This window comes from Aquarana catesbeiana, linkage group LG02 (genome assembly GCF_042186555.1).
Source record: "Aquarana catesbeiana isolate 2022-GZ linkage group LG02, ASM4218655v1, whole genome shotgun sequence".
NCBI classification, from domain to species: Eukaryota; Metazoa; Chordata; class Amphibia; order Anura; family Ranidae; genus Aquarana; species Aquarana catesbeiana.
This window is the reverse complement of record NC_133325.1, coordinates 660,088,988-660,161,076: the sequence shown is the minus strand read 5'-3', so window position 1 is coordinate 660,161,076 and position 72,089 is coordinate 660,088,988. Positions and strand designations below refer to the sequence as shown.

At 42.4% G+C, this 72,089-nt stretch overlaps 1 protein-coding gene across 2 annotated transcripts; it reads right to left on the bottom strand.

The window, feature by feature from the left end:
- Positions 1-11,495: 11,495 nt before the first annotated feature.
- NCBP3 (nuclear cap binding subunit 3) lies at positions 11,496-70,937 on the bottom strand. 2 transcript variants are annotated; one of them, XM_073616599.1, is made up of 12 exons: positions 70,813-70,937; positions 69,374-69,479; positions 64,578-64,703; positions 50,380-50,499; positions 48,014-48,114; positions 45,399-45,507; positions 39,381-39,480; positions 39,110-39,207; positions 35,139-35,409; positions 15,238-15,398; positions 13,165-13,335; positions 11,496-11,929 (listed from the first exon to the last, which is right to left on the bottom strand). In XM_073616599.1, exons 2-12 carry the CDS (start codon positions 69,384-69,386, stop codon positions 11,694-11,696), a joined length of 1,506 nt encoding a protein of 501 aa, XP_073472700.1. In that variant the 5' UTR covers positions 69,387-69,479; positions 70,813-70,937; the 3' UTR covers positions 11,496-11,693. The 2 variants fall into 2 exon arrangements, with proteins under 2 accessions (XP_073472700.1, XP_073472701.1); XM_073616600.1 differs by having other exon boundaries at positions 35,139-35,391.
- Positions 70,938-72,089: the final 1,152 nt, after the last annotated feature.

Sequence of the window (72,089 nt, the reverse complement as noted above, 5' to 3'; positions counted from 1 at the left end):
GTTTATCTTGCTTTTCAGTAATGCCTGGTACACATGGTAAGTTTTTTTTTTCTCATTCAACCCAGCACGCTGAACAAAAAAACCCCAAAAACTGAGCAGTACTAACAGCTATCTCCCCGCTGAACTATTGTGTTCGGACAGGGGGACTGCCAGCGCTGATCAGCTGCAGGTTTACAGAATGCCCATTCGACAGAAGCCGTAAGTTAGGCTGGCTTCTGTCGGACAGGCTGCTGTACACATTGGTCAAATTGGTCAGTTTCTGTTGAACTGGCCAATACCAGCTGATATTTGGCCAGTGTGTACCAGCCTTAAGGCAGGAATTGCAGACTCATAAATCCCTCTATTCTTTAATACCTGGGTTTCAGCAGCCTTGTTGTTAAATCAAATCCAAAGACTTAAGTACACACAATCTGACTTTCCGACGGAAAATGTTCGATGTCAGGCTGTTGGCGGTAAGTCCGACCGTGTGTATGCTCTATCGGACAATTGTTGTCGGCCTTTCCAACAACAAATATTGGCTAGCAGGTTCTCAAATTTTCCGCAGACAAATGTGTGTTGTCGGATTATCCGAGCGTGTGTACATAAGTCCGTTGGACAAAAGTCGAAGCTGCTTTGCTGGTGATACTGATGGAGTTATTGCAAACGAATTTTCAAAGGTTTCTTTCTAGTGATATCAAGAATAATATTATTATGCTTTTTTTTTTTTTTTTTTTTTTAAATTTGGGCCACAACAACATTATCCCGTAGTTTTTAAGATCAAAGGTAGGGTGGGAGGACGTACTTAAGTATCGCGTGCTGTCTCCGGAGAGTCATGGGCGCTCGCAGGCCGGCTGGCTATTCTCTGCTTTGAATTGTTACCTACTCTGTAAGTGTTACTCTTTTTATTTCAATAAATCTTTTTACTGTATCACACTATGGGGATTACTTTTTCTTCCATGCCCTGATGTTAGGGCACCGGAGGGCTCTTTCCACCCATTGATTGCATACCGATCCTGGATCAGTGTTCCCTGGAAGTCTGTTGCCTGACACTTCCTAGAAAGGCCCTGGCTGGGTTTAAGCCGCAAGCTCTCTCTTGCTTGCCTCTAGTAAGCGCGCATTTGCTTTGGTGTTCTACCACTGGTGATGGAAGATTGCACTTTTGTACCTTGAATCTAGCACATCACATATTGTTTGGACTTTCTTGCAATTTTTTTCTTTTATTATCATATTTTTTGTGCACTCTATTATCATCAATACTTATGTGTTAATGCGTGTGGTATATTTACACTCAAGATCACTTTTTAGCGCAGCTATTTTTTACCTAGTTTTTACCTATTTACAAAGGTACAACTATGTTGGTGTCCCTTGTCAATTTGACATTGTATTTTTTAAATGTAACTGCCTACTCCCAAACTGTCATTTGAAGTAAAACACATAGCCAAGTATTATTCTCCACAATTTTTTTTATTATGCATCAAAAAAAGAAAACAAATAAAATTAGACATGCAATCGGCCAATAGAACTTAACCAAAAAGTGCATATGCATCTGAAAATATACCAAATCAAATCATTATTCAAAAAAAAAAAAAAGTCAAAGCAATAACTCCAAGGCCAATAATAAATAACACGTTATCTCCTCCGACTCCACAACATGTCTGGTTGACAAACGGCCATTCAGAAACGAACGTGAAAAGCACAAAATGAAAAGCGCAAACTGAAAAGCCCTAAATAAATAACGCAAAAAGAAAAACGCGAATCAACACTCGCCAAACTTCTACTAACACAAAATTAGCAGAAGGAGCCCAAAGGGTGGCGCTAAAGAGCTGAAAAACCACATAGTACATCTAGTACGTCACTACGTTCGTAATTGTTGGCCAACAATTGTGTGGCCATGTGTATGCAAGTCAAGTTTGGGCCAACACCCTTCGGACAAAATTCCACGGTTTTGTTGGCCAACAATCTGATCGTGTGTATGAGGCATTAGAAGCAGAATGGAGTAGGGGACTTTGAGACAGCAGATCTGGCCTGTTGGAAAGGGGCCAAGCATTGTGTGCTAGAAGTCTGAGTGTGTCATTGTACCAGGTTCTTCTGGGCTTGTTTGGTAACACTGGAATCACCACGTACCTCTCCCTTGCTCTATTTTGTGGAGTAGGAAAGGCAAAATTAGCACTGGAGAGACGACATAAATAAGCCTGAACTGGCAAAAAAACAAACAGAGGTAACTTTTTCAATTTGGAGGCTAGGAAGTCCACATCCCAAATTCCCCATCCTTGGCATATCAGACTGAACAGAACTGGAGAAAGAGACCCTTTCCCTTTGTCCAAGTGGTGATGGCCGAGATATTCCGCCTGCCGGGTGTCCATTCCTGGGATCAGGACTACAGAAATAACTGGATAGGGAGTTTCTGTCAATGGGAGAACCTGGTTTGCTTCCTTCAAGGCAGCCAGGCTCCTTGTGCCCCTTTGATATACTGTATGCCACCGTAGTGGTATTGCCTGACTGCACATGAAGTTGAAGTCCCTTTAGAAGGGGCTTCTTGTACTGCAGGGACAACCTGACTTCTCTGAGCTCCAGGATGTTGATTGGGATTCTTCTCTAGACCATGTTCGTTGAACTGTCAAGAATTGGAACACTCCTCCCCAGTCTAATAAACATGTATCTGTTGTGAGGACCTTTCTGTGGTAAGGGAATGAACAAAATGCCCCCAATTAGGGCTGGGGTGGTGATCCACCAAAATAAGGATGTTCTTGCTTGGTTGGATAGGAGCATGGATAAGTTGAAGGAAAAAGCCTGTTTTTTTTTCATACTAACAAAATGTTTTGTTGGTGAGTTCTTAAATGGAATTTGGCAAAAGACGATGCCTTGAAGGTGGCAACCATTAGACTGGGATGTGTCCAGGACCAGAGGCAAGTATTCCAGGAGAAGGGAGGGTTGGAGAGCAGATTTTGAAAAAAATCGATCACTTAGCCAAACGTCTGGATCATTTGAATTGTCTTGTGAATATTTTCTGACAACTAACCCAGAGAGGAGTCCTTCAGAAGAATGTTGTCTACTGTAGATAGCCTGTGAGTTGAATGCCCTGGGTTCTGAGCAAAGCAAGCAGAGGTGCGAAGACCTTTGTGAACACTTTGAGAACAGAGGATAGGGCCGAAGAGCAGTACAACAATATGGACATTTTTTTTGCTGCCATTGCAAAGTGCCAAAAGTGCTGAGGTGGGTAAATGTAAACACGCAGATAGGTATCTTGAGTATTCACTGATGCCGGGGTATTTCCGTCTCAGAGAGGCAATTACTGACCTTATAGATTCCATTCAGAATTTGGGCATTTTAAGTCCAAAATAAGGTGAATATCCTCATTCTGATTTATTACTATGAACAGGTTTGAGTAGAAACCTTTGAAACTGTCTTGTGGAGGTTCTGACACAATTACTTCCTGAGGTAAGAGGTGGTTCAGAGCCTTTTGCAAATCTAACTTACCTTGGTCAGTCTTTGGTTGATTTTAAAGAAGAAAAAGTGGTGTGGAGGCAGAGCTTTCAGCTCTATTTTGTACCCTCTTGAAACCACTGATTGAACCCATTGGTCTGGGATGTCTGTGACCCAGAGGCAAACTGTAATGGACATCCACACTGTTATGAGTGAGGGAACCCATTCATTGTGAAGAGGTCTTGGAGAAGGCTTTGTGGCTTTTGTGGGCCAAGCCTTGTGCTGAAAGGAAGGGCTAAACTTTAGGCTAGGTAATTGAAGCCTGGGTAGAGCGAACAGGTGCTCTGCATTTTGAGTTGCTAAGGGCTCCTGATAAACATGTTTTTTAAATCTTCCTTTGTAAAAGTAGAACCTTTTCTCTGATAAAATGGTTAAGTGCCTTACCAAACATGTCTTCCTTAAATGGACATTCGTGTGAGGTACCTTTTGCAGGTAGCTTCAAGTGATTGTAAAGTCTCGTTTAAAAAAAAAAAATACAAAACAAACATGTTATACTTACCTCCTCTGTGAAATGGTTTTGCACAGGGCAGCCAAGATCCTCCCCTTCTTGGGACCCACTTCGCTGCCCTTGGCACCATCCTCCTGTTGAGTGCCCCCACAGCAAGCAGCTTGCTATCGGGGAATCTGAGCTGAGCTGCAGCTCCATGTGTCCATTCACAAACGGAGCTGCCGTTTGGGCCCACCCCCTCTTTCTCCTGATTGGCTGACTTTGATTGACAGCCGCGAGAACCAATGGTGCCACTGCTGCATCTTATCCAATCAAGAGGGAGAGTCCTGGATGGCCGAGGGATTCGTGGGCATCGCTGGACAGAGATAGGGCTCAATATATAAACATATGGTGCAGTGCTGCAGAATATTCAGTACTGTGAACAACTCCTAATGAATAAGCAGAGGCGTATCTAGTGAAAATGTTGCCTATGGCAAGCACAGAAACTGTGCCCCTGTCAAAACATTTTAAACCCATCTTTCAGATAGGGTGTCAGTAGAGTCTGAGATGAAAGAGGGAAAGAAAGAAGGAGAAGGGAAGGAAAGATAAAAGAGATAGTTAGAGAGTGTGCGGACATGGTGCAGGAGACAATCAGAGACTGCAGACGTGATACAAGAGATCAGAGACTGCAGTTTCGGTCTTACGAACAGTCCATTTGCCAAGCATGGTTAGTAAGAAAATAAATGAATAATAAAACCGTGAAGATCCAAACCTGACCAGCCTAAATCCTTCAAGGCAATATAAAAACAAACAAATCATGCAGGACACACTGGACTTTGACACCAAGAGGCTTTAGAAACAGCAGCAAATCATCATGAACACTGTCACACTCTTGCAGCTTCTTCCAGAAGTCTAATCATTATCAGTGTGCTCACCTGTCCTGTGTGCAGTGTAAATAAAGAGAAGAGCAAGGGGAATCATTTCCTAACCAGTGTGAGCATTGGCTGATCTGCATACAGGAAGGGGGAGCTGCTGCTTAGATATCTGCAGCTGGCATTACTTGTGTGTGAGAAAGAGAGAGAGACTCATCTCCTGGCATCACCTTAGCTATGAGCCCTCCTCTATCCTCTTTAGGTATCACATAAACAATGGGAGCTCCTCCTGGTATCAGCTCGGTAATGAGCTCCCATCTTCTCCTGCCTTCACGTTATCTAGCAGAGCTCCATCCCAGTCATCACCTCTATGATCTCCCTTTCTCCTCCGGTCAGCCTGTATTGCTCACCCGTTCTTCTGCTTGATGGTGTCCTTCAGTGCAGGCCAGGCCACGGTGTCCCCCCTCCTCCCAGGCACGGTGCTGTGGCTTCCGGAGAGCAGATTCTGGATGATGAAAGCTTCAGGACTGAGGAAACCAGCAACAACATCAGCAGCTGGCGGCCATCTCTCTTGTCATGTGACGGCAGTCAGCTTACTATGAGGGCGGAGCCTTCTGTACCCCAGGCACTGATTGGCTGGGACACCGTGTAGCCCCTATCTCCTTAGCTAGTAGCTGGCTGTTACATCCTTTCCAGCATACTGTGGGCGGCGAGCTGGAGCAGTTCATCTTTTTTAAGGGGGGGGGGGGCGCGGGGGGTTTTAATCAGACAACTCGGCCCAGTCCATCCCTACCTGGGACAAAAATGATTTTTCGGAAAACTACCCAGGATGGCCACAGCCCGGGAATGTCCCAGGAAAATCGTGATTGTTGGCAAGTATGCCCTGGTAAATGCCTTGCTGCCCAGCCACTCACGAGTACCCCCTTCAGATGGCGCCCATGGCACTTGCCATATCTGCCATACCCTAGATATGCCACTGCACATAAGACAATAATAATGAGTAAATAAACATATAGATATGTGAAGTAAAAGTCCTTTATAAATATATATTCCACCGCCGTGCTCAAATCTTGTTAAACAAATGAATTAGTGCCACCACCACCAGGTGAATTGAACGCTCACCTCACCACTGTTAACACACTATACAACTTTTGTTGTTTGATTTCCTTTAGATTTTCCAAAACTATGTAGTGCAAGGGCCTGCCTGATTGCCTACAAATTGAAACTCCTAAGGTTTGACCTCATATTATATGGTTTTGGTAAATCTAAAAGAAAAAATCTACAGAAAATTGTATAGCGTGTATCCAGCTTTAAACCCCATACACACTATTAGATTTTCTGCAGATTTTTGTCTTTAGATTTACCAAAACCATATAATATGAGGTCAAAACTTAAAAGTTTAACTTTGTATGCAATCAGGCAGGCCCTTGCACGACATGGTTTTGGTTAATCTGAAGACAAATATCTGCAGAAAATCTAAGCGTGTATGGGGCCTACTTTTACAACTCCCACCAGTCTCTGTTAAGTGGATGTAAAACTTGCTTTCTTAGATCTAGTACTCCCGTGTAGGCCAATACTCCTCGCAGGGACCACATGTAACACAAAGGAAGCTCTATAGTTCTCTCCATTTTAATAATTTATTAAGATGCCCCAATTAAATACACTTACAAGAAATCATATTAAAAACAGCATGTATAAAATCACCAAACGATCATCAGACTGCTCAATACACCATTCAGTTTTAGGCAGCTGTGTGACGTCCCGGAGTGGGCTCCTCCCTTCTATACGCATATCGCCACTGGATTGGCTTCTTCAATAGGAACTGAAGAGAGTCAATAGCGCCGCTTTTGTGTCTCAGCCAATCAGGAGGGAGAATCTCAGGCGGCCGAGGGACTTGTGGACATCTCTGGATAGAGATGGGGCTCAGGTAAGTATTGGGGGTGCTAAGGAGGCTGCTATACACAGAAGGCTTTTTATCTTAATGCATAGAATGCATTAAGATGAAAAACCCTTCTGCCTTTACAACTCCTTTCAGCTGTTCAAGCTTGAAGCCATAAGATTCTGCACGTGAAAGGATTTAAGAGCCATTCTGGAAATTTATCTCATGAAATTCTAGGGCATCCACACAAAAAAACAGCAGAAAGCAGTTGCTCTGTAAAAGAACAATCCTAAAATACAGGGTTATGTTGATTGCTCATCGTCCTAGTCCAGTAAGCTGCAGTTTGATGTAATGAAATGGCAGCGAGAGATAGTTGCAGGGCTGGGAGAACAGAGTCTTTAGGAGCGTCTCAAAATGGTCCATCTGCAGAATCCTTGAAAGAAGGAACATCTTCAATAGGTACAGTGAGAGGTCGGTTTATAACAGAGACAGCAGGATCAACCACAGGAATAGCCCACTTCTTTGACAACTTATTCCACTGGATAAAGATAAAGATCGGCTTTGGGGGGGGAATGTTTCTGACGTGAACCAATCATCATATAGTTACATAGCTGGTAAGGTTGAATAAAGATATTAGTTCAGCCTGTGTGGGAGTGAGTTTACAGCAATAATAATAATAATATTCATATAACTGTATCTAATAATTTTTTGAAACTATCGCTGACACGACCGCTTGTGGAAGGGAGTTCCACATCCTTACTGCTCTGACAGTAAAAAAAAATCCCTTGCGCAGTTTAAGATTAAACCGCTGATCCTCCGATTTCAATGAGTGCCCGTGTTTTTTTTAAACTGAAAAGTTTTTTTTCCTCTATGCTGGGGACTGCACATTCTATCTGTTCGGGGAATGTTTTGCAGGATTTAGTACCAATTTGTTCCCAAAGGGGCATGGGAGATGGAAGAATGTCAGGCTTTACAATGCCAAGGCTCTTGTGGAGAGATGCCACAAGCTTTTCAACTTTAGCAAGCATGTTGCGTGAAGCTCCTTCTTCCAAAAAAAAAAAAAAAAAAAACAAAAAAAACGGCAATCTGGGGGAAGAGAGATCTTCCGCAGCTTCCTCCATTACTGCAACATCCTCTTTATTCCCTTCTGTGTCTGCGTCCTCTAGGACTGGCATACCAGGTTCCGACTCAGGTTGAGAAAAGAGAGTAGAAGAGGCAGGGAGTTTGAGCCCTGGACAAAGATGGCTGTAGTAAGGCCGTAATCTATCAAAGGAATTGTGACATAAATGTAGAATATTCTGCGTTTCTCATTTAGGCCGCATTTTGCGTGCATTATGAGGGCGAGTATGGTGCGGGCTTTTGGCATACGAATGTTCACCTGCAATATTGAATTGGCTTCCCTTCGTCTGGTCTCCACCATGGCTACAAGGGAGGGTGTTTCCCTGGGGGAAAATCATGGAGTAGAGTGCAGAAAATAGGGAGTCTCTGGAAGAAGTAAGCAGTAACCTACATGTAAACTTTCCAGTTTCAAATCCTCATGGCAAAAGAGTGGGAGAAAGTGACTCACCGCAATGCGCCAAGGTGAGCATCCACCCAAGATTCAGTGCCCGAATCAAAGATTACAGGCCATCCTTACAGCGTGGAGTTTGGGCATTGTTCCGTACACACGGCTTCTGTGTAGACATTACAAGACAGTGTGGTGTTGCTTGAAGAAAATAAACTAGTGAAGTGGTCCATCAACTTCAGACACTAGCACAAAACTGAGGATTCCCGGAGTGGGGTAGGGTTGTAGGGGACGTGTCTCCTCAAAAGCTTTGTAGAGTCTAAACACCCAAAGGTTTGCACCTATAACTGTTGGTGCATGAATAATTTGTCCATGCCCTGTACGATAAGGATACATGTACTGTAGAACGTTTCCGTGCTTGCTTACAGTGCAGTATGTTTAAAAATCAATGAATGTTTAATACTACTTTGAGACTTTTTTTTTGTTTTACGTCACAGGCTGTGTGCTTGTTCCAGGTCAGTGATTCACAGGGTTTAGAATAAAAGCTTCATAACATGCACCTCTAAAAAATAAGTCAACAATAACAGCTCCCACAGTCCTATTCTTACATTTTAAATAATATTGTTAAAGACCACAAAGTCCACACTAAAATATCTCCAGAATCACAATTCGCTATGGGAATTATGTCCTTTTACAGAGGGAACCAATGAGTTCCCCATCTTATATGTGCTACAGCACAAATTATCCACTGTAAATAAGATTATAGCTCCTGTACCTTGTGATAACACTTGGCTCATTAAATCCACTTTTTTCCTGCTTTAATTATTTATACCACACTTCCGGCAGTTATAACATTCAGGCCTGGGCAGGCCTCCTAAGCACTCACTCAGACTCCAGAAGGGGACACATCAGTGCTTATGCAGGGCAGTTACAAATTACAGATCAAAAAGTGGAAATGGCCAAATCATATTCATTAGTCTTGGCCAATAGCAGTTTTGCAGGTTCATCTTTCAAACCAAATCCATGATGGTGGAAAATTTTTGCTTGCATTTAAAAAAACAAACAAGAAAAAAAACAAAAAAACAACTGTACCTTTTCTTCTGGGCCTGTTATAATTAAACAATAGCACAATAGTCTTACATGCACATTAGGTGTCCACTTCCTATATGGCACTTGTACCCTCAGAACATTAGTGAGGGGGGAAAAAAAAAAAAAGGCCTAGATTCATGTGAACGTATAAACTGCATTGCTAAAAATGGTTGTTAGAATATTCTAACAAATATATAGAGCATCATTCAAGACTGAGATAAGGTATGGCTTAACAAAAGCGATAATGCATTCAGACTTTTGTGTCCAGTTGTGGCACATTAACCACTTGCCGACCGCCGCACGCTGATTTACGTCAGCAGAATGGCACGGGTGTGCAAAAGGGCGTACTCGTACGTCCTTTTGTATTTCCCGCCTAGCGGGGGAGCGTGCTCGTGGACTCTATGTTCCCCGGCGGCCCGCGATTGCAAGGAGGAGAACTTCTGCCTAGCAACATGACAGGGATCTATTGCTCCCAGGAATTTGTCATGTTCTAGTGAGCCCATCCCCCCCCCCTACCGTTAGAACACACTGAGGGAACACATTTAACCCCTTCCCTGCCAGTGACATTTATACAGTAATCAGTGGCTATTTTTCGCTCTGATCGCTGTATAAATGCCAATGGTCCCAAAATAGTGTCAAAAGTGTCCGATCTGTGAGCCACAATGTCTCAGTCACGATAAAAATCGCAGATCGCCATTACTAGTTTAAAAAAAAAAAAAATTATAATAAAAATGACATAAATCTATTCCCTATTTTGTAGACGCTATAACTTTTGCGCAAACCAATCAATATACACTTATTGCGATTTTTTTTTACCAAAAATATGTAGAATACATATCGGCCTAAACTGTGGAGGAAATTTGTTTATTATATTTTTTGGGGCTAGTATAGCAAAAAGTAAAAAATATTGCTTTTTTTTTTTTCAAAGTTGTCGCTCTTTTTTGTTTATGGGGCAAAAAAAAAATAAAAAAATAAAAAAAAAACGCAGAGGTGATCAAATACCACAAAAAGAAAGCTATTTGTGGGAAAAAAAGGATGTAAATTTTGTTTGGGTACACGTCGCACGAAAAAATGCTCTGGTCACGAAGGGGGTAAATCCTTTCGGGGCTGAAGTGGTTAACTTGCGTTGCATCAAGGCAAGCCATTATGAATGGTGCCTCCAACGCGCCACACCTGACCAAAAAAAATAAAAAATTCACTTTCTTTCGGCAACACAGCATACCTCAATGCACAGTATGTTATAGGGTGACTATACTTTCCCACTTTTGCTTCTGAGTCGTCACCCTTTCACATATGCCCCAGTGGCAACTACAGGCAGCCATGTTCCACTGTGTTCACTAATCGAAAGCTAGCACAGAACGATGATGTGCAACCAACACTGGAGGGCCTACATATAGACAGAAGTGGCAAAAAGTGGGAAAAGAAAAAAAAAAAAAGTCTAATTCCTGCGGCCAGAAGTACAGCAAAAGCAGTGATCAGTGGTGATCCATCAATGGGAAATACACCTCAGGTGTGATAACTATTGTTTACAAACCTGAAATAAAAAATAAATAAAAAAAGCCAACGCCTGCTTCAACAGCCAATAGCATCATAATGGTAGCATAGGGCCACTACTGGGTCTCATCTAAATACACGTGGATTCATGATGTCACAGCCCTCTACAGGGGAGGGGTACAACAAGCAAGGCTGTAGTCAAAATAGAGCAATAAGTTTCATTTGCTTCATAGATAAGAAAATGTACTAGTTTCTCCTAAAATGCTAACAGGGCAACATGAGTTATGCTGGTAAAATGGCAAGATTTTCATGCAAGGTCTGTTATATATTTATAAAAAAAAAAAAAAAAAAAACATTGTTACAAGGAAAACACCTAAGACAACTGATTCATTGTTTTCCCTTAGATCCTCCCCAATCCCAGAGACCGCTTTACAACACGATGGAGACTGAACCTGGCAGTAGATGCAAAATGGTCATATCTATTTTAGATGGACGCAGCTTTTAACCCCAGAAAGCAGGATTTTCAGAACAAAAATGATGCACAAAAAGTGGAAATGAAATGTTGACAGCTTTAAAAGACATTTTCTCTCCATCTGAAAAAAGATACGATGGGGGCTACAGGTTCTGAGCAGCCACTGTGCTTACAATGTTTGTCTTGAAGATTAGAAATAAACTTATATAAAAAGATTGTTTAAAAAACTTTGATACTAATTCACAGTAAGTTTACAGAAGATATTAAAAAAAACAAAAATAAAAAAAACACACTCATAATAACCAATACACATTGTTTAATCCCCAGTAACCCAACACATGAATTTCTGATAGGCTTGTTGAGAGCACTGCAGCCACTAATGGTGTCTCAACGTCGGTATAAAACAATTACTGTGTGAAAGGCAAGGGGCGGCACATTGTCAAGTTGCTGCCATGCTACTGGAAGCCATTGTCCCAAGATCTGTAAATCTGTCATCAGGAGTCCGTGTCTGAACCAGAACTGCTCTCCCGGCTGATTTCAATCTGTAAGGAAGGGAGGTTGTCCAAGCGGCTCTTCTTCTGTCGGATCTCTTCCTTCTCCTTTATTAAAGCTCCCCAGGCCTGCTGTAGTACAGAGTCATCCTCTTCTGGGGCCCCACTGCCCTTAACTTCCTTCTCTACTGATCGCTCCTTTTCTTTTGGTGCTGTTCCCAAACGATTCCATAAGCTCCCTAATAGAGCAGAAACAGGAAGCATTATAAAATATGGCTTGAAGGATTCAAACAATGGGCAAAACAATCCTATTTGTTCATCACTTCCACTGTTTTGCAAGGCATACTTAAAGTGATTGTAAAAGAATAAATTTTATAAAAAACAAACATGTTGTACTTATCTGCTCTGTGCAGTGGTTTTGCACCACGATCCTCCTGTTCTTGGGTCCCCCGCCAAGTGTCCCAATAGCAAGCTGCTTGCTGTGGGGGCACTCGTGCATGCTCACTTCCGGGCCGGCTCTGTGTCCATAAGACACAGAGCGTGGATCACCCCCCCCCCCCCCCTTATTGGCTGAGATGCAGGAGCCACTGGCTCCCGCTGCTGTCAATCAGGAGGGAGAGACCCGGGAGAGCCTCGGGTCTTGTGTACATCACTGGATCGGGTTTAAAGCGGGGTTCCACTCAAATTTTTAACTTAATCTTACCCCCTTCAGTTAATTGCATAGATGTTCAAATACCGCACTTAATGTTTTTTTATCGCTGTAATTACCTTTATATTGTACTTTATTGTGGCACTTCCTGTCTCTCCTCCCATGGGAGTAGGCGTGTTTATTGCCTTTCCCCGACGCCACACTGTCTCCTGGGAGCTTAGTGTCGGGCTTCCCAAGATTCAGTGCGGAAACAATGATCATGCGTGTGAAGAAGTTGTGAATGAACAGCATTCATCGCATCCAGGAAATCAATGCTTGTGGGCTTCACATGCCCACAAGCAAGATGGAAACAGTCAGCATCACATTTTTCTTCAGTATGAAAACAGAGGCGGAAATATTACACCCAAACTGTGAGTATTATTTTGGGGTTAGCAAAGTGTCTCAATGACCAAAAAAAAAAAAAAAAATTGGTCGCCGGACTCCCACTTTAAGCAAGTATTAGAGGGGGCTGAGGGGGGGGGGATCTGCACACTGAAGGTTTTTTAAAAACCAAACAAAAAAAAACAAAAAAAAACACACCAGTGGTAGTATTAGAAAGACCCTTTTGCCAGATTCATTTCAGCAAAAATACCCAATGTGCACTTGTAATTTACATGCATCCTATGTACAAGAGTGTGTGCATGTTGGACTTCACATTTTTATTTTTTCATGTTAAAAACATTTATTTTCTCTCAACTTAATTACAAGGTCCTTATGTTACAGCACTGTTCAGGTGACAGGTTGTCTCTTTGAAGACAGTCTATATTCTGGTAATGTGCAACTGACCTGTTTTCTTTTCCTTGCTGTCAGAATAAAGACCTTTTCCTTCCAATTGTTTTGGCAAACCCAGCCGACTATGCACGTCAGATACTGGTTCTCTGCGAGGTGTAGGAATGTGACTCGACACTTTTCTGACTTCTGGCGAATGTGGTCTCTTTCCAAGCCTCTGCCGCACATCTGCATAGAAAAAGAAAGAAAGAAAAATTAAAGCTGTTATTAGGCCATCCCTAAAAACTGAATCCATCTAATGTTTTCACAAGACAGATTTTAAACTACTCAGCACAGCCACCCAAAACACACGCTTTATTATATATACACATACACATATATATATATATATATATATATATATATATATATATATATATATACATACATAAAAATACTGTATTTATTGGCGTATAACACTCACTTTTTCACCCTAAAAATTGGGTGCAAATAGTATGTGCGTGTTATACGCCAATACTTCAATTTTAGATGCCTCGGAGGGGACAGGGAGGGGGGCGGGATGAGCGCTGTCAGATTACATACAGTGAGAATCTCCTGTTTACTTGGCGGCCTCTGTAATAGGAAGTCCCGTCTCCTGGGCCCCCATTGGAACACTGTTCTGTCGATCATAGGAGATTCTCACTGTATATAATCTTTCGGCGCTCGTCCCGCCCCCCTCCCTGTCCCCTCTAGGCTGCAAATGGGCATCAATCAGGCTGCACTGATGGCAATGGTGAGGCTGCTGCATTGATGTGGACTGATGAGGTTGCATTGATGGCACTTGAGAGACTGCAGATGGGCATTGATGGGGCTGCATTGGTGGCAATGGTGAGACTGCAGATGGGCACTGACCCTTATTTTGCTTCAAAGTTCCTTATTGAAAATTTTATTTTTTTTCCCTGAAACTTCCCCCTTAAAGTTAATGTGCGTATTATACGCCGATAAATACGGTATAGATATATATATATATATATATATATATATATATATATACATACATACATATACACACACACACACACACACACACACACACACACACACACACACATATATATATAATATATAATAAATTGTTGTGTTTTGCAGATTTATTTTATATGTCACACGGTATTTGCACAGCGGTTTTTCAAATGCAACCTTTATTTAAAAAGAAACTTTTTTGAATTTTAATGCAAAAAAAATCCCACATCCATAACACATTTTTCGGTAAAATATAAAAGATGTTATGCAGAGTAAACAGATAGCAAACATGTCCCGCTTTAAAACTGTGCACGCCCATGCAACAGCGACAAACATAAGAGGTCTGGTGCTAGAATTACTGCCCATGATCTGACAAACCTGGTAATACCTCACATCTCTGGGACAATCGTTGTTAGCGCGTGTGACCGACACAGGCATTTGCCTTTGCACGTAAGCACAGGGGCAAAAAATGTTTTGTTCACTTTTATTGCTGTCACAAGGAATGAAAACATCCCTTGTGACAGCAATAGGCAAGTGACAGCTACTCTTTATGGAAAGATTTGGGGTCTGTAAGACCCCAAATCCCTCCACTGCACTTAAAAGCATTTGAGCACACCAAGATCAGTAAAACCATGTTTCACCTGAAATATAAGTGTAACAGGTAACATTGTATAAAAGGTGAACTTAGCCTTTAATATCAACCTCCTGTAATCCTCTGAGCAGGATTCGAAATGGAAGTAGCAGCATTCCAAGCCAGTCAGGGTTCTATCACTTTGCATAGTGTTGGCAATCTCCATTCCTGAATGTGCTTACAGAAGGGGAAGAGAAACCTGATCAGTCTGTTGCTGTTCCCTCATTACCTAATCACAGGCTGGAGAGGGCTGGTAACCAAGCTGCATTGCTTATCACAAGAGAAAACTGAGGTCACCTACACATCCATGATGTCTGTCAGCTCAGCCAAGATCACACAGGTGGATGAACAGAATTACAAATAATTTGGCAGGCAAGTAAACACATGTACTGTATAGTTTAACTGGGTATTTAGCTGTATGCCTATTCAGCTTTAATATTGGACAAAATCTAAACATTTACATCAAGGTCTTATTTAAATACTATTCTTAATTATACCAGATTTTGTTCCGGTTCCTGTCCCAGTTCCAGTCTGTCTGCTTGCTGTACTCTGCCTCTTCTCCTCAAGTAACAATCGGATATCTGCAGGCTTCTCAGAATGGGATTTACTACCAATACGATTTTTCACACTGCTTCCAGAGTCAGATCTCATTGAGTTCCTGGGAAAACAAACAGATAATTGAGTACTTACAGCTATGTTGGCCTAAACGACCCTAGAGGACAATACTCTGGTACCTGACCAAACTACAATGAGCGCTACAGCAACCCTGCTGTTTGTCAAAGTAACCCTATAGCCTTCTCTAACAGGTAAAATTAATAGCATTGTTTATTACCCAGCCGGCCAAATACGGTTTGAATCTTGGCTGGTTCAAGAGGAACCGGGTGAGATTCGAACCATGTATGGGAAGGCTGATTGTACCCAAGTTGATCTATTAACTTGGATACAACCAGCCTGCCGGATTTTGAAATGCAAATATTGCTAGCAGCTGTTATGAGCCCTACGCAAGCGAAGAGAAATTTTGAGAAAGCTAAAAGCAATCCGTGAGCTACTAATGTCAAGCATACAGTACAACAGCACCAGAAAGTTTACTCAATTCACCTTCAGAGTTCTCTGTATTCCTCTGCTGTCAGCTCACATGCTTTATACAAGTAGTGTACTCCCTGAATCCTGTTCTGTGTAGTTGCCATTCAAGCTTCCAAAATCAAGACTAAATGGGATTGGCGACTGAGAACTTCATTTTGCTAACTTTATTTTATATTACGCTGTCTCTGTGGGAGAGACAACTGAAATCTGCAGTGGGTATGTGATTAACTCTCTACTGCATCACAGACAAAGGAATGGGGTGGAATGGTGCACTATTGCAATACCTGGATGAAAAGACGTACTAAAGAGGTAGGCAACCCCCATTTTATGCATCATAAATTTGAATTGTTAGTTTTGGCATGGCTGTTAAAAAGGAGACATAAGTCCTCAGCAGCTAGTTAAAATGCAACTAACTGGTTTCCCCAGGGTATTTAATCGACATATCAAACAGACAGCAGTATGGGAAAAGCTTTTGGTCATACTTCTCTTCTGGGTCAAAAGAGTGCATTTAGTTTTGCTCTCCCGTGACTCAAAATCAGATGACAGTGTGCTAAACCCTGCTGTTGGCTGATATCACAGAGGCGGTCCAGGCTCTGGAAGGATCCCAACAATGTCGGGATCCATCCAGTTAACAGGATGCTGCTGAGAGCCTGAGCCAGCCGCTCCCACCCCCTCTACAGCCCGACACTCCAGTGAGCGCTGGAGGGGCAGAGTAGAGAGCGGTGATTGACAGTCAGAGCAGACTGAGAACTAAGCGATCAGTGGTCATGTGATCACTCAGTTCTCAGCCTTAGAGCTGGGTGGGACAGCTGCAGCATTGGACGTATGCTGCAGTCTAAAGTGAATAGGTATGTTTATTTTTTGATTTCCCACACTTCTTTAAAAAAAAAAAAAAAAAATCAAACCTAAACGCACCAAAAGCACGATTGCATCCGAGTTTTTCACGCGGTTCCAATTAGCTTCTATTAGACTGTGCGTTTTCTGAAAACGCAGGGTGTAATAGGAGTCAAGTGGAGTGCACCTAAAACGCGCTGCACCCAATCCTAAGCACACCAGTTCTTAAAATACAGTACTTTAAATACGACCAATATTAATTGGTCTAATTACCAAACGTGATTTCTGCTCATCAGCAGCTTTACATTTACATAGTTACAGTTACTGTATATACTGCTTAGGTCATATCACATGATATCAGGTCAGTTTTTGCTTCTTTTCTGGCCTACTGACATAATTTGTGTTGATGACACTGGTACATCATCCTGATCGCCCACTCGGGTTATTCTGTTCTTTCCTTAAGAGAAAATGGAATTGTGAACTGAGAGAAGTTGGAATTGTGAACCAAGATGGGTTGACTGTTTGGTCGTCCCACATGCATGACCCTGCACCAACTATATAGATCATTACAGAGCTAGTGTGTACTTTAATGGCCTGACCTCCGGAAGGTTTACCCCCCTTCCTGACCAGGCCACTTTTTGCGACATGGCGCTGCATTACTTTAACTGACAAATGCGCAGTCGTGCGTTTGTATTCCCACAAATAGAGCTTTCTTTTAGTGGTATTTGATCACCTCTGCTTTTTTTTATTTTTTTGAGCTATAAACAAAAAAACAGACAATTTTGAAAAGAAAAACAAAACAAATTGTTTTTTACCTTGTTAAAAAACCTATCCAATAAATGTTATTTTTTTAAATCAAATTTTCTCATCAATTCAGGCCAATATGTATTCTGCTACATATTTTTGGTAAAAAAAAAACCTCCCAATAAGCGTATATTGATTGGTTTGCACAAAATATATAGCGTTTAAAAACTATGGGATATTTTTTAATTTTAATAGTAATGGCAACGATCAGCGACTAATAGCGGGAATGTGATGTTGCAGCAGACATTCAGACACTTTTTTGGGAACCAGTGACATGAATACAGTGATCAGTGCTAAAAACATATATACACTGTCACTGTACTAATGACATTTGGCTGGGAAGGGGTTAACGTCAGGGAATATCAAAGGATTAACTGTGTGCCTAGCCAGTGTTTTTCTAAACTGTGGGAAGACATGAATCCTAGACCCTGCTTTGCAGAGACAAAGGATCCATACCCTCCCTCTTGTTAGAACGGCAATTTGCCTTGTTTACATAAGCAGATTGCAGTTTTGTCTCTGTGGCTGATGAACGGCAGGTGCCAGTGGACATCGAGTCTGCGGTACTCGTTGATTGGTACCCGCAGCGGAAGCATGCCACCGGCAGCGCACATTTGCGCCCCCTACCCGGAAGTGCAGGATCACGTGTATATATACACGTGATCCTGCACACAGCGGCCACCCTGTAGCAGTAAAACTGCTATATGGTGGTTGGCAAGTGGATAAAGTTTAACTAGAGGCAAAACTTATTTTTAAGTTTTGGACAGAGTGGAGAGATGGTTTAAAACACCTATTAGGTTTTTATTGCTGTCTGTGTCCCCGTTAGGGAGATTCGCTCTCTCCATTTGTCAAGTTTCCCATTATCATTGAAAGTAACAGTAAAAGAAAATCCCAAATTTTGGGATGTCCCCAGAAAAGTAAGAGGAAAAAGTATTTCAATGGGGACACTAGTTCTGGCGACGAGGGGGTCCCCAAGAAATTCCCTTAATTTGCAGGGATTTCATCTCACTTCCTGTTTGGTTATGGAACAGTAAGTGAAGGCAAATCTCACCAATGGGACGAAGACAGCAAAAATAAACCTTACAGGAGGTTATAACCATCCCGCACTCTATTCAAAAATGAAAAAAAAAAAGTTGTGCCTATAGTTCTACTTTAAATGATTGTGTGCTTTTACATTTTAAGATGGGCTCAAAATAGGCTTGAATATTTGATGACAGTTTTGAATGGTAAAATGTTTTTCTAAAGGACACTGTAAAAGTCCCAGTTATCTGCATTTGTATTAATTAAAATGTACAATAGAAATCACCCAGATTATCATATCATAGTAAGCTTGTGGCATTCTGGTTACACATTTAGGTTTTTCAGAAAATAAGCTCTGCATTAGGGACTCCTCTTTGCTAACATTTATTGCACAACTCTGCAGAATGCTGGCATTACACAGGAAACAGCCAGTCAGGTAATTGGAAGGTCAGAAGGAACATCTACGTAAATCGTATCTCCATTAACCATAGAAAGGTCACAGCTATATTTTTTCTGGAACCACAGGGTCTTTTTTCAGAGAGATTACATGTGTGCTTCTGTGCTGTATCCTTGGCCAAGCTGCAGTGAAAACTGTTGCTATTCAGCTTTAATGGTCCATCAAAACTGAACTCCTGAAGCAGAAAAGCCTGAACCATAAAAGCCTATGCAGCCACCACATCTCAGGACTAATAAGGAGGCAATGTATTATATTTTGAAGTTTAAATACACTTCAAATACATACCCTTTTCCAAAGTATATGCATTTCATTCATTCCTGATATAGCCCTGCCAGATAGCAGAACAGCAGACTGAAAAGGCAGCATACCGATCAGTCCCTCTCTCTGCTGCTCCTATCAGGTGCTTATTAGCACATGAACGCACAATTGACCGGCTTACTTGTGCTGTACTCCCCTCTGCCAGATTGAGCTCTGCAGTGCAGTGAACTGCAAATGGCTGATACCAGGTCAAATTCAGATATTTACAACTGCATGCATTTGAAAAAAACGATGAAATGCAGAGCTGCATTAAGTTGTGTCTTTTTTAATCTGAGATCAGCTTTAAGCAAATATCCCACCCAATATGTTTTTAAAGCATCACTTTTTTTTTTTTTTTGCTGAAGCAATGACCCATGCACAGTACTGAAGGTCAAACCTCTACTGTCTGCAGGTCAATGTTGGGGACCATCAAAGGCCTTATAACATAAAACCTCTGGCGGATGGGACTATTGATAAAAAGCTTGCAATGGAAACGTAATTCACAACAGTCCTTCCTCCCTTTACGGGGTTGATGTGGCTATGTTTCCCAGGAAGCATTGCCTAAAGCAGTGGTCATCAACCCTCTCCTCAGGGCCCACTAACATGCCAGGTTTGCAGGATAACTGAAATACATCACAGGTGAGATCATTTGCTGCTCAGTGATTGCAGTATTCTCCTCAAGGTAATACTTAAAATCTGGCCTGTTAGTGGGCCCTGAGGACAGGGTTGATGACCACTGGCCTAAAGACTTTATACTCATACTTGGCATAAAATAAAATTCACTTCAACCATCAAGTGCAACAGTGACACCTGCTGGCCAGACTGCACCATACCGATATAAGTAGTATAGCTAAACTCCGGGAAACCTAAAAACTCTCCCTTGCACTGGGACTTTGCCCACACTACAGGAGCACCTACCTGCATGTTTAGTCTAGGGCAAGGTTTCTCAAATTCAGTCCTCAAGTACCCCCAACAGGTCATGTTTTCAGGATTTCCCTCAGATGAAATGGCTGTGGTAAATTACTAATACAGTGAAACTGATCAAATCACCTGTGCAAAATAACAGAGAGCCTGAAAACTTGACCTGTTTGGGGTACTTGAGGACTGGAGTTGAGAAACATTGGTCTAAGGGACAGCAAAAGCACTTTTACTTACTCAATCCGCTGCTCCTCTTGAAGGTGTTGTTCCCCTATGCTCTAGCAGTTGACTGTCCCTAAGCATCCTCACATCCAATTCCGGGCTATGGTACCTGCATTGGTCTTGATGAAGTTAGAGGACCTTAGACCACCGGAGCATGGGGGAGAAGAGGCTGCAGGGACCAATCTAGCAGAGTGAAAGAGCTGGCAGGAGCAGACGATCAGGTAAGTAAATATTTTTCAAATCCCCTAGACAGAAATGAGCAGATAACCCTTGAATGCGGGAGCAGCCTCACTGGAGTTCAGCTTTCAGTTAGCCCCTTTCACACTACTGCAACTTTAAAGTCACTTGATTTTGCCGCGATTTCAGGAAATGCCTGTGTAAACCTGAGTCTATGGACTTCAACTCGTATCAAAGTCGGACCAGTGTTAATTTTGGCAGCAAATTTCGATTCAGTTTTGGGACTAAAATGGTGTTTTGGTCCCATTTTAGTCTTTTGCAATTGTTTTAGTTTTAGTCATATTTAGTTGACTAAATCTCTAGTACATTTTAGTCAACTAAAACTCATTTTTGTTGTCTAAAATCTAATTGGTGTAATTAAATTGTAATGCATTAGTTAACATTTCTCTACAATTTCCAAACTCATTATATGCTGCTGGAGTGAAAAATTTCATATATTATTTAAAGGTATTGAGGTATAAACATGCACGAAAGACCAGTGTTAATTTTTAAGTCAAATTTCAATTTAGTTTTAGTCGTATTTTAGTCGACTAAAATAGTATTCATTTAGTCGACTAAAATGTTTTAGTCATTTTAGTTGAGGAAATTAACCCTGGTCGGACCAAAGTAGTAGAGGGACTACTCTGAAGTCACACAGATATGAATGGTACTCCTTGGAAATCATGGGGTACGACTTGTCACGCGACTTTGTAGTCCCAAGTCGCACAAGTGTGAAAGGGGCCTAAGCACTGATGGTGTCAATGCTCATCTAATTCACCAATGCTGCAGAAGGTGGTCTAGTAATTACTATGGGGGAGATATACTAAAATTGGAGCACTCAGAATCTGGTGCAGCTGTGCATAATAACCAATCAGCTTCTAACTTCAGCTTGCTGAATCAGGCTGGGTTCACACTTGTATGACAAACGCTCCGACATTGGGAGCACATGACGTGTGAAAATCAATGTTTCCCTATGGGAGCCGTCTTAACTGGTCCGACACAAGTCGGTCCGACTTTGAAAATGCTCCCTGCACTACTTTGGTCCAACTTTGATCCTACTTCAGCCCATTGAATATCACTGAAGTTGGATCAAAGTCAGATCGCCGTCTTGACAGAACCGACTTTGGCATGCGACTTGTGCTCTGATCTTGAAGGGGAACTCCACGCAAAATTAAAAAAAAAAAAAAAAAAAAAAAAAAAAAAAAACGCATGGGTTCCCCCTCCAAGACCATACCAGGTTCTTCAGTCTGGCATGGATTTTAAGGGGAACTCCCACGCTGAGGGGTCCCCCGCAGAATCCATACCAGACCCTTATCCGAGCATGCAGCTAGGCAGGTCAGGAAAGGGGGTGGGGGATAAGCGAGCGCCCCCCCCCCCCTCCTGAACCGTACCAGGCCACATGCCCTCAACATTGCGGGGGGAATCAGTGCTTTGGGGCAGGGGGACCTTGCACCCCCCCTACCCAAAAGCAACTTGTCCCCATGTTGATGGGGACGACCCTGGCCGTTGGTTGTCGGGGTCTGCAGGCGAGGGGCTTATCGGAATATGGAAGCCCACTTTAACAAGGGGAGCCCCAGATCCCGACCCCCCACCCTATGTGAATGAGTATCAGGTACATTGTACCCCTACCCATTCACCTAAAAAAGAAAAGTGTGAAAAATAAAACAGTACACAGGTTTTTTAATGTAATTTATTAAGGCAGCTCCTGCGTCTCTTCCGATTTCTTCTCCCCTCTCCGACTCTTCTGCCTCCTCCACTGACGTCTTCTGCCTCCACCGGTTCTTCTCCACTGATGTCTTGTAGCCCTCTCCGGGTCTTCTCCCTCTGTTGACTCGACGCTTTCTCCCACTCTAATGCTGGGTGCGTGGCACTAATATTGGCATGGGGGCGGGGTCACCAGGTGATGTCACCCAAAGGCCCCTCCCCGGATGACGCCATCGCCCCATCATGCCCCGGGCAGTGAAGTCATAAGGGGTGGGGCCTCTGGGTTACATCACCCGGTAACCCCGCCCCATGCCAATATAAGTAGTGGCACACCGCGCACCCAGCATTAGCGTGGGAGAGAGCATGGAGGCAATATCAGAAGAAGAACAGAGGGAGAAGACCCGGAAAAAGAGGGAGAAGACCCGGAAAAAGAGCGAGAAGACCCAGCAGAGGGAGAAGACCCAGAGAGGGCTAGAAGACTTCAGCGGAGAAGAACCGGTGGAGACAGAAGACGTCAGTGGAGGAGGCAGAAGAGCCGGAGAGGGGAGAAGAAAATCGGAAGAGATGCCGGAGCTGCCTTAATAAACTAATTTAAAAACCTGTGTACTGTGTTTTATTTTTTACACTTTTTTTTTTTTTTAGGTGAATGGGTAGGGGTACAATGTACCCCATTACTCATTCACATAGGGTGGGGGGCCGGGATCTGGAAGCCCCCTTGTTATAAGGGGGCTTCCAAATTCCGATAAGCCCCCCGCACGCAGACCCCGACAACCAACGACCAGGGTTGTCGGGAAGAGGCCCTTGTCCCCATCAACAGAATATTTCACTGTAATTTGTGAGATTCCCACAGTGTGCATTAAAAGCTGTTGCACAGATAAGAGCCTGTCCAGCATAATCTAACCCTTTCCTCGACAGCTTGCTTGTCCCTCTGGCCCACCTCTTTCATTCACTTGATTCCAGTTTTCAATTATGAAATCCAAGGATCACATGTGGGCGTTTGCCGTTTTCAGGAAACTATGTACAGCTCCTTGCCAACCGCTCCCACCAGCCATGACACCTATATATAGTATATAGGTGATTGTGGTGACGAGTTCCAATAGGTAATGACTAAGCGTTAACATTTGCGAGAAACACGTCTACTACCTCTTTGTCCCCTGCTCCACCTGTCAACCACTTGTCATATGAAGCTTCAATAAAAGGATGAAAGTGCAGCTGTCCGGAATCATTTCCTTAAGTTTCCTTAAGCATGCGAGCTGGGCTAGTACCTGACTAGTGTGTGTGGGGATTAACCAGAGACTGACTCACCTGGAGCGGCTTTTCTCGCTTTAAATCCTTTGTTCGGCCACTAGCGGGGGTTAAAAGCGCCCCGCTAGCGGCCAAAAAGTGCCGCTAAAACTAGCCCCAGTGTGAAAGGGGTCTTATTCACACAGCTGTAAATTTTACTGTTATTAAACGTGTTTTCTAGGAGAAAAGTCATACTTCATATTCCCATCGCACACATTCCTGGATGAGCTCTCAAATTTGGGTGCTGCTGCAACAACCAGCTGGATACTGGTTCAAGTCACAATGAAGATATTTGCCAGCACACCATGGAACGACATAAATAGCGTCCAAATGGATAATTTATTGCATGATCACAACACAAGGGGAGTGCAACGTTTCAGAGTCACGCAGGACCCCTTCGTCAGGCATGTGATAAATGTGGGGTAACAGTGAAAAGAATTAAAATAACCATCAACCAAATCAGAAAAACCAGAAAAAGAAAAAAACAAGAAAAAAACCAAAGCTCCTCCCACCCCCAGACTGGTATGACATCATAAATCCTACCAAAACAGCTCAAATAATTCAAATACATTAGCACAATATCACAGATTTGAGAAAAAAAACATATGTCAAAACAAAGGTTTAGTAAACCGATATGTTGATAATGCCTTTGTAGTACCTTTCTATTATTGTAATGGCGTGTGTCCCCAAACACTGTGGGGACGGACCAGCTGCTGGGGGGCATCTGTATGCAGTGCACGATCTTGTTCTAGATCGGCGCCAGTGCAAGGCTTAGAAGCTATAGAGCAGATCGCGGCAACGATCACAGACCAAGCTTGCGCAATGCAGCAGCGGTATCCGAGCAACCAGGGACGCTGTAGTGCCGAGGCGCCATGGCGTTGGAAGACGTGTGACGTCGGCAGTGCGAGGATCCTGCGTGACGCCAAAACGTTGCTCTCTCCTTGTGTTGTGATCATGCAATAAAATTATCCGTTTGGACACTATTTATGTCGTTCCATGGTGTGCTGGCAAATATCTTCATTCTAGTAGAAAAGTTCCTGCATAATATTCAGTAAAATACTTGTGTATAGATACGTACAAAATGTGTTTGATACTTTATTTTCCCCCTTTGTTTAGACTTATTTACATGTTTAGAAACGCTTACACATGCGTTATGCGCAAGCATATAAAAGCGCATGTTCTTAGACTTTTCGGATTCTGTGTTACGCCCCTTTCACACTGACAGACTGATTGGGTCGGCCTGTCAGTTTTTCAAGCTGACGCAATTGGACCATCCATAGCTCTCTATGGAGGGGCATCCCGCCGGCATCCGATCCAATCTGGTCCACTAAAAACAGACGGAAGGGGATCCGTTCCCCATGCTTTCAGCAGGTCAGATGGAAACGGACAAGCAGTCCACTTCAATCCGACCACCCAATAGAGAAGAGCGGGCTACGTCTGTCTACTCTGCATAGCAGAACGGAGCGGACACGAACATGTCTCCCGCCTACTCAGCGGTCAGATTCCTCGCTGACCAGGTGGATCCGCTTGGCGGAGTCCGCCCCGTCTGCAAGGGGGATTACGGATCTGAAAGCAGCTCATGTTTATGCACCTGTGTGAACAGTTCCAGTGGAAAACAATGCAGCTGCATTCAGATCTGTAATATAAAAACACTTGTATATGTGTTTTTTTACAGCCGTGTGAATGAGGTTTTCAAATATCTGGATGCTAGGTCAACTTTCAGGCCTCTTGCACATGGACATAAAAATGTAATTGTAATTTATATTCAGGATCTTGTTGAAAGATAGATCCTGAGCAAAATGATTTGTAAAGACGTTGCGTTAAATGCACGAAAAACGTGTATACATGCGTTAAACTCTTCATCCTCTTCTATTTGCCAGTGTTGCAATATATGCACACATACATGTGTATGTGCGTATATCACTGCACTTAAACATAAAATGTTCTGTTTTTTTTTTTTTTGCTGCTCTGTACTCCCCGCTGTATTACTAATTACTACACAGCTTTGTGCATTGTTCCATGGATAACAATTCACACCTGTGTACAGGTCAGTAAATGTGGCTTTTTTTTTTTTTTTTTTTTTTAACTCCGATATGTGCAAGGTGCCTTAAACTAAAGCCTCACCTGGTGATATTTTGCTTTCCCTGGTTCCTCCTGAAGGTATGGCTAAACTCCATTGCTTTCTATGATTTCACTGTAAATTGTGAGATTCCCACAGTGTGCATTAAAAGCTGTTGCACAGATAAGAGCCTGTCCAGCATAATCTAACCCTTTCCTCGACAGCTTGCTTGTCCCTCTGGCCCACCTCTTTCATTCACTTGATTCCAGTTTTCAATTATGAAATCCAAGGATCACATGTGGGCGTTTGCCGTTTTCAGGAAACTATGTACAGCTCCTTGCCAACCGCTCCCACCAGCCATGACATCAATAGGTCTAAAATAAGATATGTAATGAAAAACAAAGGTTTTATTTACACAGAAGGGTCATTAGCACAGGCCTTGACAAATTAGCTTTGAATCTAGGAGCCAGCAAAAAAAAAAAAAAAAAAAAATAAGAGCCAGTTTCTTAAGCATAGCGTGGATTGTCAGTGCCAGGGGCAAGGCAAGTAATTTGCAACCCCAAACCCTAACTTACCTACAGTAGAGAGGCCAGCCAATAACCCCTGACATAATGGGTTATAGGCTGGCCGGAAAGAATGACAATAAAAACCTGTTATTGGGGAAAATCTTTATTATGCAGATTGCCCTCTCAGAAATGTTCACAAATGCCTCATCTCTCTCACACCCCGCTACAGCACTCATCTCTTCACAAAAATCGCCCCGTGGAGTGTTGGTACGTGATGAAAAAAATTAACCTTAGCTCTACTACAGGTAAGCAGCAGAGTGAAAAAAAAAAAAAAAAAGTTTAGATTTAAAGGGTATCTCTACTTTCACACTTAAAACAAAACAGAAAAAAAACCCCCAAAACATTAAGCCCCTTCTAACAACCTCCTCACTGCTGTCGCCCCATCTGTCTTGTGTAACATCATCTGCCGCAGCCATCCACGGTCACCGATGTGCATCTTCGAACACTTGAAACAAATGCACACAGCCCTGGAAGTGTAGTGTAGAAGTATAATCATTGGTTAGCATGGTCAGGTGACAGTGCTGACCAATGAGAGCCTTCTTTTGTCTCAGAAGAAAGAAAAGACTCATTGGTCAGTGCTGTGACATGACCACGCTAAACAATGGGCAGGAGCCCTTGCAAAGATTATACTTCTACACAGCTTCCAGGGCTGTGTACGGATTTCAAGTGCACGGAGATGCACGCGGGCGACCGTGGGCAGAGCAGCGGTGGATGTTACACAAGACAGATAAGTGCACAGCAGGACGGCAGCAGTGAGGAGGTTGTTAGGAAGGTTTTAATGGTACCAACAGTGAATGAGCCGACAAAAGCCCAGGTGCCAGGACACATTCTCTAGTAACTATGGTGACCTGGGATTTGGTCAAGTGCTGCATTAACATGTTGATGAAGTAGAAAAAGAGAACCAGAGAAGGCAAAATATAAACAGATTACATTTTAGGCTTTAAATATGTACTACAAATAGTTACAATAGGATTTTTTCGGCATACTTACCTGTAAAATCCTTTTCTTAGAGTACATCATGGGACACAGGCTTCATTACCTGCTGGGTTATACTTCATCTCCAGGTGAATGGACACTGGTAGACCAAAGCTCTTTAGACAGGAATTGATCCACCATATAACCCCTCCTATACAGAAAGTACTTCAGTTTTGTAGCAAGCAAATCCTATTTTTATTTTCATACATCATGGGACACGGAGTTAGGCTAATATTCATTACCTGCTGGGACGTCCCAGAGCAATAGCCTTGAGGGGAGGGAGACACGCTGCCAAACAACAGCCATCAGACCTTACACGGCAGCCTGCAGTACACTGCGGCCGAAAACTGAATCCTCAGCTGCTCAAACATCCACTTGATAACATTTTGTGAACGTATGCACTGAAGACCAGGTAGCAGCCTTACAAATCTGAGTCACAGATACCTGATGGTGAAAAGTTTCCTACGTCCCTGGTAGAATGAGCTTTCAATCCAGGGCTTGTCCTCCCCTGTTCCAAGCCAACAAGATGTCTTGTTGTAGAGGCCTGGAAAGAAACTGGGCATAGGGCACCGCTTCGAAGGAAGATACCATTCTCTCTAGAAGACTCATACAGAGCCAAATAGTGGGTTGTCTGGTGCCCCTTATCTGACACATCTGATCTTTCAGGGCATAGATCCTTGCGGGTGGCAAGAATGCTCTTGCTTGGACTGTATCTAGGATCAGACCTAAATACTTTAAACTTTGAGCTGGTCTCAAGGTTGACTTCTCGGTAAGTGTAAATATGCATCCTTTATAACGATGGAGGCTAGAAAGTCTCCCATCTGGAGTGAGGCTACTACTGAGCGGACAGACTCCATCCAAAAGGACTGGATCAGGAGATACTGGTTCAGGGATCTCGGGTCCAAAATGGGCCTTGTATCCCCATTTGGTTTTTGAACCGTAAATAGGTTTGAGTAAAACTCTGCATCCCTTTCGGGTACAGGAACCTCTACAATTACTCCTTGATGCACTAAATGATGTAGTGCCTGAAGCAATAAGTCTCTTTTTGGAGGATCCGAGGGAAAGCTGGATCTTAAAAACCTTTGAGGGGGAACCACCTGCAACTCCAGCTTGTAACCATGGGATATAGTTGAGGTGACCCACTCGTCCTGAATAGGGATGAGCCCAATGTTCGACTCGTATTCGCCTGTTCGCCGAATATCGAACAAATTGGGGTGTTCGTGGCAAATACGAAAGCCGCGGAAACCCCCTTTAAAGTCTATGGGAGAAATCAAAAGTGCTAAATTGGGGACCTGGGTCCTGCCCCAGGGGATATGTATCAATGCAAAAAAAAAAAAGTTTTAAAAACTGCGTTTTTTTTCGGGAGCAGTGATTTTAATAATGCTTAAAGTGAAACAATAAAAGTGAAATATTACTTTAAATTTTGTACCTGGGGGGTGTCTATAGTATGCCTGTAAAGTGGTTTAAAATAGTTCCTGCACAAAATTACATTTCTAAAGGAAAAAAAGTCATTTAAAAAGTACTCGCGGCTATAATTAATTGTCGGTCCCGGCAACACAGGTAAAAGAAGTCATTAAAAAAAAACAAAAAACGGCATGGGTTCCCCCCCCAGTCCATTACCAGGCCCTTTGGGTCTGGAATGAATATTAGGGGAAACCCAAACCATTTAAAAAAAAAAATAAATAAAAAAAAAGGCGTGGGGGTCCCCCCAAATTCTATACCAGGCCCTTCAGGTCTGGTATGGATATTAAGGGGAACACCGCACCAAAAAAAAAAAAAAAAAAAATGGCGTGGGGGTCCCCCCAAAAAACCATACCAGACCCTTATCCGAGCACGCAACCTGGCAAGCCGCAGGAAAAGAGGGGGGGGGGGGGGGGGGACGAGAGCGCGCCCCCCCCCCCCCTCCTGAACCATACCAGGCCACATGCCCTCAACATGGGGAGGGTGTTTTGGGGTATCCCCCCAAAGCACCTTGTCCCCATGTTAATGGGGACAAGGGCCTCATCCCCACAACCCTTGCCCGGTGGTTGTGGGGGTCTGTGGGCGGGGGGCTTATCGGAATCTGGAAGCCCCCTTTAACAAGGGGACCCCCAGATCCAGACCCCCCCCTGTGTGAAATGGTAACGGGGTACACATGTACCCCTACCATTTTACAAAAAAGTGTCAAAATAGTACAAATGACAAGACACGGCTTGGGACAAGTCCTTTATTAAAAAATAAAAAATGTCCCACGAAGTCCATTCATTTTCTCTCGCTCCGTAATCTGGGGGTCCCCTTGTTAAGCCCGCAGACCCCTACAACCACCGGGCAAGGGTTGTGGGGATGAGGCCCTTGTCCCCATCAACATGGGGACAAGGTGCTTTGGGGGGCTACCCCAAAGCACCCTCCCCATGTTGAGGGCATGTGGCCTGGTACGGTTCGGGGGGGGGGGGGGTTTGGGCGCTCTCTCGTCCCCCCTCATTTCCTGCGGCCTGTGGATAAGGGTCTGGTATGGCTTTTGGGGGGGGGGGGGGCCATGCCATTTTTTTTAATAAAAAAGGGGTTCCCCTTAAATTCAGGTCTGGTATGGATTTTGAGGGGGACTCCCACGCAGGTCTGGTATGGATTTTGAGGGGGACCCCCACGCCATTTTTTTAAATTTTGGCACAGGGTTCCCCTTAATATCCATACCAGACCTGAAGGGCCTGGTATGGAATTTGGGGGGACCCCCCCCCCCCACACGATTTTTTTTTTTAATTTTGGTTCGGGGTTCCCCATAATATTCATACCAGACCCAAAGGGCCTGGTAATGGACTGGGGGGATCCCATGCAGTTTTTTTTCAATGACTTCTTTTATCTGTATTGCCGGGACCGACAATTCATTATAGTCGCAGGTACTTTTAAATGACTTTTTTTCCTTTAGAAAAGTCATTTTGTGCAGGGACTATTCTAAACACGGGAAAAATGCGCCACTTTACAGGCATACTATAGACACCCCCCAGGTACGAAATTTAAAAGGAATATTTCACTTTTACCGTTTCACTTTAAGCATTATTAAAATCACTGCTCCCGAAAAAACATCCGAAAAAACTTTTTTTTGCATTGATATGTCTCCTGGGGCAGGACCCAGGTCCCCAAAACTTTTTATGACAATAACTTGCATATAAGCCTTTAAAATGAGCACTTTTGATTATTCATGTTCGTGTCCCATAGACTTTAATGGTGTTCGCACAATTTTTTTGCCTGTTCGCATGTTCTGCTGCGAATCCCTAGTCCTGAACTATTGTTCTCCAAATGTGCGCAAATTGCAGTAGCCTACCCCCCACCCGATGGAGTGGGGGCTTCCCCTCAAAAAGGAGGGCTTGGTGCTGGGTTTAGAAGGATTTTAGACCCAGGGTTTCTTCTGGCCCTGCGGCTTGCCCCTGGCTCTAGCGGCAGAACTGCCTTGTCGCTGAGACATTTGAGGAAGCAGTCCCTGAGGTTTTAAATGGTGGACGCCTGGTGCTTTCCTTCACCGGAAGTAGAGAACTCTTCCCTCCGGAAATCTTTTGGATAAATTTGTCCAAGTGATCACCAAATAAACGTTCCCCATATAAGGGGAAACCTGCCAATAAATTCTTACAAGGAAGCTCGGCTGACCAGTTCTTAAGCCACAAAAGACTGCACATATGTACAGACAAGAAAGACAAATGAGAAACCTGCTGTATTGAATCCTTTAAGTCAACAGCAAAAACACAGTGCTCGAGGAATATTTGCCTTATTTTCAGGCAGATTATCTTCCTGGTTAGGACTGTCAGGCTGTCTGACCTGATCCTTTACGGACTGGCAGATACCAATTGCTGCAAAAGCTGGCTGAATAGCTGAACTGGCCAAAGGAAGCCTTTAATAATGACTGCAATTTCTTGTCAATAGGGTCTTTCAAGCCCTGTGTTTTATCTAACGGACAAGTCAAGTTCTTGGACAAGTAAAGTTCTTGTTTAAGGAAGAGACTGCTGCATCTATGGCTGGCATGCTCCACTTAAACTTTTCATCCATGGGATATAAAAGGGAAAACCTTAGGAGGAACAAAAATCCTGTCAGCATGTTCCCAATCAGCATACACTGCCTGTTCCAACCGAGGGTGTAAGGGGAAAGCCTGTGTGGCCTGAAGAGGCCTCAGGGATCCCAAAGAGGTCCAGGGAGGCTCAGTAACCTCTGCAAGAGGCAACTTAAAGGCAGAACGAACCATTTCGGTAAGAGTCAGGATCAAAAGCCTCTGTGATTGAGAGGCAGACAACAACTGGATATCTTCTTGTCCAGATTGTTCGGAAGCAGACTCATCCGCCAGGCCATCCACAGAATCCTGAGCTTTAAGCTCTTCCCATCCTCAACCCATTCCTGCTCCAGACTAGGAGGCTCCGGGAAGGGGGATCTGTCACGCTTCTTGCCACCCTGCGGGATGGAGGCAATCATGCCAGCAATCCTGTGCTCTAACCCGGCTAGGGCTGAGGACAGCTCATCCTTCGTGATAAAGGGTGAAGCAGCAGCGTTGACTGTCGGCACAATACCAGATAGGCACAGTGGCTCAGATTGCACGGAAGCCTCTGGTCCTTCAGGGGATACAACACTAGAGATACGACTAGGTTCATCAGGAACTACTGATGCCCTAGATGTGCCCTTCCCAGTAGTGTTAGTCCTGGCTCCTCTTTTTTGAAGACATGTACTAGCCACAAAAAGGGAGTACCTGGGTGTAGTATTAACACACCTCAGAAGGGAGACCCTTTAATAGGGCTCACCAAGCCCCTATGCAACGATCCTGCTAAGCACCTTTAGCCTGCCAAGCAAGACCTGGTGACTCACGTGACCCGGGTAAGGAGAAATGAACCGTCACAAGTGCCTGGTTCAGAGCCTGCTCTGTGTCCCACAGCTGCCCTCTGGAAGCACCACATGCTTGGCATACACAGCCTAAATAAGCTGGCTGTGCGCCGAAACCTTCTGCGTATGTACGATGCAAATCTTCACGCGCCCAAAGGATACAAAAACATACTTGGGGGGCATACCCTAAAATGCTTTACATTCAAGTTGGTGCTGCTATAAGACCAAAAACAGTATAAAGCAGATTACAGCGCACACATACAAAAATGACATTTATCGTGCAAGGCTAGTTAAAAAAACCTGAACATATTCAAAAATACGGGGATTTGGTCACACTATATGGTCATATAGTGCTAAGCCCACTTACTGCGACAAACTGCCCTATTACTAGGGTATGGCCCACTAATTTGAGGTACTTTGTCGCAGTGTGCGCTGTAATGTTTTGCACAGATAAAGGATACGGCGCATGTGCGGCGAAGCCGCGTGTGCCATGACTGCCAAACTGCTGAGGCCAGCGGCGCTCTTGCGAACGCACATGCGCCATGGCGAACCAAGGCAAAATGGCGCACTGTCATGTGCCATCATACAGGTAAAAAGACAGCCAGACAAGCAAAAAAGGTACTTTTTGCAAACACCAACAGCTAGCCCAAAACTCCCCCGTATGGTCACCGCACAGGTGTCCAGCCTCTAGCTAGCTTGACTGATTGTTACAATCACTGGGAAAACCCACAATAATAATAATAATAATAATAATAATAATAATAATAATGGGGTTTCACTTACCCGTCCAGGCGCAGGGCAGCTTAGAAACTGAGAGCCCAATCTTCACCCTACACGGCGGGTTCGTGTCACTTGAGGACCTTCAAGGACTGGGTACCCTTTTCATATTTGGGGACCACTCCCTTGGACCTGTATAGCACCTGCAGGAATGCCTTAGCGATGTGGTGTCCAGAATTCCACTTCGCCGTGTCCAGCGCCAGAAGGCCGCATTACAGGCAAAGCCTTGCAGGATCTTGAGTCCTTCATGAGACTCGGGTACCATTTATCTAAGCATATAAAACCAGCATCAAATAGATCAATCGGTCAATCCCTTGATTAATTTAAGAACAGTTTGTGGGACTAGAGACCTGGAGCTCAAACAACCGTGCCATTCACCTCGCAGACACTAGCAAAAACTGAAGTACTTCCTGTATGGGAGGGGTTATGTAGGGGATCACTTCCTGTCTAAAGACCTTTGATCTACCAGTGTCCATTCACCTGGAGATGAAGTATAACCCAGCAGGTAATGAATAGTAGCCTAACTCTGTGTTCCATGATGTATGAAAAAGAAATATATTTTCACATCCGTTTAGGTTTTCAGGTATTAGAAGGAAAAAATAAATAAATAAATGCTACACAAAGTTTTGCGTGCGTAGCGGGAAAATAATCCTATCTCCAACAATACGATGAAATTATGCGTCGTACACACAGAACCATAAAATAGGTGCACAGATAAAATGAGTTCAAACGCTGTCAACAAAAATGGTAAAAGATCTGTGGGGTAAAACATATCAGGAGAGACTACGGGTACTATGTACTGTCTGGAGGAAAGAAGGGAAAGGGGGGAAATGACAGATGCATGACCTCAATCTAGCAGGAGGAAAGATTGAGCCTTTCCTTTCCAGGATGGCCCCATCTTTATTTAATCACTTGCCACCCGCCATATAGCAAAATTACAGCAGCAAAGTGGTTTCAATATCCTGACCGGAAGTCATATGACGTCTTTCAGGATATCAAGCCGCTGTGCGCCCCCGGGGGTGCGCATCGCGGTGATCGTTGTTGCGGTGTGTCAGTCTGACACACTGCAACACCGATCTAGGTAGAGTCTGACGGAGACTCTTTAACACGTGATCAGCCGTGTCCAATCACGGCTGATCACAGCATAAACAGTTAGAGCCATTAATCGGCTCTTCCTCACTTGCGTCTGTCAGACGCGAGTAGAGGAGAGCGGATAGTCTGCTAGTCTGACAGGGGGGGGGGGGGGGTTCTGAGCCGATTAACCTCCCCCCCCTCCCCCGAGGATGCCCACACTGGACCACCAGGGATGCCACCACCAGGTATGCCACCCTAAACCACCGGGGATGCCAGTGCCCACAATGGGCATCACTGATTGGCATCCATCCGTACCATCATTTAGTGTACATCAGTGCCACCTATCAGTGCCCATCCATGCCGCCTATCAGTGCCATCTATGTGTACCCATCAGTGCTGCATATCAGTGCCACCTATCAGTGCCACCTCATCGGTGGCCATCAGTGCTGCCTTATCAGTACCCATCACTGTAGGAGAAAACTTACTTATTTACAAAGTTTTGTAACAGAAACAAAAAAAAAAATTTTTCCCAAAAATTTCGGTCTTTTTTTTTTATTTGTTTAGGAGAAAATAAAAATCCCAGCAGTGATCAAATACCACCAAAAGAAAGCTCTATTTGTGGGAACAAAATTATAAAAATTTAATTTGGGTACAGTGTTGTATGACCGCGCAACTGTCATTCAAAGTGCGACAGCTCTGAAAGCTGAAAATTGGTCTGGGCAGGAAGGTGTATAAGTGTCCTGTATTGAAGTGGTTATGAAATATCTAGGGTCAATTTCTACTTCCTGGATTAAAAGACTGATTCAGAATTGGAAAAACCATGTAAATCCATGTGCCTGCGAATATCTTAGTGTTCACAAATGTGTGACACAGACCAGCCCTTGCTGCCGCTTCTCATCTTGTAACTTCTACTGTAACACTTTTTATGGCAAGTCTATTTTAACAGTGGTAGAGGAGATAGAAAAAAATGTATTCTTTCGTCAGTGTTGAAGTCCCCGGTCCCCGCATTTCACCGGTAACCTGCAGCGAAGTAAACGTTAGGAGGGAGAATCAGATTAAGCTGCATGGGACCAAAGATCGACAGTGCCGGAAGTATTGGTTTCCCTGAGAACTTTGAGACGATTTCTCAGGATTAGAGTGAGACCGAGAAAGGAGATGTAAAGATTCTGTTTCTTTTTTACAGGCAAGTGCTTGCTTGAGCGTTATTATGCGACAGGTTCTATAAGATTAATATGTATCCATCAAGCACTGAATGGCACATTCCATGGAGCAGCTTACCTGATGGTCTTCAGCTGTGACTCTACCTCATCAGCATACATGGTCATCTTCATGCTTTTTTTCGGAGAGGGTGTAGAGATCATTTTCAGCTCTAAGTCATAGTCCATTTCATCAGAGTCTGAAGTGCTGGCTGCAGAGCGCCGTGCCCCCTCCCTTTCTCTTTTAAAGGCTTGCAGTTCATCTCTGTATTCCACCACTACACGGTCATCCTCATCCATATCCTCTTCCTCCTCCTCTTCTTCTATTGGCTCCTCTGGAACATTCACCAGGCCTACATATCAGGCAAATATTCAACTCATCAGCAAACCACAGAGGCCAATGGCCACTCACTTCTGTAACATGCCTACTAAATACACGGGTTTTAAAAGGGTAAAGCCCAACTCCAGCCAATGCTTATTTTGTCTTTTGGATAGAGTGAGGATTAAGCCACATTCAGACAGTTGAATATGTACAGATAGTTTGCTGCATTCAGAGGTGAAAGGCCACCTCTGGACACAGTAGCACCCTTTGTTATGGCTGCATATAAACTGGGTGATATCCTGCATCCAGTTAGTGTGCGGCCAAAGCGCCAACCCTGGATGCACACTGGCTGGGTCCAGGATTGGTATTTGCATGTAACTGCTCTGAAGAGCAACACAAATTAAACAGCCATACTCCAGTTTTAGTTATCCTGCTTTTTATTGCATCATGCTGTCTATAACAGTGATCCAATTAATGGAGTTTTCACAAAATTAGGTGGCCTGATTATGCCTGGACAAGTGACTAGGGCTCTAACCTTCTACTGCGAGATGAAGAGACACCATCTAAAATCTTGATATAGAGGTATGTAAATTCTACCAAACTTTTCTTATTTACTCCATTTTGGTCTGGTAAATATACCATTGAAATATCTGTTTTAGAGTTCAAAAAAAAAAAAAAAAAAAAAAAAGATACTGACAGGAATTCAAAGCCGCCTTGCGTCCTCTGCACACTTCCTATGTAGTCTTAAAGTCTATTTAGCTCTCCTTTGTACTACAAGTTAGTGCCTATGCTTTCGAAATGAAGACAGTGGGATGGATTGAGTTTAGCAAAAGAAAAATGGGCAGGGCTGACACCACTCAGTCCTAAAAATGCTATGAGTTGAAGGGCTGAGTGCACTTCTGGCAGACCAACAGGTAAACTTCCGTACTTGCAGGATCAGAAATGTACCGATTTTTTTTCTGCTATGACATACACTTAATTTTAATGTCACAATGTCTTTGGAGTGGCCAAAGCCATGTTGTCCTCCCTAAAACAGATCAGTTACATTATCATGTAAAAAATAATTCTAGTAAGAAACAAATGTATGTACCCACTAAATCTTATTTTTTCATTTTTTGAACCCCTGGGGAGTTTAACAGAAGAATCGGTGGAAAATCAAAAACTTTACAGTTCTTATCACAACAAATGGTGAAGATTACTGTGTTCCAATGAAGACACCTGTAAATAAAACCAACAGAATTTTTATATTTTAGGCCTAACTAGGTTTACTTTTACCTTAAATAGTTCTTGGTTCATGCAAACGATTTCCTTTAACAACAGATGCATCTGTTGTCTCAGCTACATACAGTATAGAGTGCTGTGGTCCACAGCAGCATTATGGGGTCTTCCAGTCTACTGCCAGAACAACATTGAGTCGGGCTGAGCACTGCTTGGCCATTCACGGGTAACCTCGTATTTTATCAATGAATACAAGGCTTTCTCTGATTGGCTGAGGTGGAGATTGTGACATCAGCTGCCGCTCCTCTCCACCTCAGTCAATCAAAAGAAGCCTTGGATTAACGGATAAAATAAAAGGCTTCCTGTAAAAGGATGAGTAGCACTCAGTCCCACTCGATTTTGTTTCGGCACCAGACTGGAAGTCCCCATACAGCTGTTGGAACACAGCACTGCATATTGTATATAGTGGATACTACATACAATTTGTACAGCACTGACAGCAGGCACATCTGTTAAATGTTTGTTTGGGCCTGTGAAAGTAAACCTGAAGTTAGGATTTAAGCACTCTAGCTGTTAACTATAGATACATTTAAAATTAAGAAACAAACAAAACAAGCGGCAAGAACTAGCAAACTAAAATGTTAGCGCCACTCTGTTCAGTCTAAGACTAAGTGGACAGGAGCATAGCAAGTCGATTATGTAAATATCTTAATAGAAAAATATATAGTGTAGCGCAACACTCATAAATCCTAAAAAAACATTACATATATCATCTCTAAAAAAATGAATATTAAAATTATAAATCATATAAAAGGGTATCAAAGTCCAGTATCAATAATGTAACGAAAGTCCAGTGTCTATAATTGATGAAAAATGACACCCAAGTATCTTCAATATAAATTCATACTTTGTGCACATCAATCACCAGGTGAAAGACCTCCTCACCTCAAAGAAAAAAAAAAAAAAAAACACGCATATGCTTTGTATTATTCAAAGCTTTGATTCCATAGAGACAAGCTCCCTAATCCTCCTCAGTCTGCTCAGGATGGCCGCCGCCTCCGATTCCTCTGAAGTGCTCACACATCCACATATGATTCATAAAAAAATATAAGGCAAACACAGCGTTCTCTGCTCAACACATTTATTTGTTCCCCCATACAGCAAATGCACTTACTAAAAACAAGCTTTCACAGAGCTAAAATGCATCAGTCACCTCACAACCTTGGCAGGAGAGTGACGTGACGTCACAGGCTCGGCGCCTCCATCCTAGACGCATTGCACCCCGTGCTTGTGCTTCTTCAGCGTTCTCTGCTCAACACATTTATTTGTTCCCCCATACAGCAAATGCACTTATTAAAAACAAGCTTTCACAGAGCTAAAATGCATCAGTCACCTCACAACCTTGGCAGGAGAGTGACATGACGTCACAGGCTCGGCGCCTCCATCCTAGACGCATTGCGCCCCGTGCTTGTGCTTCTTCAGTCTGACTAGGAGGGAGAAGGGGAGCCCATGGCGTCATGCCACTCTCCTGCCGAGGTGGTGAATCGGCTGGTGACATACATTTTAGAGCTTTGAAAGCTTGTTTTTAGTAAGTGCATTTGCTGTGTGGGGGAACAAATAAACGTGTTAAGCAGATATGCACTATGTTTGTGCCTTATATATTTTTTGAATCGTATGTGGATGTGTGAGCACTTCAGAGGAGGTGGCCACCCTGAGCAGACTGAGGAAGATTAAGGAGCTGGTCTCTGTGGAATCAAAGCATTGGGGAATAGAGAGTATATGTATTTTTTTTTTATTCCTTTGAGGTGAGCAGGTCCTTCACTTGGTGATGGATGTGCACAGAAATTTGAATTTATATTGAAGACACTTGGGTGTTATTTTTCATCAATTATAGACACTGGACTTTCGTTACATTATTGGTACCGGACGTTGTTGTTGATACACTTTTATATGATTTATAATTTAAATATTCATTTTTTTAGAGGCGATATATGTATTGATTTTTAGATTTTATGAGCGTTGCGCTACACTATATATTTTTGTATTACGTTATTCATATTGGTGGGTTGAAATCACCATTTTAGGGTCTTAGAAGGCAACACGCACTATTGGTATTTTAAAGTTAAAAGTTTATTTGTGGTAGTCATTCGTTGCACTGATTGTTTTTGGTTCACTTGATTATGTAAATATGACTTACCACCAAACCTTCAGATCTGCACCATACACGGCTGCATTTGGACTGCCTGTAGTGGCAAATTCCCTAGCATTTAAAGTAGACCCCTGGACCAGGCGAGTACAAGAGAAAGGGAACTGAATGATGGCCAAACCCAGAAATACACATTACAGGACAGAAGACTTATTTGTAAAATGGTGGCTTACAAGTGTGAGATTTACAAATGGGGCTCTGTTTAGTTCTCCCCACTTAGGCCCAGTGAGTGGGTTCCCCTTAAAGTTGAGGACTGATTTGTATTTTTTCCATTCCTGGCTACAGCAAATGTCAGTTCTGCTGTTACCTGAATGAAGGTGCTGGTATGCAGGGGCATCATCTCCAATAAATGTCCTTTTCTTCGTGACATCTCGCTGGACACGGCGAGAATTGTACCTTCTCTTCCTGTTCAAAAATTGAAGAGGCCCATTAAAATCAAGACTACCCACTATTTTTAGTAGATCTCTTAACAAAATGCCTGAAAACCATTTAAAATATATGCTATATGACCAGAACTGTTAATCTGCATTTTTTTTGTATACGAGTTTGACTAGTGAATTGAAACAGAATAAATTTACCAGGAGTTGCTAAGGATTCCTTTCATGCCACCATAGTTTGGATTTCCGTACTTCATGTAGTACTGACTTTTCCGTGCCGCTCCAAGTTCTTTCTTGTCATCTAGTAAACCATAAACATACTTTATAACAAAATTTAGTAAGGGAGTGTTCACACTTATGCAGAGATTGGCTTTTTCTGCACTAGAAAAATGCCAGTCTCTGCAACTGTTTTTTGTGAGTCCTGATCACAATGGAACGTATGCTACAACTGTGTGGAAAAATGCAACATGTTCTTTTTCTGCACTACACCTCTCCACAGCACCTTGCTTTTCTACGCACCTCAGCTGTAAGTGAAACAGTGTCTTGCACAACACAAGACATCACCCCCTAAAGCCAGTCCAGCACAGAAAAATAGAATGGCTTCCTGTTAGAGCGGCACAATTCTAGAAAAAATGAGAATCACAATTTTTTTGCTTAGAATAAAGATCACGATTCTCGGCGTAACATCTTTCACATTATACAAAAAATTGGGCTAACTTTACCGTTTAGTTTTCTTTTTTAAATCACTGAAGTGTATTTTCCCACAAAGAACTGCGTTTGAAAGACCGCAGCGCAAATACAGTGTGACATAAAATATTGCAACGACCGCCATTTTATTTTCTAGAGTCTCTGCTAGAAAAAAAATTATATAATGTTTGGAGGGCAAGTAATTTTCTAGCAGAAAATACGGATTTTAACTTTTAAAGACAAAGTGTCAGAAAAAGGCTTAGTCTTTAAAGCGGAGTTCCGCCTTCCCCTCAAAAAATTTAAAGTCAACAGCTACACATAGTGTAGCTGCTGACCTTCAATATTAAAACACTTACCCGTCCTGGAGTCCAGCAATGGCACCGCAGCCGATGTTTCCATCAGCTGTCGGGTGCTGCCGCCGCCATTGCCGGTAAGGGAACCCAGGAGGCAAGCCTTACGGCCTCATGGCTGGGTCCCTACTGCACATGCACGCTGCGTTCTCCTACCGGCCTGACAGCAGGGGGAAGGAGGCCAGACTTCTGACGTACCTCGCCGCGGCGAGGTCCAACGGAAGTGGGGACAGGGTACCTGTCAAAAACAGGTACCCGCTCTCCCTCCTCCTGAAAGGTGCTAAATGTGGCACCAGAGGGGGGAAAGGAAACAGATAAGCGGAAATTCCACTTTTGGGTGGAACTCCGCTTTAAAGGGTCTGTCAACCCACAAGATTTAGGTTATATAATGTTCTCTGTCTTCTAATGCTATGTCCCCCTGTGTGTGTGCTGTATTAAAAAAAAGCAGTATATACCTTATCTGTGAGCGCTGATCAGCGGTCATGTGACGCGCTGCATGCCCCCCCGTCTCACAGGTACAGCGGGAGGGGCCGATATTCCCGCTGACATGTGTCAGGAAGGGAGCAGGAGGCGAGAGGCGGAGATGCGCACGTCACGTGGCCGCTGATCAGCGCATACAGATAAGGTATATATGGCGTTTTTTTTTTTTTTATATACAGCACACACACGGGGGGGGGGGGCATATCCTTATAAGACAGTAGATCATATACAGTAAATGTTATTATCTCAGCGATGAGCAATGTTGATAAACATTTGCCTGACAGCTGTGAGCGAGCAGAGAAGGGCTCTGCACTTGTTACATGAATGAATTGTGGAAATGCCGGATTAAGATCATGAGGAGGGTTGAATCGAGATCGAAATTTTTTGACGACTAATCGTGCAGCCAATGTGATCCAGACCCTAGCTATATATACACAGAGGTCCCTTGGCGTGGACACTGCGGCTTACACACATATATATATATAAAATATGTGCAAACAAAACCCTGTTTTTAAAGCAAATTGTTAGACACAGCCAATGTGGTTGTTTTGCAAGCTGGCAAGTGTGCTGAGAAACCTTTTGTTTGTGATGTGCTTTGCTCTTCCATGCGCACCTTACTGCAAAGGCCAGTTATAGATTGAGGTGGTTGTCACTTTTTTGTAAAGTTGGTTAAATTGGGTGTAGGGATGCACTAGATGTGTTTGCTGCCATTGTGCTTTTGCTGGGTGTTAAGTGCGTCACTGTGCCTTTGAGGAGTGTGCTCCCTCCAGGCACACCTGCCCTTAATCTATCCATACTTATATGTGCTCTTAATATGGAGGCTCTGGAAATTCAGAGGTCCCTTGGCGTGGGCACTGCAGCTTACACATATATTTGCAAATGTGAGCAAACAAAACCCTTGTTTGTTCTGCATAAGGCAACCTGACCCTCCACTTCTATATTGTAAAATCAACATTTTTGTCATTCATTAACCGCTTGCCGACCGTATAACTTATAAATACGGCAGCAAAACGACTCTGCTGCGCAGGATCATGTACCTAGTACGTGATCCTGCACTTTAGGGTATGGGGCATGCTGAAAATACACAGTAGAAGATGATCTGCGGGTACCGCAGACTCAATGTCTGCCGACACCTGATGATCATTCAGCACAGATACAGAACGGCGATCTGCCTACGTAAACAAGGCAGATCTCTGTTCTGTCAGTAGAAAAGGCATTGATACTGTGACCCTGCAAAGCAGGAACATGGATCAATGCCATCCCCTAGTAAAAGCACCACCCACACAGTACATAAGCACTGGCTAGGCACACAGTTAACCCTTTGATTGCCCCTGATGTTAACTCCTTCTCAGCTAGTGTCATTAGTACAGGGAGAGTGCAAAGTGTCAAAAGTGTCAGTGTTCAATTTGTCCGCCGCATTAGCACAGTCCTGCTATAAATCCTGCTATAAATCACTGATCGCCGCCATTGCTAGTAAATAAATAAAAAATATATTTCCATAAATCTATCCTACAGTTTGTAGACGCTATAACTTTTGCGCAAACCAAACAATATCCGCTTATTGGGATTGGTGATCCAAAACCACAAAAAGAAAGCTCCATTTGTAGGGAGAAAAAAAAAAAAAAAAGGACACAAATTGTGTCGCATGACCACGCAAATGTCAGTTACAGTAACGCAGTGCCTTATCGCAAAAAATGGCCTGGTCATGAAGGGTGGTAAATCTTCTGGAGGTCAAGTGATTAACTTAATGCTCGTTCTGGGTTTGTGTTCTAAAAATATTACAGCCAAAGCTAGCCATTTTCTGAAGGAGACTAGCAATGGTAGCCTCAGTTTTCCCTTATGACAGATGTAGTTTGTCAGCTTCTGGCTCTTTAAAAGTGCAACAGCATCTATCCACGCTGAATTAGGACTTACCCTACGATTTTTGGACAGACATCTCATATTGTCAGCTTGATACAGCCAATAAGATTAAAGCCGTCCATACGGTTCAAATCTTTGCTGGTTCAGCAGAGACTGACCGAGATTTGAACTATGTATGGGCAGGTTGAATGTATACAAGTTGATCAATCAACTTGGGCACAACCAGCCTGTTGGATTTTACATGCGATTATTGCTAGCGATTATAGCCACTAGACATAATCACTGAACACAATGGCTCCGCAGGAGGGAAGGGAATCTAGCTATTTTCTTTCCAGTAAACACGAAAATCGCTCAATCTATGGCCGGCTTAACCACTTAAGGACCAGCCTCGTTTTGGATTTTAGGTGTTTACATGTTTAAAACAGGTTTTTTTGCTAGAAAATTATTTAGAACCCCCAAACATTATATATTGTTTTTTTTCTAACACTCTAGAGAATAAAATGGCGGTCATTGCAATACTTTTTTTGCGCAGCGGTCTTATAAGTGCACTTTTTTTGTAAAAAAATTAACTTTTTGAATAAAAAAATAAGACAACAGTAAAGTTAGCCCAATTTTTTTTTTATATTATGAAATATAATGTTACGCCAACTAAATTGATACCCAACATGTCACGCTTCAAATTTGTGCCCGCTTGTGGAATGGCGTCAAGCTTTTACCCTTAAAAATCTCCATAGGCGACGTTTAAAAAATTCAACAGGTTGCATGTTTTGCGCTACAGAGGTGGTCTAGGGCTAGAATTATTGCTCTCGCTCTACCGGTCGCGGCGATACCTCACATGTGTGGTTTGACCACCGTTTTCATATGCGGGCGCTACTCACGTATGCGTTCGCTTCCGTGCGCGAGCTCGTCGGGACGGGAAGCTTTAAAAATTTTTTTTTTTTTAATCTTCTTATTAATTTTACTTTATTATATTTATTTTTGCACTGTTTTTTTTTTTTAAAAATTTGGATCACTTTTATTCCTATTACAAGGAATGTAAACATCCCTTGTAATAGAAAAAAGCATGACAGGTCCTCTTAAATATGAGATCTGGGGTCAAAAAGTCCTCAGATCTCATATTTGGACTAAAATGCAAAAAAAAAAAAAAAAAAATGTCGTTTGAAAAAATGACAAAAAAAAATATGCCTTTAAGACATATGGGCGGAGCTGATGTCATAACGTCACTTCCGCCCTCCTATGGTATGGAGACGGGTGGCGGCCATCTTAGCCTCACTCGTCTCCATACCTCTGCAGTGAGAGGTCCCGATCTCCTCCGCCGCTACCGACGGCTCCGGTAAGCGGCGGAGGGCGCGGGAGAGGGGGGGCACCTCTCCCGTCGCCGATAACGGTGATCTCGCGGCGCACCCGCCGCAGAGATCACCATTATCGTACACAGAACCGGCTCTGCCGTTACCGAGATATCCATCTTCAAAGTGCCGACGTATATGTACAGGAGCTTAGCTTCCATTTGTCTATAAGTATAGAATAGGATTAAGATTTAGGCATGAGAATCTGTAGAGGTCGTTATGCACCACCCTGAGGTATTTCAAATGGTCTGTGATTTATAATGGGGAGAGACGAACATGGTCACATGGAAGGTGGAGGTGGGCCAATTGGGAAGGCAGAGGATTTGTCCCAGCTTACCTGAAGCCCCAATAGGCTACCAAAGTAATCAAGGACTTGCAACAATGCTTGTAAAGAAAACGGTGAACCATCAAAATAAATTAGATTTGCATATAAAAAGGAGATTTTCTCTTCCAGAAGGCCTGAGCAGGTGCCCCATATAGATGAGTATTGTTGATTGAACAAAGGCAATGGCTCTATGACCAATGCAAAATATAGGAGAGAAGGGGGGCAGCCTTGCCGAGTTCCCCTCTGGAGCAGAAAAAAGGCAGACACGTGTCCCTTCGTGTGAACTCTGGCCTGAGGCATCGGGTATAGGAGCTGAACCCACTGGAGGAACCGAGAGCCAAAAGCGAAAGCAGGACTTCGCTACCCAAAGAAATCCCAGCGAAGTGTGTCAAATGCTTTCAACACATCTAACGATATAACCAAGGCACTATGAATGAAAGAATAAGCTTGATAAATATGCAAATACAAACGTCTAATATTGTCATTGGTCCCTTTGCCTGGCAAAAATCCAGACTAATCGGGATGATTGAGAGTCAGAATAACCTCGGCCAACGGCAGGACCTTAGCCAGAATTCTGACATCGCTATTAAATAAGTAGATAGAACGATATGAGGATCAGTTATGCACGTCCTTGCCTGGCTTTCAGATTAATATAAGGGCCTCAGTCATGAAGCCAGATAGGGCACCAGTGTCAAAAGCTGTGGAGGAGAATTCATGCAAAAGGAGGGAGAGATAGTCTAATTTTGTACCATTCCGCTGGTAACCCATCCAGGCCAGGGGTCTTATTAGGAGGATGGGAACCAATAGCTGTGGAGATCTCATCTGGTGTAATAGGACCAGCCAGCATCTGTCCTTGGGCTGGGGTTACAGGGAGCAGAGGGGAGAAAAGGGAATTAACCATGGATTGGTCAAAAGGGGTATTATCTTCTTACAAAGGTTTGTGAAAGTGGGCAAAAGCAGCGTTGATTTGCAGAGGACTAGAAACCAATGATCCCACAGGGTCAATAACATCAGAGATGAAGGACTTGGTTGAGCCTAAAAGTGAAAGACAGGCCAAGGCTTTTCCATCTTTCTTACCACTATGTTCATCTTTCCAGGCAGATTGATACCCTGCGATTTCTGATGATCACTAGAAACAAGGGCAAAAAGACAAGGAGATAGCACTGCTTACCTTTGTAAGCAAATCTCATTTGCAACTGGTTTTCCTTGAACAATTTCATGGCGGGACGAAGATCATTTCTCATTAAAGACTCTTGTTCTGCCTCAGACAGAGTATCCATCTGCATAAAAAAATTAAAAAAAAAAAAAAAAGCGAAAATAAGCAAACAACGAAGACATATTACAGAATTTAAGTCTAATGGCTGTTCACCAACCATAATCAGACACCACAATACTGATTTGGCAAATCATTTGAGGATGTTCACACAATATGCAAAAAATTCCCCTTCAATTAATGGAATCGTATAGATGATTTTCTTTTCACGATTAGATTGAATCTTCACTCATTTCATTGCATGAACATTCTCAAATCCTTTAGTTAATTTAGCCTACTTGTATCAGGAACCATGTTCATGACTATCACAGAACCAATAAAGTGACAATAAAAACTACAAAACAAAAATCCTAAAATATAAATGCACAATATAAAATGATGTGAGGTTGCAGTGTGAAATGCAGGTGGTTTCTGTACTATAATAGAGTTTATTTCAGGTCAAAGATAAATCTACAACCCCATATCCAAAATACTGTGTAAAATCTACATAAAATCCGAATGCAACGATTTGCAAAATCGTACCCCATATTTATTAATCATACACAATAGAAAACATATCAAATGTTTAAACTGAGCAAATTTTAAAGAGGTTGTAACCCTAAAAAAAAAAAAAAAAAAAAAAGGATCCTGAACCAAAGCATTAAACACAGCATAGTGCTTGTGCTGTCTCATTTACCCCTCTCTATGTTCTAAAAAAAAAAAACCTGGTTGATCCTGCCTGGTCCTGTGTCTCCCTGTCTAATGACCATGGTAATCATTGCTGCCGATTCCTAATTAATGTGGTTCGTTTACATGCCTCCGTCAGATGGCTTTTCTCCCTGTCAGTCAGCTCGGCAGTCTGCAACATAACTCCTGTAATCCACTGTGTCTCAGGATAATACAATGTGCAGTGGGTGTGTTTAACCACTTCCATACCGGGCCTATTCTGGCACTCTTCTCCTACATGTAAAAAATCATAATTTTTTTGCTAGAAAATTACTCAGAACCCCCAAGCATTATATATTTTATAAGCAGACACACTAGGGAATAAAATGGCGGTCGTTGCAACTTTTTATGTCACATGGTATTTGCGCAACAATTTTTCAAAAGCATTTTTTTTTTTTTTGGAAAAAAAAAAAAAGTTTCATGAATTAAAAAACAAAACATTAACGTTGGCCCAATTTTTTTGTGGAATGTGAAAGATGATGTTACGCTGAGTAAATAGACACCCAACATGTCACGCTTTAAAATTGCGCACACTCATGGAATGGTGCCAAACTTTGGTACTTAAAAAGCTCCATAGGCGACACTTTAAATTTTTTTTTTTTTACAGGTTTACCAGTTTAGAGTTAGAGGAAGTCTAGTGCTAAAATTGTTGCTCTAACGCGGCGATACCTCACATGAGTGTTTTGAATGGGGTTTACATATGTGGGTGGGACTTACGTGTGCGTTCGCTTCTGTACGCAAGCACACGGGGGGACAGGGGCGCTTACATTTTTTTTTTTTTAATTAATTTTCTTTATATTTTTTTTATTTTTACACTTTCTCTTTAAATTTTTTTTTCAGTTTTATTCCTATTACAAGGAATGTAGACATCCTTGTAATAGGAATGGTGCGTGACAGGTTCTCTTTATGCGAGCGACGTGGGGTCTATAAGACCCCACATCTCTCCTACAGGCTGGAGATCAATATAAAAAATGAATGATCCCATGCTTTCCCGCCCCGATCGCGGCTTTGTTTACAACCACGACCCGGATTTGATGTCATAAAGTCGCACTCAGGCCTCCGACGGTCATAGAGATGACTGGTGACCATCTGGTCACCGGAAATCTCTATGCTCGCCATCCAACGGCTGCAGATTCTTCCTCCGAGTCCCCGATGGATTGAGAGAGCCCGGAGAAGCACCGGAGGGCAGCGGGAGATGTCCCCTCCAATCACCTGTAAGAAGATCAAGCAGCTGAACTGCCGCTATAATCATACTTACGGTGCACAGAATCGCCGGCTCTAAAAGATGATATCTGAATGACGCCTGCAGCTCACGTGCCCTCCCGCTGCTCTCATAATTAATCAATTGCTGCACCTGCAGGGCTCCAATACGGAAATTTGCAAAATCTGCATCCCTATTGGAAATATCTCACCAGGGATGCATGAAATCTGATTTGTATCTTAGTGCAGACTTCTGGGAAAATCAGTAAGCCAATCACACAAGCATGAAATAAGGTTTCTGGGGAGCGTTCTGTACACATTCTGTGTACAGAGTGCCTCCAGGTAGCCATATTGCATTTTACAGAACATTACAGAGCTGCAGATTGAAAAGGAATGCTCATTTTTAATAACATTCAATTAAAATAAGACTTGAGTTTCAATTGTACACGTCATTTATTTTTGGCTATTATTTCCCCCATGAAAGTGGAGTTACCATTCAAAGTTTGGAATTACAGTTGTACATCTACAAATAACCCACCTCCAACTCACATTTTTGTTTATAAACAAAATCTAAAATGGTTGACCATCACTGTACACTCATCTCTTACTGTGTTCAAGGTGTTTTTGTTGGTCTCCTCTGCATCACTAGGATTATCTTCATCCACTTCACCTTCTTCAGTTTCATCTCCAGAACTGTCATTGAATCGATCTAGAAGGAGCGCAGGAAAACATTCACAGACTGCTTGGTCCTACAGCAGTATCAAGAGTTTAAAGAGAATACCTTAGGTTGGCCATTTATGACACAAATTTTCTAACAATGTGATTGTCCAGAGCATTTATGGCTGGGCAGACTTTAGAGCAGGAGTTAACAAGGTAGGAGGTATTTCTGTAAACCAGATCTTTGGTCATGACAGTTAAAATCTCAGCAAGTTATTTAACCACCACCCGCCCTATAGTCGAAAGACGGCTCACATTGCTGGAAAGGCGTCTATGGACATCCTCCCGTGATCATGCTTCCCACGCGCCCCCTGTGGCGTGCGCACTGCATCGGCATGGATCTGTGATCGCTGTGTCCTTCAGATCACAGATTGGGGTAAAGAGCCAATCAGAGCTGATCATAGTGTAAACAGGAAGACACAGACGACATCTATACTGATAACCAGTGCAGCCCCAACAGTGCCCATCAATGAAGGAGAAAAATTACTTATTTGGAAATTTTTATAACTAAGAAACTTTATTCTTTCAAAATTTTCACCCTTTTTCATTTTTTTTTTCTTAACAAACAGTGGTGATTGAATACCAGCAAAAGCAAAAAAATTATAAAAAAAATTGTTTGGGTACAGTGCGTGACCACGCAATTGTCATTCAAAGTGTGGCAGCGCTGAAATATGAAAATGGCTTGGGCCAAGGCAATAGCCAAGTGGTTAAAGTGATTGTAAAATGAAAAAAAAAAAAAAAACACAAACATGTCATACTTACCTGCTTTGTGCAGTGGTTTTGCACAGTGCAGCCCCGATCCCCCTCTGGAACTCTTCTGGGCCCCTCCTTCCCCTTGCTGAGTGCTCCCATAGCAAGCTGCTTGCTAAGAGGGCACTTGTGCTTGCTCGTTCCCGAGCCAGCTCACTGTATCCATAAGACAGAGCATGGCTCAGCCCTGCCGCACGCTCCCACCTCACTGGCTGTGATTGACAGCAGTGGGAGCTAATAGCTCCTGCATCTCAGCCAATCAGGAGGAAGAGACCTGGGAAAGCCTCGGCTCTCGTGCACATCACGGGGGAGGGGGGGGTGTCAGTTGCACAAAAATACTTGTAAGAATCAATAAGGCTACTTTCACACTGGGGTGGCGTTAGTTGTAAAGCGACGCTAGCTTTAGCGGCGCTTTACCGTTTTATCTGCGCTTTTCAGTCGCTAGCACGGCGCTTTTAACCCCCGCTAGCGGCCGAAAAGGGGTTAAAACCGCCTGCAAACACCGCTGCCGAAGCGCTTTGATAGAGCTGGCCATTGATCTCAATGACAGAGCATTTTAGGAGTGGTGTATTCATCACTCCGGCAACACCCTCGGGCTCTCACACTAGGGCTGCAGGCCGTTTTTCTGGAGCTTTACCAGCGCTATTTTTAGCCCAAAAGCACCTGAAAAATGCTCCAGTGTGAAAGTGGCCTTAGAGAGCCATCCACGCTGGGAATGACCAATTGTGAAGTTTAAAGGGTCAAGCCACACCAAGCTGATGTTTCACCTTTCTCAAGTTTTTGGGAAATGTTAATGCCCAACTCCATGTTTACTGTAGTTTGTTTAGGCCAAGCTATCAGCACTGTATAAACTATATGTAGCATCAGCTACATACAGCTTTGTATTCTGTCAGCAATAGTGGGACTGTTTGCTGCCGCAACAAAACAAAGTCGAAATGACTCAATCAATGAATACAAGGCTTCCTCTGATTGGCTGAGAAACAGATCTTGATGCCACCTCTAGGTTGTCTTGACTACTATCCACATATCTAAAGGCCTAGACCAGGGGTAAGCAACCTTGGCCCTGCAACTGTGGTAAAAACTACAAATACCATCAAGCCTCTACCTCTGGGAGACATGTCTTTGGCTGTCAGCCTTGCAATGCATCATGGGACTTTTAGCTCCACAACAGCTGGCATGTCAACTTTGCTCCTGCACTAGAAACTTGGTCATGAAATCTATGGTGAGAGTTCAGCTGATCATCTCCTGCAGAGAGCAAATTCCAAAAGCTTGGAATCTAGGTCTCCCTATAGGTGGCCAATGTTTCTGCAGCAATATTTTCTTCCAGAAAGAAATTTGGCTTGTTACACTCTATCCATCCCAGATAATTTAGCATTATGTTCACATTTGATTTAGATTAATATTAAGAAGTGGTATACCATAAAGAAAAAAACAAACAAAAAAAAAAAAAAAAAAAAAAAAAAAAACACTATACCCAGTTTTTGAGGACTTGAAGTAGGCTGGTTACCTGCTTTGGATTTTGTGGAGGTGCTTTCTTCATCTTTTTTATCCTTTGTATCTACTGGCATAGTGGTCAGATTTAGCAGTGCACGAGCTGCAGTCACTTCATCAAGCCAGACCACATTACCTACAAAAAAAATATTTTCTCAAAATGAATAAATTTGCGACAACAGTAAGCTTACACTACAGAGTTTGAGCGCAGTAAAAAATAAAGGATAAGTTCACTTTTACAAAGTGCGTTGGCCGGTGCATTTGTAACATGTAAGGCAGGCCATACACAGTGCAAATACCTTTCCTTCAACCATGGGTTCCAGGAAAGACATTCACACAATTCTCCCACGAACACAGACAGTGTTGACAGGGGAATCAGCAATCGTCTTCTCTCGCTGAGGAAGGGCGGGGGAAGCCATCCCCACCGGGAGAAGACCACGATTATTGCTAGCAGCTGCTAGCGATAATCGCAAGAGAATCCAGCAGGCTGGTTGTACCCAAGTTGATCAATAGACCAACGTGGTACATTCCATTAACTGTTCGAACCTTGGCCGGTTCCTGCTGAACACACCAAGATGCGAACAGTGTATGGCCGGCCTTACACCCCGAATATAGGTGTAACATGTCACAAAAGATGAACTTATGCTTTAAAGCAGTCTGCCTGAAACGGTTACAAAGCTTTGCTATACATTTATCACGTGTCACCATTCGCAGTAAACACAAGTGAAAATCACTAATCCACCCCTAAAAATTCCTATATATTTTAACTGCATTTGGCTTAAAATCAATAGTGAATTGAAAGGGTTTTCTTTGTGGTTAAAACTTCATAGTCTCATAGCCTGTTTTGACTTGGCCGGCATATGCCGTTCCAAGTCATTTGCATCTGGTAAGTCCCTTATGACCCTAGGTGGTGGCTTCTTCACTTCTTTTTCTTATTTACACTGTTGGTGGACTTCAACTTGCTGGCTCCCAGTGGCGCCAATCCATCTTTTTTGGACTTTATATTTTGTAATTTGTTATCACTCTTCACATGCCTTGTCACTTGTTTTGATTTATATATGCTTTTCAGTATATGGTATAGTGTATACACAGTATATCATTCTTAACATGTATTGATATGGGATAATTTTCTTCATACATTGGTTTACACCTTTTGTATATTACATAGGTGATATTGGGTTCTTCATATCACATGTAACTGAATGTTTTTTTTTATTTATGTTTGATCTGAGATATGTCACTATGAATTCTTTAAATTTATAGCGCCACATTTTTTTTTACACTTCTAGGTGCAGCCATTGCCCGACACCCGCAGAATGGCTTCTGCTGTGAGAAATCACAGCAGAATCACTATATATAATTTTGCACAGAACCACCCTGTAGCAGTATATGTGCCATGGGGCGGTCGGGCAGTGGTTATTCAGCCCTTTTATCCATGCCTGCTGAAGTGAGGGAATCACTTGTGGGATTTCTCTTGGAACGGATGTGGAAGTTATAGGGTTTAGAGCGTCCGGAATACAGGAACCACTAAAACCTAGGCATTAACCACGTTCGTTGGCTGTTTCTCTGTAGCAGAAGATGGTGGGAACTGTAGTGACCATGTCACGGACGTTTTCGGCAGATCTGGAGGGCAGAACTGCGTCAGCCAAAAGGCTTTACAACTGCATCACCATCCTTAACTTACAGACTGGAAAATTTTCCCCCCTTAAATGACCAGGCCATTTTTTTGCGATACGGCACTGCGTCGCTTTAACTGACATTCACCCGGTCGTGCGACACTGTACCCAAACAAAATTGATGTCCTTTTTTCCCCCACAAATAGAGCTTTCTTTTGGTGGTACATATACAGCGGTCAGAGCTAAAGATATACACTGATTACTGTATAAATGTTACTGGCAGGGAAGGGGTTAACACTAGGGGGCGATCAAGGGGTTAAGTGTACTCCCTGGGAGGCGTTTCTAATGCTTCGTACACAGGATCTGATGTTGCGCAGACAAAACGCCAGACTTTTGTCCGAAGGGCGTTGGCCATGAACTTGTCTTGCATACAAACGGCACACAGTTGTCGGCCAACAAACACGAACGTAGTGACGTACTATGTGGCTTTTCAGCTCTTTAGCGCCACCCTTTGGGCACCTTCTGCTAATGTCGTGTTTGGGGAGCATTGATTCCGAGCATGCCTGTTTGTACTTTGGACTTTAGTCTGACGGACTTGTGTACACACGATCGGAAAATCTAACAGACCGCTGTCCGTGGAAAATTTATAAGCCTGCCATCCAACATTTGTCTGTGGAAAATCCGACAACAATCGTCCGATGGAGTGTATGGTCTGTCACCACACAATACCCAGTGGAAAATCTGATCGTGTGTACGAGGCTTAACTGTATGGGGGCTGGGCTGACTGGAGGAGAGAGATGGCTGTTCCTAATTACAAGGAACAGCAGATCTGTCTCTAACTCCCCTGTCAGAACGGGGATCTGTCTGTTTACATTGACAGATCCCTGCTCTGGCTGTCGTTCCCGCACTCGCGGGTGGCCGGCACGCACACCTGCTATGGCTCCTTAAAGTAGCCGACGTACACCTATGGCGATTTTCGGGTACGTGCCGACCAGTGTTACTTTTAGTCTTAGGACTAAAATGGCATTTTAATTTTAGTCCCATTTTAGTCTTCTGCAATTGTTTTAGTCGTATTTAGTCAACTAAATCTCCAGTACATTTCAGTAATTGCAATTTAGTTTTAGTCATAGTCTTTTGACTAAAATGGCATTTTAGTTTTAGTCTCATTTTAGTCTTTTGACTAAAATGGCTTTTAGTTTTAGTCATCTCAATTATTTTAGTTTTAGTCGTACTTTAGTCGACTAAAATAGTATTCATTTAGTCGACTAAAATGTTTTAGTCAACTTAAAGCGGAGTTCCACCCTTAAGTGGAACTTCCGCTCATCGGATTCCTCCCCCCTCCGGTGCCTCAATTGGCACCTTTCAGGGGTAGGGGGTGCAGATACCTGTATAATACAGGTATCTGCACCCACTTCCGGGAATAGCTAGCCGCAGCTAGCCGCAACTGTCCGCCTACCCCCGTTGTGTTCTGGGAAATACACGGTGCCCGCAACACAACGGGAACCAGTGTAGACGCACAGCGCGACTCACGCATGCGCAGTAGGGAACCGGGCAGTGAAGCCGCAGCGCTTCACTTCCTGATTTCCTGACCGAGGATGGCAGTGGGAGCAGCCGAGAGACGAGCGATCGATCGGCTGCCAACATCGCTGGACCCTGAGACAGGCAAGTGTCCATTTATTAAAAGTCAGCATCTGCAATATTTGTAGCTGCTGGCTTTTCATATTTTTTGTTTAAGTGGACCTCCTCTTTAATTAACACTGGTGCCGACCTGGCGACCTGCGGCTGGTCAGCAAGTGGTTAAACTACGTCTGAAGGACAAATGTAAAATGTAACAATTACCTATGGTGCCAAAAGAATTGAGGCAAGTAAAAATGGAGTTTAGCACAATACAGTGAATAAGGCCTCTTTCACACGGACTGTCCGTTCAGGTCCTCCTGTCAGTTTTTTTAGGCGGACCTGAACGGACACTCCATGGAGGTCTATGGAGCGTCAGATGTCAGCGGTGACATGTCCGCTAACATCCGACCCGAAAAAGTGTAACAGAGGAAAAACCTACTTTTCCATCCGTTTTCGGATCGGATGACGACGGACTCTATGGTCCGTCATCACCCGATCCCCCATAGGGGAGAGCGGCGCTCTGACAGGTCCGTCGCTGCACACCTGTTATCTTCCTGCTCAGCGGGGATCGGCGGAGCGATCCCCGCTGAGCAAGCGGATGTTCAGGGGGCGGATCATCACTGATCCGCCCCATGTGAAAGAGCCCTAACTCCCCATTTCTGTGCCTATGTATCCATTTGCACGCTAAGCACTGCACTTTTTCCAGAGCCAGGAACCGGTCTATAGTACAGGAAACTGTATCCATTTAGCTGGATCTGTTAGGGTCCAGGCTTCACCCATCATGGTGGGCAGGGGTCTTTAGGATATGGAAACCATAGGAATGGACCTTAGCCCTGCACCTATATAGCACTCTGCAACTAACTACACTCGTTGCAACAATGTGTTATGGTGAGCACCCAATGCAAGATTCAGTGCCTGGTGGATCCGGACACAGTCCCAAACGTGTACACCAATAATTATTCATCTGGAAACTGTTAAGTAGCCATGGGCAATAAGCAAATGGGTGAAACCTCGTGAGCTGCCAAAACTATAAGCTACTGTGGACTAAAAACTGAAAAAAGCTGCCTGCACTTCCCACACTTCCCCACAATGTGAAAGAAATATATATGTATATATAATGTGCCGCACTACACCTAACCACCAATCAATACGACCTATGCTGTAGAGCAATCTAAATATATCTAGATTGCTTTACAGCATAGGTCATATTGATTGGTGGTTAGGAGTAGGGCGGCACATTATATATACATATACATGGGCAATAAGCAGTCAAGTCTTGATAGAGCTGTGCTGAACTAAAACCGAATGGTTAAAAAAAATAAAAAAGGAAAATAAATTCTTCAGAGAAGAGGTTCATCACCTAGAAAACTAGCAAAAAAGTTGAAGTCCCAGAGTGGTGAGGTTATATGAGCGTGCCCTTAGGGGCAAAGTTTTTGTCAGTGTCCAATTACCGGACGGGAGACATCATATAACCCATGGTTTAGGAATAAAAGTACTGTGTCCTGCACTGTACAGTTAATAACTAATATTATGTTAACACCAAGCATGTTAAGCTTTGTCCCTCAGAAGCATAATTGGAAATGCTGAAGCTATGGAGTCAACACTTCCCGAGTCGCTAAGATGGTTTTTGACTCAAGGGAGGTAAACTTCTATAAGCCCTGCCCTACTCCTTAATCCACTATTTCTATACCACATTAACAGGAGTCTTTTAAACCAGCATGGGAAGCTAGGAGCTGGCATGGGCAAAAATAAAAAGATTGTGTAGAAAAGGGCATCATTTTACATAGACTTGTGTCTTTTTTCAACCTAACTATCTAGTATAACCAATTAAAACAAAAAAAAAAAAAAAAAAAAGCATACAATCCCATATACACGCACAATCTTTCACCCACAGTTGATCCAGAGGAAAGCAAAAAAAAAAAAAAAAAACAGCAAAGCATGATCCAATTTGCTACAGCAGGGGAAAAAATCCTTCCTGATCCCCCGAGAGGCAATTGGATATCCCCCGGAGCAACTTTACCTATAAATGTTAGTACTCAGTTATATTATGTACACCTAGGAAAGAATCCAGGCCTTTTTTTAAAGCAATATATGGAGCTGTCCAGAACCGCCTCTAGAGGGAGTCTATTCCACAGCTCTTACTGTGAAGAAACCTTTTCATATTTGGAGATGAAATATTTTTTCCGACGAGGGCAGGAGGCGGAGCCTAGCAGAGCAGACATGCATTGTTAGAGCTCCACACCGCTGAGGAGAGAAGAGAAGGACAAAGCGGAGCCTGCAGGCTCAAAAGGTATCCATTTGAACCTTTTTGCCCCAGGGAACAAACTGTGAAAGTTTGGGCAGGAAATATGGTACTGGGAGGAAACCGTGGCAGAAATAAAAATCACCTCACAAAGAGCTCACAGGCACTCACTGCAGCTGAAGCAGCTCCAGTCACCTCACAAGATACAGCATCAGGGCGCTCTCACAGACAGAAAATGTCACAGCAAGACTCTCCATTTGAGTCAGATACAGAACAAATCCTCTCACAAACTTCTCCACAAGCCTCCTCAGCATCCCCAGTAATATTATTACAATTTGAAAAGATGCTTCATAAGGCTTTAAAACAAACCTCAGACCAAATAACAAAAAGCCTAACCAAAGAAATAAGAGAGCTGGGAAACTGCACCGCAGCCTTAGAAATAAAAATGGATGAAATTGAAATTACAACCCAAGAAAATATAACAGAATTGGAACAATTAAAAGAAGAGAATTTAATACTTCAAACTAAGCTCGAAGATTACGAAAATAGAGCCAGACGTTCAAACTTGCGCATAAGGGGAATACCTGAAACTGTGACAGACCTGCAATCTACTATTACTGCTCTATTACAAGAACTAAAGCCAGATATCCCTATTGAACGTTTAGAACTGGACAGAGTACACAGAGCCCTCACAGCCAAAAAGAAAGATGGACCCCCACGTGATATAATCACAAAATTTCATTATTACAGAACGAAAGAACAAATACTAATTGCTGCAAGAGAAAAAAAGGAACTTAATTTTCAAGGACACAATTATCAAATTTTTGCTGACCTATCCCAACTTACTATTACTAAAAGACGATCCATGAAACCCCAACTAATGGAACTGCAACGCCACAACATTATGTATCAATGGGGCTTCCCCTTTTCAGTCAGATTTAACTACCAAGGTACAATTTACAGAAGCAGATCAGCAGATGAACTACAACAAACCCTTTTAAAATTAAATCTGACAGAACCCACAAGCAGCAACTCTCCCACACGCAGAAGAATGGTATCATCTTCACCTTCAGGCAGTACCCAGAAAATTTCAGAACAAAATGGGAATCATCATTCTCACAAAAGAGGCCGTTATGCCACATCATCCATGGACCAAGAAGATTCAATGGACTGACATCCTAATTCCTGATATCTCTTCATTTATTATACTAAGAGATGGTTCTCTATAAAAAAACCTATATTTATAACTGAATGTAACTGTATTCTGATAGTCACACACTGTGTGGGATCATGTTACATTCCAGTTATATTTCTTATTACTTCTGATTCATATAGCCTTAGAATATATAAGTGAAATAAGGAAATTCTTGTTCAGTTATATATCAGGTAATAACAATAGATTTATTACTTTTTAGGACAAATATGTTCAATAATCCAGAAGTAATGGAAGCTTTTTCTTTCTTTTCTTAAAACAAATATATTATTACCTAACTAGTTCCAAGAATTATGTTTATTCTAATCTGAAGCAATACAACCTCAATTTTATGAGTTAACATATCTAAACAGTTACATATGAATAAAATATGTAATTGTTTACTCTAAAAGGGTTAAAATCCCAAAATAATTCAAACTATCTTCATCAATACCAAAGTTATTAACAGTACCTTTCTAACTGAATTATTTAGCCTAGGGCAAGACTAACCATATACAACCACGCTGGAATAAATAATTTCAACAAAAACTATATTCTGCACTCCAATTAATGAAACATCATTTTGATGTCTTTTGACATAGCACTTCTCTCCTGTAAGCGGAAGATCCCTGTACCCCCATTAGCCCTCCTCATTCTCCCAACCATATTATGTGGGAGTGTGACGAAGGCACTTATTCCCCTGAGAGAGATATTTATTCTCTTTCACGGGTAAATTGTGATTACTTGCAAAAAATAATTTATACAATGTATCATCTAATCTCATATGTTTTTTGTTTACTCTTTACTCCAGAATTCACTGGTTTCTTTTCTATCTATTCATCTCTTCAGTCCACACAGGTTGATATGCGCAGTCAGCTCTGCATAACAAAAAGTAAGTCAAAACTATTTGATCTGTTGCCATGGCACCACTGAATATACTTTCCCTGAATGTTCAGGGAATAAATGTCCCTCAAAAAAGGACCAAAGCCTTCCGTACTTTCCATAACAAGAAGGCTCACATAGTATGCCTCCAAGAAACACACTTCACCAAAGATTCTACTCCAAAATATATTTCTCCTTTTTATCAACAAATTTACACGGCTTCTGCCTGTACCAAGCAAAGGGGAACTCTAATTGCATTTCACCGATCCACACCATTCACCTTATCATCAGAAATTAAAGACCCAGAAGGTAGATACCTGATACTCATGGGTTATATAATGGATACAGCAATCACGGTGATTTCCTACTACGCTCCTAACAAACAACCTACACCATTCCTCTCACATATATTACAAGTGATTAATACACACAAAATAGGAACAGTGATAATGTGTGGGGATTCGAACCAGGTCCTCCTCCCATTTCTAGATAAATCACCTTTTACACCATCCAAAATAACCTCTAGATTACCTTTTTCTCAACTTCTTTCCAAATACAATCTGGTAGATTCATGGAGAGAAAGTAACCCAATGAAAAAGAAATTCACTTATTTCTCGCACCCTCATCAAACCTTCACCAGAATAGATCATATTTTTCTAACAATAGGAATGATACCAGAAATTATTGCATCAGATATAATTCCGATTCCGTGGTCTGACCATAATGCAGTATACACTACTATAGCCTCAGCCATACCAAAAGCACATGACCCAACGTGGTACTTACCGGACATAATGCTCAAACACCCACTACATCAGATGGCCATTGAACAAGCTTTAAAGGAATACATATCAATTAATAATACAACAGACATCTCCCCAATAACACTGTGGGAAGCTCATAAACCTGTCTTGCGTGGTACAATACAAAGACAAATGGCACTATTTAAACGGGAACGCAAAAATCTAGCAAAAAAACTAGAACTCAATTTTAATGCAGCCTACATATCATTTCAAGATAATCCATCTCAGAGTACAAAATCTCATCTGGAAAAATCTAGATTGGAATACGATCTATTTCTCACTGAGTCAGTTGATAAATCCCTCAAACGCTCCAAACACAATTTCTACATGAATACAAACAAACCAGGTACATATTTGGCTCGGGCATTAAATTCAACTAACAAATCTTTCAAACCAATACGTTTGAAATTATCAAAAAATGTTTACACTTGTAATCCAGTTAAAATAGTCCATAAATTTCACTCACATCTCGCAACTTTATACAAGACAAACAATGAATTTAATCCTACAGAAGCTGAATCCTTCTTCTCAAAAATAACCTTACCTGAGTTATCTCAGAATCAAAAAAGCAGTTTGGATGAGCTTATAACTATAGATGAAGTTGCTAACGCCATAAAAGACCTAAAACTTAACAAAAGACCAGGCCCAGACGGCTACTCGGCTTTATACTATAAAACATTCTCAGAAATACTCTCTCCCATTCTCACTGAAACTTTTAACAAACTTCTAGATGGACATTCTTTTCGGCAAGAAACACTAATGGCAATTGTTTGTATGATCCCAAAACCCCTTTCTGATGATACTTCCTGTGTGAATTATCGGCCTCTCTGTTAAACCTCGATATTAAATTATTAGCAAAAATAATAGCAAAACGCCTCAATAGCATTATAGGAAAATTAATACATAGAGATCAAGTAGGCTTCATGCCAAATAGACAGGCAGGCGATAATAAACGCAGGGCAGTGTTATTGGCACATATTGCTAAAAAACGGAAAATCCCATTATGTTTTCTATCTCTCGATATTAAGAGGGCATTTGACACAGTATCCTGGCAATATATGCAATATTCATTACAAAAATGGGGTTTTGGACCCCACTTTTTAACATGGATCAAGGCATTATATAATAAACCCAAAGCCTATATAAAATATGCTGGATACAAATCTGAAGCCTTTAATATCGAAAGAGGTACCCGACAGGGTTGCCCATTATCTCCCTTATTATTTGCCCTTATACTCGAACCCATGGCCCAATACATCAGAACAAACCAAACTATAACTGGCATTGAAGTAGGAGGTATTACACACAAATTATGTATATTTGCAGACGATATATTACTTTTTCTATCATCACCACAGGTCTCTGGTCCTAACTTAATACCAGCTTTTGATGGATTTGCAGCCCTATCCGGCCTTATGATTAATCCTAAGAAATGCCTAGTGCTTAATATTTCACTCACAAACATGGAATTGATCCCGGCTAGGGCTGCACTCCCATTCACATGGGCAGAAAAATCAATCCCATATCTTGGAATTCATTTAACAGCATCTCATTCTGACTTATTCTCAACCAATTATCCTCCTGTATTAAGACAGATCACAAATCTAATAAAACAATGGTCGCAACTTCCTTTATCCTGGATAGGGAAGATTAATGCAATCAAAATGACTATTCTACCCAAATTGCTTTATCTATTCAGAGTCCTCCCTATTCCAATTCCTTCCTATTTTTTGAGAATAGTACAAAAAAGAGCAACTTCGTTTATATGGGGCTCTTCTAAACCACGTATACCTATACACACACTACATCTTCCCAAAAATAAAGGAGGCCTGGGATACCCTAATTTTACTAACTACTACAGAGCAGCACATTTGGCCAGTCTGTCCAAATACCATGCAAAACAGGAAATCCCATTATGGGTATTTATAGAGGCTTCAGAAAATGACCCTCTATTAATATCAAATTTATTATGGCTTGATCCTAAAGACCGCTTTAAAATTCATAATCCCATAACTAAACACTTCTTATCTCTCTGGGATAAACTAAAAGGCAAATATCAGTTACAATCTCCACACAATCCTCTCCTTTCTTTTATCAGAAATCCGGCCTTTTATCCGGCATGGATCTATCCAAATTCTTTTAAAGCTTGGACAACATCAGGCATTCAGACACTAAATGACTTCATAGCATCTAAATCATTCCTTTCATTCCCATCGCTTAGAGAAAAATATGATCTACCAAACTCTGAGATATTTAGATATCTCCAACTCAAAAATTTCTATACACCATTCCTAAAGGGGGATACACCATTATCCCAATTATCCATTTTTGAATCAATCTGTACAAAAGATCCATTTGCTAAAGGTACAATTTCATCACTTTATAATCAATTATATGGAGTAGCAAATCTTAATAGACCCTCTTACGTTCAGAGGTGGGAGGAGGACCTGGGACAAACTTTAGAAGACACGGACTGGTCTAACATATGGCTCACATCTAAGTCATCTTCACTCAACATCTTAGCACTGGAGACAAATTATAAAGTCCTAACTCGCTGGTACCTTGTACCTGCTAGAGTGGCAAAATATTCACCTAATACCTCAAATCTTTGTTTTCGAGGATGCCCAGAAATAGGCACATATTTACACATATGGTGGACATGCCCAGTAATCCAAACCTTCTGGAAGGAAGTCTTCGTGATTGCATCTAAAATATTTAAAAAAATAATACAACCAGATCCATATTTAACTTTACTTAATCTAAAACCGGAATGGTTAACACTCTCTCAATTCAAACTTATGATCCAACTAATAACTGCTGCAAAACAAACAGTGGCCAAGGCATGGAAATCTCCTACATTGGTACTAGCAGAAACAATTCACAGAATGAATAATACAATGTCCCATGCTAAGATGGTAGCCATCGATCAAAATCAAATTCCAAAATTTGAAAAACTTTGGCATCCTTGGATAAAACAACAGTTCCTGTCAAACTTCAATGACTCTGTCCTGTTGCCATGGTAACAGATTAAATGACTTACAGAGACACCCATTCTAAGGCTTCAAAGAGAACTAAAAAGAATAATAAACTGACGAGCGGGACAACCTTGTGGACCATACCTCTACCTTTCAACCCTTTTTCTTCTTTCTCTTTCCTTTTCTCCACCCTTACGATTAAAGCTCATTATCAGAATTTATTTGACCTATATACACTCTACTTGTAAACAATATGTATAGTAGGTATAAATCATTTAAATACCTACAAAAGTAACTAAGGAAATGATATATATCTTTAATTTTGGTTTACGTGAACCCAATGTTTAATATTTGATATTTACCTATATAAACCCTACTGTAAAACAATGAGCTTACTTTATAGATCCTTGTAAACTTACTTTATGTATATTTATAACATTGTATACTCAATAAACTTCTTTTGACAAGGAAATATTTTTTCCTCTAGACATGCCCACTTGTCCTCTGTGCATGTAAACCCTCACATATACCCAGTGAAGTGAACAGCCTCAGATGTTACAAAGGGATGAAACAAATCTCCCTACATAAGTTTTACATATATATCTGCTGTCTTCAGCTTTATATATTCTTTAGAAAGTTCATATGTGTTATTTCTGTTCCTGTTCAGCACTGCAGTGAAGCCTGGGCATACAGCCAAGACAGCTGATTGGAGTCAAGGCACACACCCTCTCTCCTCAGAGACTTTCAGAATGGTTTGTTGACTAGTTCAAGGCTCTACTAATCTATTTATAGCACCCTCCCCAACACAAAACTCAGGCTGCTTTTATCTCAGCTGATGGAGAACTTGTCAGAAGTTATCAGGCTGATAATAACTGAGAACTAAGCAGGAGAAAGCTACAGGACATAGTGTTTTAAAGAGAGATAAGAAAACACTGCAGATATGTGCCCAGCTCAAATTTCATGAATCGGGTTTACATCCACTTTAAAGCGAATAACTCAACACCAAGCTCACTATATGGACCACTTATCTATTTGTAAATGTTGATCAGTTGCCGCCCACCCACCTTCAAATGACGGCTGGCAGTGCGGCTCTCGTTCTGGGGCGACGTCATGAGGGTGTCCCAGAACGGCGGCGCTCAGCGATCACGGCTTGTTGCTGGGACACGGCGCGACCCCGATCTCTGTAAAGACCCGCGTCTGCAGCTCTTCACAGAGTCGGTAACATGTAAACACTGAGTGTGTGGCGAGGAGAGCCGATTAGCAGCATCTCCACGCAGGGGGACATCTACACATGTGATCAGGGCACGGATCATCGGTGCCCTGATTACAATATAGTGCCAACAGTGTCACCAATCAGTGCCCACCAGTGCCAGCAAGTGCCCATCACTGCCACCCACCCACAGCGCCACCATCGGCACATCAGTGAAGGAGAAAAATTAGTTTGTCAGTAAATTTTGTAAAAGGTTCTTTTTTCAAATTTTTTGGTCTTTAAGTAAAAAGTAAAAAACCCAGCAGTGATTAAATACCACCAAAAGCTCAATTTGTGTGAAGAAAATGATAACAATTTCATCAGTGTACACTGTAGCATGACCGCGCAATTATCATTCAAAGTGCGACAGCGCTGAAAGCTGAAAAAATGGCCTGGGCAGGAAGGGGGTGCAAGTGCCCTGTAGGCAAGTGGTTAATCTTCTCAAGAGAGAATAAAATCAGTTCCTCTAATTTTTCCTCATAGCTGAGCCCCTCCATGCCTATCAGTTTGGTTGCCCTACTCTGCACTTTCTCCAGTTCCCCGATATCCTTTTTGAGAACTGGTGCCCAAAACTGAACTGCGTATATATTTCAGAGGTCTTACTAATGATTTGTACAGGGGCAAAATGATCTCTCTCTCTTGAGTCCATACCTCGCTTAATACAAGAAAGGACTTTTCTTGCTTTGGAAACCGCAGCTTGGTATTGCATGCTATTAAGATGATATACCAAAACCCCCAGATCCTTTTCACTATGGATTCCCCCAGTTTTACTCCCCCTAGTATGTATGATGCATGGATATTCTTAGCCCCCAAGTGCATAACTTTACATTTATCAATATTAAACCTCATTTGCCACACACAGTTGCCTAATTAAACAGCGCATTGAGGTCGGCTTGTAAGTTATATCCTGTAAGGACGTTATTCCACTGCATAGCTTGTTGTAACCTGCAAACACTGAAAGGGTACTTTTAATCCCAGACCCTATATAATTTATAAAGATATTAAAACGTAAGGGTCCCAACACTGAACCTTGGGGTACACCACTGATAACCTTAGACCATTCAGTGTAAGAATCATAACCACTACTCTCTGAATTTGTTTTTTTAGCCAGTTTTCCATTCATTAACAAACTGATCTTTTTAAGCCTGTAGATTTTACCTTACACATGAGCCGTGTGTGGGGGAACTGTGTCAAACGCTTTTGCAAAATCCAAGTATACTACGTCCACAGCCACCCCTCTGTCCAAGGTTTTACTCCTCATAAAAAGAAATCGGGTTTGACAACTGCTGTCTTTCATGAATCCATGCTGTCTGTTGCTTAAAATATTTTTTTCCAGCAAGAACTTGTCTATGTGGTCTTTTATTAAACTCTCCAGTATCTTCCCGATATAGAAGTTAAACTAACAGGTCTATAGTTACTTAGTAAAGACTTTGATCCCTTTTTAAAATATGGGCACCACATTGGCCCTACGCCAATCCAGTGGTACAATTCAGTCATTAACGAGTCCCTAAAAATTAGAAACAATGGCTTTGAAATGACAGAGCTCAATTCTTTTAGGATCCACGATTTTAAGATTAATTTGTGTTAATTTTAACCAGTATAGTAAAACAAAAGGTATAAAGTGTGACATTGTCTTACAGGAAGTATCATCCAACCATTCGATGTAGCCTGGCGGATACTGCTTAAAGAAAGTAAAGATGTCCTCTGTGCTCAGGTCATCCACACCCACGACATGTAGGGTTTCCAGGCGGACTTTTGGGAGTGCTGAAATATATTAGCCATTAAAAGTTATTCCTTACATCCCTTTAAAACCTATGGAAATGACAAATTAATCCATATTAGAATGAAACGTTATTCATGAAAAGCAATCTTCACTGTAACAAGAGCATCTTGTTACAAGCAGCCCTGGGGAATGCAAGGTGCTGAGCCCTGGCCTAGCAACAGGTATTCAAGGTGTTTGAATAGTAAAACAAGCCTTCCCAAAGGGATCATTTACATAGGATTAAATTACCTGAAGTCCTCCCATACAAGTGAATGCACATCATTGACATGAACAAAATGGTAACTCATCACTTAAAGACATCTAATCCCATTTGTACTACACAGACCAAAAGCTCAACCATAAAACACAAGATTTACAGGTAGTAAGAAACTAAATAAAACCAATAAAAGTAATAACATTGGGTGACTGAGCGAGACACCAATAAATGAACCTAGTGTTCTCTACAGGACATTTTTCAGCTGGTGAGATGAAAGATTAGCTGGTTGGTCAAAAACTAAAGCATGCCCTTTCCAAAGTTGTCCTGGGTTAAGGTCTTGATTTGATTCCCAGCTTTTGGATGGCAACGGATCACTCAAGGTAATGACTGAATAGACCCTGTGCAAAAAAAAAAAAAAACACAAAAAACGTATGGCTGTCACAGCAGCACTGTTGAAAAATTAAAAAAAAAATTTAAAAGAATTAAAAATCATATCTATTAAAGCGGAGTTCCAACCAAAAATGGAAATTCCACTTTTCGGAACCCTCCCCCCCTCTGGTGTCACATTTGGCACCTTTCACTGGGGAGGGGGGAGCAGATAACGGTCTAATCCAGATATTTGCTCCCACTTCCAGCAATGGATAGCCTCAGAAATCTACGCCATGTCTGGCGCCTCCTCCGTCCCCCCCCCCCTGTCTTCTGGGAGACAAACAGGTCCCAAAAGACAGCAGGGATCAATGGGATCGCGCATGCGCAGTAGGGAACCAGGCTGTGAAGCCGCAAGGCTTCACTTCCCGATTCCCTTACCGAAGATGGTGGCGCCTCCACCCGAGACACAGATTGGCTTCGGGTGCCGACATCGAGGGCTCCCTGGACAGGTAAGTGTCCATATTTTAAAAAACAAAAGAAAAAAACAAAAAAAAAACAAAACAAAAAAAAAACCAAACAAACCTCCGCTTTAAGCACCCAGTAAAGATGGTCTATGTAAAACAATGGAACCTCATGTGTCAGATTCTTGGTAGCTGACACCAATTGGATTTTTTTTTAACACATATTATAAAAACAGAAAGCAGAGATCTCTCATATTGATCAATAAAATATCCCTCTGAATATTTGATTATGTAGCATAGGAGAAAAATTATACAGATTTCGCTTCATATCCCATCCCTTAGCCAAAACAGGAAGTGAAAGACAATCCCACTAAAGTAGAGGTCAACAAGCTGTTGATCACAAGTAGGTGACAGGTAGACCGTGATCCTTCCTTGCCGACCCCTGGAACTTGGACATTTACTGGTTTCCTCCTACAGCTGCTGAAAGCCATCTCACCCTCTCCCCAGCATTAAAGCAGGTGCAGGAGGAAAGGGGATTGGTTGAAGTAAACGCCACCCCAACATTCCCTTCTATCCCTGTTCCTCCTCTTTCGTCTTCCCGGTGCCTCATTTGCTCCCCGTATAAACTGTGTTTACTATGTTTCAGTTTGTCAATGAACAGAAAGCCTCTCAGCATAGAGCACTTCCCATTCATTCACGGTCCAGTGCAGCTAAGGCTGCAGAGAAAGGGCTTGGGGAATATTTGTTCTCAGTCCCTTTCTCCATCTCAAAAGTGAGACATCAAGGGTCTGTTTAGATCCCCGATATTTCACCAAAGCCCCCCAAATGGGTCTCCTAAAAAAATAAAAATACCAACACCGTTCACTGCTCTACCAACTGACACCATCCACTTTTAAAGGTATGCCATGTTTATATTTTTACAGTGACATTTGATTATATTTTTCCAAGTTTTCCTTACTATTTAGTTAGGTCTTGCTAGTTAGTTAATTTCCTAAAGTTTAAGCTTTGCCTATAGTTATACTTTACATTTCTTTAGCCATCTGTTTAAACACCTAGATTTCTTTATTAAAGCAGACCTATACTAGAATTACCCAATGCTAAAAAGCATTCTTTTTAGGAGCAGAAATTCTTCAAGCTGATACTCTTGGAAGCTCAGCTCATTCCTGGAGTTCCTGCTCTGTTTACATTGGAGATTAGGGAGCTGCCAGGTCACTTCTGAGTAGGGGAGGATTACCATGATCAGGATTTCAGTAGTTCTGCTGTGAATTTTGAGAATTAAATACTCCACAATGCCTGCAGCTACAGAGATCAGCGGGGGTTTGTTTTAGCAAATGTACACCATCCAGTGTGAAAGCATCCATTGATATTAATGGGAAGAAGTTTTCAGGAGCTTTTTTTAGTGTGAAAGCGCCCGAAAAGAGCCTCAGTGTGAAAGGGGTCTAAAGCAACCTTGTTAAGTAAAAAATTATTTATGTTTTTGGTTTTTATTAAATGGTTTCTCTGTTTAACCTCTTACGAACCCTTAATTCCTCGAATCAGCCTTATTAACTATTTACTTCTTTGTTATAAACTATTATTAATTAAAACCTGTTTGCTTGTTCAAGAATATTTACATCTTTAACATTTACTTACACGTTTCTCATTGAAAAAAAGCGCGAACATAATTTTTTTTTTTAATTTGTAAAATAACTTTTCAATGATTTGTACGATTACTGACAGCTGAAGCGTAAACAAAAAAGTTGCAGTAGGTATCAGTAATTGGTATCGGGGAGTACAAAAAAAAAAAAAAAAAGGCCCCAATATAACGTAATAGTATTTTTATTTTTTTTTTTTTTTTAATTTCTTTACACATTACATTTTTTTAAATTTGATTGAAGCAAAGAGTATTAATGTCATTGCCATCTTATTTGATAACCTAATGTTCAAGGGTTGTAAATCTTAAAAATAAAGTTCTTCGGAATCGTTCAACTTCTAAATGTCAGATGAAAGCGATCTGGGGGCTGGGCAGCCACATGATCGGTTTCAAAGCCCCCAATAACAGACTTTTACCCCTGCCATGCTTGCACATCCGTGGGCCCGGCATGGCATGTGGCACCTGATAGAGGGGAGGAAGCCAGGTGGATATACGTCTGCTCTTCTCCCCTTCCTCCTGCGGACCCAGAAGCAATATGCAAAACAACTTCTGGGTCCCCCTTTCATTTTCTCCGGCCATACTGGCCAGGGAAAAATTGAATGCAGTGCAAAATGCACTCCATTAGATTCACTGGAGGGCACGTGGGACATCTGGGGCCTTTCAGACCCCAGATGTCTCATTAACGAGAACCTGTCAATAAATTTGCTGATTTTTTTGCCCTTTATGTGATGGCGATAGGAAAAAAACGTTAAGAAAAAAAACCTTACCACTCAAGGTGAACATCCGTTGTTGGCACACTCTCCTCTCCCCTGAAGCCTGCTGGTGGGGAGAACACATGACAGGACCGCTCTGAGAAGCTACGCAGTATATGCATCTTCCTTTTACAGGCTAGTTAGTATAGGCGTTAGAACGTAGATGCGAGCTGTCTTAAGCTTAGTTAGTTCTAGCATTGACTTCAACGCGGTTGTAAACCACTGGACTTTTTTTTTTTTTTTTTTTTATGTACACTGCAAGGTAAAGTAAAAATGTGCTAGTATGCATCGCAGGCTGGCACACTGTGTTAAACTTACCTGAAAAGGAAGCCCTTTGAGCGGCAAGATGACAGAGCTGCAGGCGCGTCCATCTTTACCAGTCTTGCATCTGGGTTCGCGGACTTCAGCTCTGTGACTGGCTGGAGCCGCAATGACATCACTCCAACGCACGCGAGCAGGAGCCACCCATTCACAGCACAGGGTCTGAAGTAACGGCCCGGTGGCAGTTCCTTCAGAGCGCATGTGCCAGTGATGTCACTGGATGCATGCAGAGTAAAAATCTCCTAAACGGTGCACGTTTAGGAGATATTTACACTACCTATAGGTAAGCCTTATTATAGGCTTACCTATAGGTAAAATTCAGTGATGGAAGTTTACTTCCACTTTAAGCATACATCCATAAGATATTTTGTCAACACTGATAGGTGAATAAATTCAACACCTGCTGCCTGCTTAATAGTTTAAGCAGCACAACATATTTACTTTTCGTACCCTTCTATGTTACTGAACCAAAACAAATTTGCAAAGTCATAAGATTAGAGATCACCTGTAGCATACTCCTTGTCTAAAAGCAGATGCCACAACATGCTTGTTATTACCTTTAATAGCCAGGAATATCCTTCTGTGCCCTATGATATAGTTCCATGTGTTTCTCTAACTAGGTCATGGCTACCCTTTACCAGCTGCCACCCCCATCCAAGGAGATTGCCAAACAATGGAATCGTAGTTAATCCATAAAGTTGTGGGAAGTCTGCTCCTAGGCAAAACTTACTATGCAGTACAGGTTCACTTCAAAGTAGTCAATTGGGTATACTGGTGCAAAGCAGCACTATAATCAAGTTTTGATGACACCACAGCTCTACAGGGAAACATTACACTGGCTACATACACATGCAGCAATAATATGAAGTGCTGAATGCAAAGGGTACATTCAAATAAAAGTGTAAAGGAAAATATTTACCTTTTCTCATCATGTCTCTATCCAGTACAACATTTCTCTGATTGTCACTGACTTCTGCACGAAAATGAAACCGCTTTGCTCTCTGTTCTTTTTTCTCAATGGCTTCCTGAGGAAAGAAAAAGCCATTTAAAATGAAGACTGCCTATGATCCAGACACTTCCACTGCTTAATGTGCCGTGTCATTTTCAGAGACAAATTTATATGCCAAGTTATAGCAGAAGAATATACTAAAAAAAAAAATAATCATCTAAACAAAGTAATGTGCTAGACTACTAAAGATGCTCAAATCAGAGGCACAATGTATTATGTTATACGAGGCTAAAATACAGTAAAATTATTCTGATGTGCATTTTCCAAATCATAAAACTGTCAGGGACTCTATTAAACATAGCACAAACTACACGTAAAGCAGGGTACACACGGGGAGTTGTTCCTTTTTCTTTTAAGCAAAAAAACACCACACTCTCAGAGCCTCGCAATCCACCCCCCCCCCAGAACACACAGATCAGCGCTGCAGTTATTGGTTGAAAGCCCCGATTGAATGCTGGTTTTCCAGCAGGACCCACTGACAGATGGGTGTCGTACAACCAGCTTCTGTTGAACAGACAGCAGAACACACATACCAAAATGTGTTAGGCTCCTGCTGAACTGGCCAGATTTCGGCATATGCATACCCAGCTTAAGCCTGTTTTTTGTTGTAAATTGATGGGGTTAAGGTACATGCTTGCTCAGGCATCTGTTAGAGTGAATTAATTCCTGTTGGGTGTTGGCACGGAGAAAACACAGTGATTAATGCTAGCGGATATAGCCGCTAGCAATGATCACATGAAAGATACAACAGGCTGGCTGTACCCAAGTTGATCGATGAACTTGGGTGCAATCAGCCTGCTCATTCATGGTTTCAATTTCAACTGTTCCCTGCAGAACATATTTATTGTAAAGACAATTACATATTCATCATAAAAGACCAACATTTAGCCCGGGTTCACACCTATGCGAATTAGATGTGCGTTTCCCCACATCTAATTCGCATAGCAGGAGAATGTGACTGGCTCCCTATGGAGTCGGTTCCCATATCCCCGGGGCCGCTGCGGAGCACACTGCACAAAAACGCTGTGCGTCTTTGGCTCAGTTTCAGGGCCGAATTCAGGCATAGAATCGGCCCCGATTTGTCCCTGAAACGGGGAACAGGGACGCACAACGCTCCTGTGCGATCCGCAGCCCGTTATAGTGTGAACCCGGGCTAAAGGGCCTCAGAGTATCCCTTCATCAAGGTGACAGATTGGGAAGGGACCCCCGCAAAGCCCCAAAAAGTCATTTTCTTATGAATTATGACTTTTATACTGGAGTCTGTCAAAGTTAAATATACAGCACATGAACAGTTTCAGTCAAATATTTTTTGTAGAACCCCTTCAAAACATGCATAGTAAAAAGTTTACCTTGGAAGTGACATCAATGCCAGTAATAAAGGTCCCAGCTTTATTTTCATACCTTCTGATGTTATCCTATATGAAAAAGAAATAAACTCAGATCACTTTGATGACTCAACATATAGTTATTAAGATCACATGATGTCAGTCTTATGGGAAGTTGAACCACTTCCTGATAGAACATCTCCCTGTACTATTTACATAAATAAAACCACACTAATCACTCTGCATTCTGCCTATGCAAGATCACTGAAAGAATGATTTGGCAATATTGAAGCATTCACTTTTAGGTAGCCATTAAAGCTGAACAAGACAATTACATATGTTTGGGCTGTTTGTCTTGTGATCTAGGCACCCCTGCCACACAGCTCTCAGACTTCTAGACAGACTGCACTACATTTCAGCAGCAAAAGCATAGCCTAGGACCAGCCTCAGCTTGTAACCGGACAATGAATGAGAAGTAGTACTGTCATCCTCCTGTATTCTAAAGTGACATGAGGGTCAGCTGAAAGAAACATTAAAGTGGAATTCCAGCATAAACCTAAGCATTAAAAATGCCCCCCTCCCAACACCTATGCTGACTAATCTGTGTAAAAAAAGCTGCCTATAGTTTACGCACCGGTCCAGTGGTGGCTGCGGGGGGGGGGCTGCTTCAGGAATTACCAACTGGCATCAAGCGCACTCTCCTCTCCCCTGCAGGAGCCGCTTGCTTATCCAGGGGATAATATGACCAGAGTGGGCTAAAAATAGGTAAGCATACACATCTTTTTTACACAGGTCAGCCAGAATAGGTGTTTGGGGGGGGGGGGGGGGGAGAGAGACCATCTTTAAAACTTATTTTAAAGATTTTTTTTTTTTAACATGTTATACTTCCCTGTTATGTGCAATGATTTTGCATAGAGCTCCCTGAATCTCCTCTTCTGGGGTCCCCAGCCAGCACTCTGCCCAGGCTCCTACTCCCTTTCAGAGTGCCCCCATAGCAAGCCGCTTGCTATGAGTAAACGCGTACGGTCTTGTCTATTTACACACACAGTGAGGCTCAGCCCCACACCCTCCACACAGCATTTGATTGAGAAAAACAGGAACCAGTGGGTCCCTCTGCTGCCTCCATGTCCTGTCCTGTGTGGAGAGAGCGAGCAGCTCTGCTTCTCTTGAGCACAGCATTGGATTGAGATTGAGCTCAGGTAAGTGATTGGAGGGGGGTTGGGGGGGGGGGGTGAGCTGAGAATAAAAGGTTTAGCCTTTACAGCCACTTTAAGGCTATTTAGGGTTAAGCTGGAATTCCA

What these genes read in the sequence shown, in the direction of transcription:
- NCBP3 (XM_073616599.1), bottom strand. An exon ending in TCACAGCTGAAGACCATCAG is followed by an intron (nt 15,399 to 35,138) that starts GTAAGCTGCTCC and finishes TTGTTTTCCCAG; the next exon opens with GAACTCAATGAGATCTGACT. An exon ending in CAGCAAGGAAAAGAAAACAG is followed by an intron (nt 11,930 to 13,164) that starts GTCAGTTGCACA and finishes CTGCTCTATTAG; the next exon opens with GGAGCTTATGGAATCGTTTG.